The 72,089-nt window shown below is 38.6% G+C and overlaps 2 protein-coding genes and 2 pseudogenes across 3 annotated transcripts; all 4 read left to right on the plus strand.

Moving 5' to 3' along the window:
- The first annotated feature begins 4,401 nt into the window (after positions 1–4,401).
- Or5h24b (olfactory receptor family 5 subfamily H member 24B) lies at positions 4,402–5,325 on the plus strand. The gene has a single exon (NM_001000052.1). The coding sequence runs from the start codon at positions 4,402–4,404 to the stop codon at positions 5,323–5,325; it is 924 nt and encodes a 307-aa protein (NP_001000052.1).
- Or5h19-ps1 (olfactory receptor family 5 subfamily H member 19, pseudogene 1) lies at positions 20,885–21,815 on the plus strand (annotated as a pseudogene).
- Or5h18 (olfactory receptor family 5 subfamily H member 18) lies at positions 21,004–39,627 on the plus strand. Of its 2 annotated transcripts, XM_006248198.5 has the most exons (2): positions 21,004–21,143; positions 38,527–39,627. In XM_006248198.5, the coding sequence occupies exon 2, from the start codon at positions 38,548–38,550 to the stop codon at positions 39,475–39,477; it is 930 nt and encodes a 309-aa protein (XP_006248260.1). In that variant the 5' UTR covers positions 21,004–21,143; positions 38,527–38,547; the 3' UTR covers positions 39,478–39,627. The 2 variants fall into 2 exon arrangements, with proteins under 2 accessions (XP_006248260.1, NP_001000727.1); NM_001000727.1 differs by lacking the exon at positions 21,004–21,143 and having other exon boundaries at positions 38,548–39,477.
- Positions 43,766–44,609, plus strand: Or5bv1-ps1 (olfactory receptor family 5 subfamily BV member 1, pseudogene 1; annotated as a pseudogene).

Here is a 72,089-nt window from a genome sequence, read left to right on the forward strand (position 1 = left end):
GGACTGAAGAAGCTGAAGGGGTTTGCAAACACATAGGAAGAACAACAATATCAACCAAGACCCCCAGAGTTCCTGGGGAGTAAATAACCAACCAAAGAGTATACATGGAGGAACCAATAACAATAAAGTTATGAGTATCCTTAGCTATTAAGGAAGTGCAAGTTAACACTTAGAGATTAAATCTCGCTGTACCTATAATGGCTATCACCAAAAAACCAAACCACGTAAGCTCAGAAAGACATTCTGAAACAGGAAAGCTGGTCTCTGTTGATAGCAAAGAAACTCATGAATAAATTAACATTGGAGTTCCTCAAAATCCTTTAAAAGAAAATAACATGTGAGTCAGCTATTCAGTGGTCAGAAACACACACTAAAGAATCTGGATCTCTGTGTCACAGAGATTCCTGTGACTCTTATTGCTATACCTTTCACAATAGTCAGAAAACTAGTTCAACCTAGGTGTCCATCTACAAATGAGTGGGTGACACCTATACACAGTGAAACAATTTTAATCATAAAGAAAAAAATAGTGACATTTGACTGAAAATGTGTGCAACTAGAAATCATTATGTCAAGTGTAATGAGCCAGATGAGAAAAAGACTATTTTTCTTCATATACAGAACTTACATGTAATTTATCTACATACATATATGTGTGTTTATTTATGTGTGTGCGGGGGGGGTGATCATGAAAATAAAGAATATTAGAAAAGACAAAGAGATCTTAAACAGAGTGGGAAATAGAGGGAAATGGAATGTATGTCATAGACAGGCTGAAGTGGGTACGAACTAGAAGAAAGGGCACCACTAGAAAGAGGGGGCATGCTGAGGTCAATGTGAAGGGAATGACTGAGAAGAAAGGAAATAACGTGTTCACATGCAGACAGCAGGATGATGAAACAATGTAGGCAAACTGAAAGAAGTTATTTAAATGAAAGTTCACCTAACCAGTCAGAAATGTCAACTGTGATTTTAAAAAATGGTGGCATAAGATGCTGTTTCTATATCGAAAGCCTATTTGGACACTGTGAATCAGTATCCGCAGGGTACATGTGAGCCATGCCCCATGAGATCATTGGGACTCCTTACATGAGTCCAGTCCGCAGTGCTCAGCACAGCGGCTACACTTTCTGTATGGGGAATGCTGGAGTGCCCGTTGGGAATTCCAGCTCTCTGCTTCTCCTCCAGCACACAGGGTTACACCTGACTCTTGTGTGGAAACACATTATATAGACATTTCCTGCACTGATAGAATGAGAGCTCCAGTTTGAGTCACTGTGGTAGGAACTGCTCCCCAGCTCACTGGTTTCCTGGAGGACTGTGTTTGTTTCCCTCCTAGAAAGCCTAACAAAGATCTCTTCAGCTTCTTCCAGGCTGTAGGTGAGAAAGAAATGATTTCTGTATTATTCTGCATGCTTTCTGGGACGAGCTGAAACGTCATTGAATTTATAATGATTTAAGATTTGCCTTTTGAGATTCTAGATCAGTATGGGAAAAAAAAGCAAGAGCAATGTTTGTATATTCTGATGTTTTATTTTCTGATGAAGTATGAATAACCAATGTAATTTAACCTGAATTCTTATGGTTATGGATGTTTTGTTTTCTGGTCAACTATCCATAGCATTTAGTTTTGAGGAGCTAAAACATTAAGACCTCTACAACCTCTCTCACAATATGGGTAAGAGAGATGATTTATGCCATAATATGAACCCATTTTCTGAAGAGTTAAATGCTCTTTAAATTGTGGTTGATTTATATTTAGCTTACCAGAACTCAGATTGGTATAAAATAAATTAAGAAAAATAAATGAATACTGATTAATTTTTGTTCACAAATATGCAGAAGAAAAATAGTTTAGCAATTATTTGTTTTGCTAGTGGTGTTATATTGTATATTGAGCAGTAAATTCAGTTTTCTTGAGCTAAGATATTGATTTTAAAGACCTAAGTAACTATTGTTCTTATATATGAATTTCTTCTCGTAATTCCAATAAAAGTGATTACTTTTTGCATTTAATTAAAATCTTTAAGACTGGTTACTTAAATACAATTCCCTTATATTGTTAAGTTCTGAGAATAATTTATTTGAAAATATTTTCAAATACATACACACAGAGAAAGACGCACACATGTGAGAGCAACAAGTAAAGGCTGTATGTTTCACGAAGGCATACATAGTTGATATATAAATAAGCACATTTGTGGCTTCATGTAAAGAAACACATTCCACACAATACTTCTCTTAATGACTGAAAATATTGACATCCTATGTATCTCTTGTATAAGGGTTAAATGTTTGTCATAATCTTACTCTGCCAGACAAAAAAAACCAATATTGACGAAAATGCTATCAAATAAAACCAGAAAGATATCTAGAGAACAGTTCTAACTTTAGTTTTAACATCATAAAGTATGGTTTAAATATGCAAAGAACTATGAGTCAAACATATGTGGGTTACTGTAATACATGATTTGTGACACACAATTTATCCAATGCCTTTTAGAAGCACAAATTAATAGAAAAATGTATCTTAAATGTTTCAAAAGGAAAATGAAAAGTACTCAGAAGTGGCTGTAATCAAGCAATCAAAGAACAGCAGGGAGGAGAGAAGACAGACATCAACATAGGCTTGGGGGGCTGTCCTGCATTCAGCTGCCATCCTTCCTGTGCTAGCCCTATTTTGTTGCTTCACATTTACTCTGTTCATTGTGTTTTTATGAGACTCCAGTTCTCTTTCAAATTTTCATGCATCCAAATTTCCCTTTCCTGCACTTTTTCTCCTCTTGACAACTCCCTTTTATCCCCTCTGATTCATTTATCAAACAAGTTTCACAGTTGTCAGTTTGTAAATTACAAATGGGCAAACAAGCAGTTCACAGCTTGCCCCACTCTCTTTGGCTCTCCCAGAGCATCTTTCTTCACTGTGAAATTCCTGCTGCCACTCACTCAGTTACTGCAACTCTTTGACATTATCTCCACTCTTAGCGAAGTCCCTACATTTCTTAATTTCAGCAACCAGGGATCGCTACTGCTTATTCTACTGGAGCATTGTTTTGGCAGTCAAATTTTATTTGATAAGTCTTGATATCTGCCTTTTCTTTGGGGCCATAATCCTCAACTCCCTAGTTGGATGTAGATTTGTATGTTTTACTGATTAGTTATTTTTCAATTGTCCACATCTTGCAGTATAGGGATCACAGGCATGTATGACTTTGATCAGGGTTTTTCTGTTCATTTTTCCCCTCATTTTAAAAATTTATTTATTCACTTTACCTCTCAATATCAGCCTTTTCTCTCTTCCCAGTACCCACTCAAGCAAGTTCTCCCCCACATTCTACCTTCCCTTACTTTTTTGAGACTTTTAAGATGGGGAATCCCCCTTCTGTGTGTCACCTTATACACTAATACCCTCCACTCCCACGGCCACCCCATGCCTACCGCTGTTCATCAAGTTGCTGCAGGACTAGGCACACCCTCTCTTACTGAAGCCAGACAATGCTATCTATTTTGGGGTGTGGGATCCACAGGTAGGCAGGCAGGCAACAGGCTGAGGGAGAATCCCTGCTCCAGTTTTGGGGGAACCTATATGAAGACTGAGCTGCTCATCTGCTACATCTGTGCAGAGATCTTAGGTCCACCTTATGCTTGCCCTTTGCTTGGTGATTCAGTATCTGGGAGCCCTCCGGGGACCCGATTATTTGTCTCTATTGGTATTCTTCCTATTGAGTCCCTGTCCTCTTCAGGTTTTCAACCCTTCTACGCACTCTTCCGTAGGACTCCCCAAGCTTCATCTAAGGTTTGGATGGGAGTCTTAGCATTGCTTTCCATTGACTGCTAGGTGGAGCCTCTCAGAGGTTTTCTTTCTTACCTTTCCTTTGATTCTAACTTGACTCTGTTACAGAAATTGATACAATGCAGTTAGATGACATGAGAAGACAAAAGGGAATCAAGAATGTCATTTTAGAGGCAATACCACACCTACAACACTTTATAGATAAAAGAAGTTGGATCATTCTGGAAGGTGCAGGGCCTAAATTCTCCACATTCTTGCTTGGAGGTTTTTTGTTCGGTTGTTTTTCTTTTAGTCTATGAGTTTTCATTTCTATCTTTTCATAACAAAATCTAAGAAGTGTAGGATTGAGTGAACAAATCTGTAAAACACACACTCTGTCTAGCCAAGAGCCACGAAGTACAAGATGGGTAAAAATTAGTTTTATAGAGGCTTTTAGCTTCTACATAGCTCCTTCAAAAGCTATTTTTAAAAATAAATAAATAAAATGATATACTGATATGGTTATTAGTCTATATCAAATGTACTCTCCTAAAATTTGATTGATAAATCCTGGTGAACATTCTTTTTCATGTGTTTTATTTTAGGGGCTATCCATTGAGGATTCAGAAATGAAAAATTCAACTGTGTGGACAGAGTTTGTGCTTACAGGGCTCACAGAGTCTCCAGAGCTACAGGGGCCCTTGTTCTTGTTATTCCTGGTAATCTATCTCATCACTATAGTAGGGAACCTTGGTCTAATTGCTCTGATCTGGAGTGACTCTCACTTACATATACCTATGTACTTCTTTCTTGGTCATCTGGCTTTTGTGGATGCTTGTCTATCATCCACAGTGACACCGAAGATGTTACTCAATTTCTTACAGATGAGTAAGGTAATTTCCTTCTCTGATTGCATGACACAATTTTTTTTCTTTGCCGTCTTTCTTACTACAGAATGCTTCTTGTTGGCAGCTATGGCTTATGATCGCTATGTAGCCATATGCAAACCTTTACTTTATCCAATGATTATGACTAATAGACTCTGCATATGTCTATTAGTCTTGTGTTTTGTAGGTGGATTTCTTCATGCTTCGATACATGAGGGATTTTTATTTCTATTAACCTTCTGCAATTCCAATATAGTACATCACTTTTACTGTGACATCATGCCATTGCTCAAGATTTCCTGTACAGACTCTACTCTTAATTTTCAACTGGTATTTGTTTTTGCTGGAATAGTTCAAATCTTCACCATTGTGATTGTTCTTGTTTCCTATACTCTAGTGCTGTTTACAATTTTGCAAAGGAAATCTCTCCAAGGTATAAGGAAGGCGTTCTCAACCTGTGGTGCCCATCTCTTATCTGTGTCTTTATACTATGGGCCTCTTCTCTTCATGTATGTTTTCCCTCTATCTCAGGAAGCAGATGATCAAGATATCATAGACTCTGTGCTTTATGCAGTCATAATTCCTGTGTTAAATCCAATTATCTATAGCCTGAGAAACAAGCAAGTCATGGATTCTCTGAAAAAAATATTACAGAAAAAGGTTTAGACATAACAAAAAAGTTGTTTTTTATTTGGTATTAAAATTTCACATTTTTCTCTGTAAGTTTCCTAATTTTAAAGAAATGCTCAGAGAATTTTGAATTTTAATGTTCTTATCTTTCTTTGAAAATGGCTAAATAAAATTTTTAATCATTTTTATGAATTAAGATGATTCATCTAATAATAAAGTACCTAAAATATTATTGTCTGTGGTAGGTTGAATAAGAAATGTCCTCCAAAGGTTCATGTATGTCACGTGCTCAATGTCCCGCCAGCAAGAACGACTCGAGGCAACAGGATTCTTCTGCGAACAAGCCTTTACTGTGTTACAGCTCTCTTGAACAGGGACCCAGAGAGGCAAAGTCGCTCGCCTTATATACACAACAGTATGCTAATTATCTCTCAGGGATTGGTGGGGCATGGATCACCCCACTATCACCCCACTACTTGTCCTCCAGGGATTGGCGTAGAATGAATCACCCATTAGCATGGTACCGCCCCTCATTAGCATATTAACGGTCAACTGACACCTGGTGCAAAAACCGCACATGTGCAGTACCGTTGTTCACCACTGGAGGGCGCCCTACATCTCATTATCGTATGGCCGCCCTAGCAAGGGGACAAGCCTGCACATGTGCAGTAAGTTGTTGACATCCAGACAAGGTTGGATGTCGGCACCATCTTTGTTTCGCCGCGCTGCTCTCTACACATGTATTTAAGCATTTTGGCACCCAGGTTGTTTGTAAATATCCTGGAATCTCTAGGACAACAACAGATTTTCTGGAAGAAGTACATTACTGGGGATGAGCTTGGAGAGCTTATTTTCTTACGCAGTCACCATGCTGTCACAGTCATTATGGACTCTGACCCTTTGGAGCTATAAATTATGGTAAGCCATTTCTTCCATAACTTACTTTTAGCCATGCTATTTTGTCATGGCAATAGTTAACTATCTAATACAGAAGGTGGCACCAGAAGTGGGATATCCATGTATAGAGCCTGAATATCTGTATTTTTTAAGACTTTGTAAGACTTTCAAACTTTTGAATAGAAAAGACGTAAATTCTATGAGATTAGCAGGGTATTGCAGGAGCCCAGTGCTTGGATTTAGCACATTAATGATTAACTCTGAGTCCCCAATAATGTATCAGGATCACATCATAGAAAGAATTGCAAGCACGTATATTTGAGGTCTTTTAAAAGAATAAGAATTCTCTATTTGTTGTTCCTGGTGTCTTCTTGCTTCTGTCTATTGTGTGAATTTAAATCTGCCTGAAGAATGTTGTCTTTTGTCTGTCTGTGTCAGCCTTTTTGTGTCTGTATGAGTATGTATCTATGTATGTCTGCATTTGTCTTTCCATAACAAAGGAATCTGCCCACACCTTTATTCAATTGTGAAGAAACCATTACACTATGGAAGGAAGGAATGTGATATTTTGTAAAATCATTAATAGAACTTTGTAAGTGCTTGACTCAGTGGCTTCAACTGATCTCAACTGACCCAGATAATAAGCAGTACTACAAACACCATTGTTTGTAAACAAATATCCATAAATGTTGAGATTAACTTTTATAGTGCATTTTAGAAGTTTCCTTTCATTCTCTGTATTTGCTGCTGTCAATAAATGACACATGCATTATTCTTCATCAGAGATATGGGAGAGTATGTAATTTAAGATACAGCTACAAATACATATGAAATACAAGGCAATAGTTGTTGAGATCTACAACACCTTCCTTAGAACATGGTGAAAGAAACAGTATAATTACACTGTAGCTTACAGTCTTAAGTCTTATGTGATTTCAAGGCATACTATTAACTTTCGCTATGAGCTCCACAGTCTAGAAGACAGTAGTGCTAAGAGTAATGTGTACTGTGGGGACCTGGCTCATGACATTTCAGAGGGGAGTAAGCTCTGTATTAGCAACTGGGATAGTGAGCATTGGTAACGTATTTTAGCAAAATATCTTTTTGCCCATATCCTGAGAATTTATGTAGGTTGTGTTAAAAAGTAATGGGCTAGTTTACTTAGTGGAAGAAATTTCAAGCCAGCATAAGGTTGAGTGTGTGGAGTAGTTATTACAGATTATACTTATACAGGAATAAAATTTAAAAGAAGGACAAAAATACAAAATGTAAAGTATGGAGAGCAAAAGAACACTAGGAGCTTAATATTAAATGAGGTTGTAATTGTTTAAAAAATATTAATACCATTAAGGAGATGCCTCCTGCTCTGTGTAGGAACAATAAGAAGGGTACACTGAAAGCAGCACCTTAACCAGCTAAACTTTCAAATTTTGATTCCGTGTTTAGGAGTTATCTTCCCCAAGAAAGAAATTGAATTCAAAAGCTGCAATTAGTGTAATTTGAAGGGGTGAGGGTCCATTTCAAGAAGGCAGACAACCTGGCACGGTCATCTACATAGTACTGGCTTTGGAGACAGGACAGTTGTAAGAGTGGAAAAAGCATGGAGTCTTTCTACAGGGTATTAAGATACATTAAGAACAAGTATGTAGGACATGACTGGGGTTGTTTCAAAGGGGCCCTGAGCAACCAGGAGGCTCTGAGTGAACTTTGCACAAAGCTGTGGAAGCAAAGATTGAATTGCACTGAAGACTCAAGATATTGGAGAGGCCTGAGCCATGAGAAATCTGTCAAGGAGAGATCCAGAAAGGGACAATAAATGGCTCAAGAAAATGCATTTTTGGAGGCAGCATAGCTGGAAGGACAGCATCTTCTAAGCCTTTTTAAACTACAGCTCCAGGCCACACCTCAGTCTAAAGGATTTCTACTTATCTTCCTGGGTTTCTGCATTGCTCTGTTTCACCATTTCCGCATGATATCTTGACTGATTTTTGGGGGGATAGGAACATGTATTCTGTGACAATATGTATGGACATACAATTTGATTTTTGTTTGCTTTGTTTTACATGGGTCATAGTTAAGAAATTGCCTTGAGTCTTAAAAAAACTTTGAACTTTGCACTTTGACAACGTCGAGACTGTGAAGTACTATAGGGCTTTTAAAACTGGAATAATGCGGGGTTGGGGATTTAGCTTAGTGGTAGAGCGCTTGCCTAGGAAGCGCAAGGCCCTGGGTTCGGTTCCCAGCTCCAGAAAAAAAAAAAACTGGAATAATGCATTTTATATCTTAAGATGGTCATTAGCCTATGGGAGTAGGGGAGTAGCCAATAGTGGTTTGGATGACAAATGGCCCTCCAGACTTCAGACATATGTATGCGAATACTTGGTCTCCAGTTGGTGATGCTGTCTGTGGATGTTATAGAAATTTTAGAAAAGAAATTTTGATGATAGTGTGTTTTAAAGATTATAACTTTGTCCCATTTTCACTTTATTCTGTTTTCTGATATGGTAATGAATTGTGGTCAAACCAAATTTTTGCTCTAACTGCCTGTTGTCATCTTGTGCCCACCATTATGAATGCTAAATATCTGGAAGCATAAGCCAAAATAAACTCTTTCTTTCATAATTCACTTTTGGTCATGGAATTTACAATAGTAACAGAAAATTAATGCATACAGTTTTAAATAATTTTTAACATTTTTTCTTTTATTGGATTTCTTATATTTACATTTCAAATGTTATCCCCTTTCCAGGTTTCCCCTCCAAAAACCCACTATTTATATGAGGGGGCTTCCCCACCAACACATCCATTCCCTCCCGCCTTCCCACCCAGATATTCCCCTACGCTGTGTAATTGAGCCTTGACAGGACCAAAGGCCTCTCTTCCCATTGATGCTCAACTAGGTCATCCTCTGGTATATATGCAGCTGAAGCCATAGGTCCATCCCTGTGTACTCTTGGGATGGTGGTTTAGTCCATGGGAGCTCCGGGAGTCTGGCTGGTTGATATTGTTCGTCTGTGAGATTAGAAAACTCCTCGGTTCCTTCAGTCCTTTCTCTAACTCCTCCATTGGACACCCTGTTCTCAGTTCAATGCTTGGCTGCGAGCATCCATCTCCATATTTGTCAGGTTATGGCGGAGCCTCTCAGGAGACAGCTATATCAGGCTCCTGTCAGCTCGCACTTCTTGGCATCTTCAATATTGTCTGGGTTGGTAGCTGTATATGTATGCCTCTCTCTCTCTCTCTTTCTCTCTCTCTCTCTCTCTCTCTCTCTCTCTCTCTCTCTCTCTCTCTCTCTCTCTGTGTGTGTGTGTGCGTGTGAATACATATATATACACCTTAAGTGTTCTTCCATGATTGGGATAACTCACTCAGGTGTTATTTTCTAGCTCTATCCATTTGCCTAAGAATTTCATGAAGTCATTGATTTTAATAGCTATGTAGTACTCCATTGTGTAGATGTACCATATTTTCTGTATCCATTCCTCTGTTGAAGGGCATTTGGGTTCTTTCCAGCTTCTGGCTATTATAAATAAGGCTGCTATGAACAGAATGGAGCATGTGTCCTTGAAATACATTGGAGCATTTTTTCGGTGTATGCCCAGGAAAGACATAGCTGGGTCCTCAAGTAATAGTAGTCCAATTTTCTGAGGAAACGCCAGATTGATTTCTAGAGTGGTTGTACCTAATCGAAATCCTACCAATAATGGAGCAGTTTTCCTTTTTCTCCACATCCTCCCCAGCATCTGTTGTCCCCAGAGTTTTTGATCTTAGCCATTTTGACTTCTATGAGGTGGAATCTTAGGGTTGTTTTGACTTCCCTGATGACTAAGGATGTTGAACATTAATTTAGGTGCTTCTCAACCATTTGACATTACTCAGTTGAAAATTCTTTGATTAGCTCTGTACCCCATTTTTTAATAGCATTATTTGATTCTCTGGAGTCTACCTTTTATGAGTTCTTTGTATATATTGGATATTAGCCCTCTATGAGATGTAGGATTGGTAAAGATCTTTTTCCAATCTGTTGGTTTCCGTTTTGACCTAATGACAGTGTCCTTTGCCTATGAAGTCCCATTTGTCAATTTTCGATCTTAGAGCATAAGCCATTAATGTTCTGTTTATGAAATTTTTCCCTATGCCCATGTGCTCAAGTCTCTTCTCCACTTACTTTTCTATTAGTTTCAGTGTATCTGGTTTTATGTGTAGGTCTTCATCCACTTGGACTTAAGCTTTGTACAAGGCAATAAGAATGGATCAATTTGCATTCTTCTACATGTTGGCCTTCAGTTGACAGCACCGTTTGTTGAAAAAGCTGTCTTTTTTCCATGGGATGGTTTTAGTTTCTTTGTCAAAGACCAAGTGACCATAGCTGTGGTTTCATTTCTGGATATTCAATTCTATTCCATTGGTCTACCTGCCCGTCTCTGTACCAGTAGAATATAATTTTTTTTCATGATTTCTGTGTAATACAGCTTGAGGTCAGGGAAGGTGATTCTCCCAGATGTTCATTAATTGTTGAGAGTAGTTTTTGCTATTCTGCGTTTTACTCCAAATGAGTTTTAATATTTTGTCCATGTATTTGTATCATGACAAACAATATTGTTTTGTGTTTAGACAGTTAAAAATCTACTGACCTTCCGAAGTTACTTCCGAAGTTATTAAGAAATTGTATATTTTCTCTCTATTAGTGGTATCAGATATGATATAGGAAATGTGTTTATCAGGGAGAGATGCGGGGAGGTAGAAAGTGAGGAAGAGGAGGAGAGAGAGACAGAGAGAGATAAAGGGAGTGAGGAAGAGAGAAAGACAGATGCTCTTAACTCAGTCTGTTACCACGTGCAGTGTGCTTTTACATGTTTTGTGCTTCTGTTTTATAGAGTTTTTAAATATGGTATTAGGTCACATGGTTGTGAGAAGGCACAAATGAAAGTATAGGAAATAAATGGTCTTGTCACCTAGAAATTAAGCAAATGAAGTCAATAAAAAAAGAAAATCATTAGTATATTGATATTTATGAGACTACTTTTATCATAAATAAGTCAGTTTAATGTTGTTATTACAAAAATGAGATATTGCTGGGTAGATATAATTTTACAGTGCTCAGTGAGTTGTTTCAAAAGATTAAAAAAATAGCCTTCCATTGTTTTATTTGTGAATCCTTGTTAGCTTATCCTAGGTATACTCAACTGCATACCTTTTAAAAGTAATGAGTGAGCCTTCTTTTTTCTATTCTACTCTTTTTTGTATTTCATAGATATCCCTTGTAATGCCCAGAAGGAGCCCACTATAAAACTTTCTCACTCTGTGCCTTGCAAACTCTTACTACACATCTTCTCAATCCCGTTATACTGCCTTACCTGTAACCACTACTAAACTGTTTTTCCAACCCCAATGTGGAGTGCTAGCAGACAATCTCTCATGTGAATGATCAAAAGGAAAATCTGAACATGTTCCTGTCACATTAAATCATTTTCTAGAGCCTTCCTTTAAGTTTAGAGACTATATAACCTTGGAGCATGCTTCCAAATCATGTACAATCTGTAACATATACATGCTACCTCCATGGCCACATAGATCTCAGACCTCTGTGGCCATACAGATCTTCTCTTTGTATCTTTCTGGGCAAATAATTCACATTTAATTTTTTTTATTTCTCCAGTGATCATGATTCTCTCATAAGTTTGTTCTTTCATTGATGAAAGACGTATGGATAACAGTCACAAAATTCTACTCTTATTTAAAAAGACTCCTGAGGCCTCTTACAACCACAGAATGACAGCTTTGGGAAATGCAGAGGGTAGGCTCTCATGTTAGGAATTCCAGATGCAGTCTACCTTCTACTCTGTGATTTTTCCTTTTCCTTATTCCAGTATTGCCCCCACCAGCGGGACCCAGTTATTCGTGGGGGTCAAGGGGGACCCACACCTGCAAGAGAAAGGCGAGAAAGAGGAGCGAGACCAAGCAGTGTCCTTGTCAACGTGTTTATTGAGAGGAATGTACAGCACTTAAAGCTCTGAAGCAGGAATTGAAGTAGGAACTGAAGCTTAGGGCAGGGGGAGTATTGGGAAGTGCCCAAGGACATAAGGTGAATCATTAAACCACAAGATATTTTCCTTAGACAATGAGGCAACAGTCTTTAGGGGACATATTCTTTCTTTGAAAAGGTCAAGCCCTTCTCAGGAATCTGCTCAGGGCAGGGCTCTAGCTTTGCCCAGTCTGGCAGTCTGGTCCTGGTCCCCAACATCTCCCCGTTTCCTTAACTATCAGTGGGAGGAAGGTCTGGGCTATACGGTGTGCATACACGACCAGCACCTATAAGGAAAATCGGTGAAGCCCCGTGTCTTAGGCTACACAGGTTGCCCCCACATCTGGCACTCTCACTTAGGTTTCATTTTTTCTGCCAGGGTGGAAGTAGTGGTCTGAGATCAGACATGCCTCAAAGGATGTCCAGCTCGGCCATGGCGAGCCACTCTTGCAGTTACGACTGCATCCCAATGGCTAGGAACAATCTTATGCTTTAACACACCGTTCTGGGATATATGTGTATTTTTTGTGAGAGTGGGCAACCCAGATCATGGACCCGTGCTAATCCCATCGTAAAGTTACTTCACAGTGATGAGGTGTGCGCCTAGTACATGGCACCATAATATTCCCGCCATTGACGCTTCCACCAGCGACTGATTTTCCAGCCTGAGTTATAGGCTGGATTTAGGGTGGAGAAGTCTAGGGCAGCCACGGGCGACCCAAGGGGAGTGTCACACTCCCCGGTTGTCTCAGCCTCCTCATAATGGAGATGGTGGTAATGGACTGAGACCTGCTTGGTAACTGAATCTACCTGGGCCTTGCTAAAATCAGTTAACTTTCTAAGCACCCATTGACTAAAGGAGACAAGCAGCAGGAGTCCTATAAAGGGACCCAGGATACTGGGTAGAAGAGTGGTGAGCAGGGGAGAGGTAGAAAACCAATTTTTATACCAGGCTTCACTCTTTTCTCTTTCTCTATGTCTCTTTTGTAGACTTTCTCTTACTTTTGTAGGCTGTTTTCTACTAATCCTGCCTTATCAGCATAAAAGAAACACTCCTCCTTAAGGGCCGCACAGAGCCCTCCCTGTTGGAGAAAGAGAAGATCTAATCCCCTTCTATTTTGTAGAATAACCTCAGCCAAGGAAGCGACTGAATCTTTAAGATAGGTTATTCCTTGTCGAAGCTCACTGATGTCCCTGTCTATGGTAGCACTGAGCAGATGATAACTCTGTTGGGAGGTAATCAGGGAGGCAACCCCGGTTCCTGTCCCCACAGCTGACAGGTCTAGGAGTACTGCAAGAGTCATGGTGGTGATGGATTCTCTCTTCGTACGTGTGGAGGTGCCTCTTTCCCAGAACTGCAGGAACTCAAGATTGGGCCAGGGAACTCGTGCAGCGGTGGTGGAGTTGGCAGACATCACATCTCTGGCACCATTAAGAATCACCCAGGTAAAGGGGAAGCCCTTGGTCCTGCTAAGACTGAACCCCCAGTGAACGTGATTGTTGGGGGGAGGGCGGTAATGGGGGGAGGGTGGGGAGGGGAACACCCATATAGAAGGGGGATGTTGGCCCAGAAACCGGGAAAGGGAATAACATTCGAAATGTAAATAAGAAATATTCAAATTAATATAAAAAAAATAAAAAAAGAATCACCCAGGTATAGTTGAAGATCTGGTGAGGTGATGTAGCAAGGGCAGATGTGATGATGCTTCCAAGGATCCAGATGAAGGAGAACATGATCAGCATGGTCTGTAATTAAGCATAGTTAGACTTTTCCTCAGGGTTGTCCCTGGGTGGGTTAAAGGTCTTAAGGCTCTCGGGTAGCCAACGGGCACCCCCAGTCTTTGAATCCTAAATGCAGGCTTATACATGTCCCCAAATGAGGACCGGATCAGGGCCATACCATTGGGATGTTAATGGGTCCTTCCATAGGACTCGTGCATAATCATAAGTATGGGGGTGCCACAGGCGGTTTGCTGCAGTTTTTCTATCCTTATCCATGACAAGGTAGTTAAGGACAAAGAGTGCATGATTTATTAAATTTTGTGATTACCAGGGAGGGGAAATAATATTCCCCTATTTGACTGTAAGTTATAGATCATATTTTTAAGGGTTTGGTGAGCTCTTTCAACTATACCATGTCCCTGAGAATTATAAGGAATGCCTGTGACATGTTTAATTCCGAGTTGGGAACAAAAGTCTTAAAATTAGAACTAGTATATCCAGGTCCATTATCTGTTTTAACAATCTTAGGTTGAGGTAAAACTGTGAGGCAAGCCAGAACATGCCTTACAATATGTTTGGTGGCCTCCTCTGGCTGCAGGGATGCATAGATAAAGCCGCTAAGGGTATCAATGGTGACATGAATATATTTTAATTTACCAAAGGAAGGAAGATGGGTGACAACCATTTGCCAGAGCTCTCCAGGAACAAGCCCACCCACGGGGGTTGACCCCTAGGTGGGGGTCAGGTAGTATGGTCACGCAGCCTTTGCAATTACAGACTATTTGGTGAGCCTGTTCACAGGTGATCTTATATTTAAACCAAATGGTTTGTGTTTTAAGGTGCTGTAAGTCATGTGCTTTTTGGGCAAGTGTAAGGGGCGTTGAGAAGGCCCCCTGGGCCAAGGCCAAGCGCTGGGAGAGGCGATCAACAGCATCATTACCATCGACCAAGGGGCCTGGCAATCCGGTATGTGCTCAGATGTGTGCCACAAAGAAGGGGCAAGAACACCTCTGAATATACTTTTGTAAGGTGGCAAACACGGGGGCAGCATTGGTAGTAGGCAAATATAGGGCACTGTTTCTAACATGGGGATAGAAAACGCAAGATATGAGCTATCTGTATATAGGTTAAAGGGTGCATCGAGTAGCACACAAAGTACTGCTAGGATAGCTTGAAGCTCTACCAGCTGAGCGGAATCTAAAGGGCTAGAGAACTGTTGCATTTGACCATCAGTGGAAAATGTGGCTTGTCCATTAGAGGAGCTGTCTGTAAAGACAAGGTGGACTCGAAACATAGGGTGATCACGTGTTACCTTTGGAAAGACCACTGGGACTGTAATTTTGTGAAAAAACTGTATCAACTTATCTGAGGGGTAATGATTATCTATCTTACCCTGAAAGGCAATGCAGCTAATTGTCCATTCGTCTACATGTTGACTGAGCCAAGAGACCTGGGAGGGGCTATAAGGTAAGATTAAAGCATCGGGGTCCCTTCCAAAGAGCTTATGGGACTTTTCTCTTCCAAGACGTATGATTTGTGCCACCAGCAAGGGATAGGTGGGAAGGACCCTAGTTGAGGAGGCGGGTAAATGTATCCAGTAAAGAGGATATTGCTGCCAAAAAACTGCTGTTGGGGAAAAGGGGGTAGGAAGGTCCCAGTCCCCAACACAGTATACTCAGGTTTCCTGACCCAATTTCAGTTAAGATTATGGGAGTTGTACATGTCTGTAGCTTAATATGCAGTTTGCATGCAGAGAATAGCTGTGCTTTGTCTTGCATTTGAAGTAACTCTAGAGGATGTTGGCTGCCCTTGAATCATGTTCTGGTTTCTTAAAGCAAACAATACAAAAAGTCAGAGCAAGATATTACATTCATAAACTTCCTCCAAAATGAATCACCATAAAACCAAGTCAGCCATTCAACAAATGATCAAAACAGACAGTTTTCTAAAGAAAAAAAAGCAAACATGCAATAAATACTTTTAAGGTTAACTATCCATTTATTTCTTTATAATATTTTTCTTGGATATTTTATATATTTACATTTCAAATGTCATCCCCTTCCCCCCGTCTCCTATCCCACTTCTACCTTCTTTTATGAAGATGCTCCCACCCTCACCCACCCCTTCCCACTTCAACACACTGGCATTCCCCTACACTGAGGAAACGCGCCTTCACAGAACCAAGGGCTTCTACTCCTATTGATGCCAGACAACACCATCCTTCCTACATATGTGGTTGGAACCATGGTGCTACCTGAGGACTCAGCTATACTACATTTACACAATGAAGTGCTATTCAGTTATTAAGACAATGACTCCATGAAATTCTTTGGCAAATTGATGGAATTAGAAAATATCATCCTGAGTGAGGTAACGGAGTCACAAAAGAACAGACATGGTAGGCACTCACTGATAAGTGGATATTAGCCCCAAAGCTCAGAATACCCAAGATACAATTCACAGGCCATATGAAGCTCAAGAAGAAGGGAGACCAAAATGTGGATTCTTCAGTCCTTTTTAGAAGGGGGAATAAAATACTCAATGGGAGGAAATACAGGGACAAAACATGGAGCAGAGACTGAAGAAAAGACTGCCCCACCTGGGGATCCATCCCACCTCCAGCTACCAAACACAGACACTATTGCTGATGCTAAGAAGAGCGTGCTGACAGGAGCCTGATATGGATGTCTCCTGAAAGGTTCTGCCAGAGCTCTACTGATACATATAAGGATGGTTGCAGCTAACCATTGGCCTGAACAAGGGAACCCCAATGGAGGAGTTAGAGAAAGGACTGAAGGAGCTGAAGGGGTTTGCAAACACATAGGAAGAACAACAATATCAACCAACAAGACACCCAGAGCAACCAAAGAGTATACATGGAGGAATCAATAACAATAAATACTGAGTATCCTTAGCTATTAAGGAAGTGCAAGTTAACACTTTGAGATTAAATCTCGCTGTACCTATAATGGCTATCACCAAGAAACCAAACCACGTAAGCTCAGAAAGACATTCTGAAACAGGAAAGCTGGTCTCTGTTGATAGCAATGGAAACTTATGAATAAATAAACATTATAGTTCCTCAAAATCCTTTAAAAGAAAATAACATGTGAGTCAGCTATTCAGTGGTCAGAAACACACACTAAAGAATCTGGATCTCTGTGTCACAGAGATTCCTGTGACTCTTATTGCTATACCTTTCACAATAGTCAGAAAATTAGTTCAACCTAGGTGTCCATCTACAAATGAATAGGTGACACCTATGTACAGTGAAACAGTTTTAGTCATAAAGAAAAAAAATAGTGACATTTGACTGGAAATGTATGCAACTAGAAATCATTATATCAAGTGAAATGAGCCAGATGAGAAAAAGACTGTATTTTTATTCATATACAGAACTTACATGTAATTTATCTACATACATATATGTGTGTTTATTTATATGTGTGCGGGGGTGTGATCATGAAAATAAAGAATATTAGGAAAGACAAAGAGATCTTAAACAAAGTGGGAAATAGAGGGAAATGGAATGTATGTCATAGACAGGCTGAAGTGGGTACGAACTAGAAGAAAGGGCACCACTAGAAAGAGGGGGCATGCTGAGGTCAATGTGAAGGGAATGACTGAGAAGAAAGGAAATAACGTGTTCACATGCAGACAGCAGGATGATGAAACAATGTAGGCAAACTGAAAGAAGTTATTTAAATGAAAGTTCACCTAACCAGTCAGAAATGTCAACTGTGATTTTAAAAAATGGTGGCATAAGATGCTGTTTCTATATCGAAAGCCTATTTGGACACTGTGAATCAGTATCCGCAGGGTACATGTGAGCCATGCCCCATGAGATCATTGGGACTCCTTACGCGCGTCCAGTCCACAGTGCTCAGCACAGCGGCTACACTTTCTGTATGGGGAATGCTGGAGTGCCCGTTGGGAATTCCAGCTCTCTGCTTCTCCTCCAGCACACAGGGTTACACCTGACTCTTGTGTGGAAACACATTATATAGACATTTCCTGCACTGATAGAATGAGAGCTCCAGCATGAGTCACTGTGGTAGGAACTGCTCCCCAGCTTACTGCTTTCCTGGAGGACTGTTTGTTTCCCTCCTAGAAAGCCTAACAAAGATCTCTTCAGCTTCTTCCAGGCTGTAGGTGAGAAAGAAATGATTTCTGTATTATTCTGCATGCTTTCTGGGACAAGCTGAAACGTCATTGAATTTATAATGATTTAAGATTTGCCTTTTGAGATTCTAGATCAGTATGGGAAAAAAAAGAGCAAGAGCAATGTTTGTATATTTCATTTTCTGATGAATTATGAATAACCAAGATAATTTAACCTGAATTCTTATGGTTAGGGATATTTTGTTACCTGGTCAACTATCCATAGCATTTAGTTTTGAGGAGCTAAAACATTAAGTTGCTCTAATAGCAAACTATTATGGCAATTTCAGTAGAGGTGACTATTTTATTTGAGAATGTTCTCTAACTCTTCTATATTCTCATTTCCCTCTAATGATTTACTTTGAAAACATATGCACAGATATGGAGGGGAGAGGGAAAAAAGCATATATACACTACATGTGTCAACTGTGTGTGTGTTTATTTTATACAAGCATGCACTTCACATATGAAAAGACAGGAAACATGCAGAGAACACCATTCCATGACACTATGACCCTTTCTCATACTTATAATTGAAACATGAATTTATTTGAGAATTTTTAATTCTTTTACTTGGGACTGCAAGGAGTAAAGCATTCAGTTTTATCTTGCAAAAAAAAATCCCAGTGTAAATGAGAATGTTCTCAAATAAAATCAGAAAGATTAATAGAGATATTTATTTGGAATTAGTGTCAGTTCCTCTCCATATTTTGTGGCCTGTCACTCTTGTGCTCTTCCTCCATTTTCTTGCCCACGCAAATATCCATTTCCTCTTCTTTTGTTCTTGATTCCTTCCTCTTAACACCCTGATGTGCTTATCCTTTTATTTAAAATATGTATAGTTCTGTAGATAAAGCAGGAGTGCAGGAGACAAATGGCAACTGTCCCAGTTCTTCAGTTCCCCCTTGGGGATCCTGCTGCCTACTGGTTCCTTCTCTCTCACATTGTCCTGTGTCTTCTCATCCTAAAAACATCCATACAGGTCTTCTCAGCAAAGCTCTGAGAGATTCTTAATTTCAGCACACAGATTCCCTTCACTTGCCCTACCGGTGTTTTTTAGTTTGATTACTGACATTTTCCTTGATTTTGCCATCATTCGTATCTGTCCCGTTTTAAGCACCACTACTAGCAGCTATCTAGTTGATTTTACTTTTTTTGTTGTTGTTTTGTTTTTTTGAGGCAGGTTCTTGCCCTGTAGCCAAAGGATGAAACTCTTGCCTCAGACTCTTAAGCATTAGGGATTAAATTTGCCACCATTTCCAGAACTTTGCTTGGCCTGTCTCTTTTATTCTCCTGGGAGTTACCTGTGCTTTTGATGTCCAAGGAAAAATACATTCTCAGATGCAAATTTGAGGATTTTAATATTCAGCAAGAAAAATGACCAATAACAGCAGGCATTCAGGCTCACTAAATAGCTAAAATTGGAAGCCAGCACCCCACTCACTGAGGCTGTAAATACTGGTAGACCTAGTGCACTATGGGTCAAATCTAAGGAGGCACTGTTTTGTTTTTTTGTTTTTGTTTTTTGGAGTCCAGGGGGTTCTGCCTCTGCTACTACAACTGCTCTGTACCTGGATGTCTCTCCCCCTTGCTATTCTAAAGCAAATCTAGCTGTGTGGACTTATACATGGACCTGTACTGCTGTATGTTCTGCATGCATATCATTTATTTTCAAATGCTTTGGCTTCTGCAACAGTAGACGGCCTCTACTATGTGGCAGAAAATGACTCAGGTGCTTAGCAGAAAAATGGAATCCACCTGTTGTACGACTTCTTCAACATAATCTTCTTGCATTTATTTCAGTGCCTCCACTCCCTTCTCTTTGCAAAGGCAAGTCACACATAATCCTACCCTTAGCTATTCCTGTCATCCTTCCTGCCTCCAAGTGATAACCCTGCCCCTGAGCGAACATCTCGTTCAGGTGTCCTGTGTTGCTCTAAGCTCTAATTTACTAAGTTTTACAATGCAAACTTGCCTCTGTCTCATTGTTTTCGAGGTCATATCACTGCACATGCATTTGTATTGCCTAGAGATATTTAGAAGCCAGGCTTTTAAACATCATTTTCATATTGCTGCATCAGTTTCTATGGAAATATGTTCCAAATTTTGCACACTGCCCCCGATAACTCAGATGTAGGATGTGATTTGGAAGCCTCAGAACAACAATGATTTGCTAGCTAATATTTCTCACTAGTTTCTCATCCCAGGAAGCTATTTTCTCCACCACCACATATTTAATTTAAAAAATATCTTAAATTTTTCTAATGCATTGCCTCATTGTAAGACTTGAATGTTTTTTTTAAATTATCAGTGTGTTCTAATTGCTTACCATCCTTGCCATCCAGTACTGGTGAGACAGCCCAGAGGTTGAGAGTGGTACTGATACTGCAAGGGACTGGAGCTTAATTCTTGTGCAGCTTGTAGGCATATGAATGTCTGCTTCTCCAGTACCAAGGGATACTACACTCTCTTCTGCTGTCCATGAGTACCTACACTCATGCACACATACCACGCACCCACGCATACATGTACACAACTAAAAATATTTTAATGAGTTTAAAACCTCCTTATCACAATATTCAACTCGCACTTTTAAAAAGTTGAACAGATTTTTCTATATTAATCCAAATAATTTGTTTATCATATAGTGGTAAGTAAAATTGAAAGTGCCTTCTGATAAATGTTCACACTCTTTTCAAGTCTACATCTCCAGTTTTCAATTTATATATATTGGTAAGTAATTCTTTTTTACATTCACTGCCTTTCATTTCAGAACCATCCAGTGAAGCCATGGAAAAAGGGAACAACACACTGCTGACAGAATTTGTTCTCACAGGACTCAGTCACCAGCCTCTATGGAAAATACCTCTGTTCCTGGTCTTCTTGGTGATCTATCTCACCACCATTGTTGGAAATGTCAGTCTGATCACTCTCATCTGGACTGACCCTCACCTTCACATCCCCATGTATCTGTTCCTTGGAAGTCTGGCTTTTGTAGATACATCCATTTCTTCCATAGTGGTTCCAAAGATGCTTCTTCACTTCTTCGGTAAGAGCAAGGTGATCACTCTATCTGAATGTATGGCACAATTTTTTTTTATTTAATATCAGTGCAACCACGGAATGTTTTCTCTTGGCAGCAATGGCCTATGATCGCTATGTAGCCATATGCAAACCTTTACTCTACCCAGTAGTTATGACCAATGGTCTGTGTCTATGGCTGATAGTCTTGTCTTTTGTGGGTGGAATTATTCATGCTTTAATTCACGAAGGTTTTTTATTGAGATTAACCTTCTGCAACTCCAACACGATACATCACTTTTATTGTGACATTATATCATTGTTGAAGATTTCCTGTACTGACCCTTCTCTTAATTACCTAATTGTTTTTATTTTCTCTGGCTCAATCCAGGTTTTCAGTATTTCAACTATTCTTGTCTCTTACACTATTATTTTGGTTACAATCCTAAAAAAGAAATCTGACAAAGGCATACAGAAAGCCTTCTCCACCTGTGGAGCCCATCTCCTATCAGTGTCTTTATACTATGGGCCTCTTCTCTTCATGTATGTGCACCCAGCGTCTTCAGAAGTAGATGACCAAGACATGATAGACTCTTTGTTTTACACTGTTATAATTCCTGTGTTAAATCCAATTATCTACAGTTTGAGAAATAAGCAAGTCATTGATTCATTGGCAAAATTATTAAAGAGAAATGTTTAGATTTCTTGCAACTATCTGTTACATTTGGGTAACTAATCACAGTCAATGTTAAATGTCCTTATATGTTCACACTACAAACGTACTTTACTATTGTAACTCACTTAAAACTTTATCTAACAAAAACATAACTGCCTAAAAACTTCTTAAAACATAAATATATCAGAAGCATATGAGTGCTTTCTAACAAATGTTATTACATATGGGAACAATTACACCAGAAATCAAATGAAATCAATGTTTAAGCGTTTTAGTCTTTTTCAGTGTAGCTGTGCAATTATATTAAGTGTTAAGAATAATATTTCTACAAAACATACTTGAACATTATCTCCTTGATACCAATACTGCTGTGTAGGTTAGAAAAGTATCACATCTACCTGTGTAGAAGAGGCAGGTTTTTATTTTAGTGAACAGAAACAGATCTGTGGTATATGGCTAGCCATTGACATGTCTTTCATTTTACTACTTTAGGACATGCTTAATTTCACTTCTTAGAGCAAATCAATCTAAAACTTACAATAGAAAGAATCCGAAAAGAGTGCAAGGAGATAATTATGACAGCAAGGGAGAAATGTAAGGCAATGCTCTGAACTTCGGTTTGTTTTCTGAGTGAACAGAGGCCACTATTACAGTCTAGGGACCTTATGAGTCCATTTCTAGCGCTGCTTTATATTCTGATAGTAGCTTCAAAGGCCAAGAGTAGATTGGATTCATTGAGAAAGATGTGCAGAAAAGAGTACAAGATGGAGAAGAAAGGGGGTCGATTTTTTTTTAATTTAAGTAAACTAAAACCATTGAATAACACAGTAACTGAAATCTCTACTTGAAAAATAAAAGCTTCAAGTGCATATTACCAAAAATTAATTAATGGCAACACCTTATAATATTGTAGAATAGTGAGAATTTTAGGAGAAATGTGAAAGTGAGAACACATAGAAAAGTGAGTGTACAAGAGTATGGGAGGTTCGTGTGTGTGTGAGAGAGAGAGAGAGGGAGGGTGGAGGGAGGAAGAGAAGAAGAAGGAGAAGGGGAAGAAGAGGAAGAGGAAAAAAAGGAGGAGGAGGAAGAAGAGGAGGAGGAAGGAAGGAAGAAGAAGAAGAAGAAGAAGAAGAAGAAGAAGAAGAAGAAGAAGAAGAAAGAAGAAGAAGAAGAAGAAGAAGAAGAAGAAGAAGAAGAAGAAGAAGAAGAAGAAGAAGAAGAAGAAGAAGAGAGAGAGAGAGAGAGAGAGAGAGAGAGAGAATTTTCCTATTGGCTTTTACGCATTGCACAAGTCTTCGTGCCTCCTGAGATATCCATCTACAGTTCTGCCCTGCATTTTTTATCAGTGAAATGCCACATACAGTTCTACTGATGCAACAGAGGCACTTGATATAGAAACAAACTCTTCTCTCTTTATGTGAAATTGTAGTTCTTATGTCCCCCAGCCTGCAAATACTTTCTTCTTCCACAAATGTTGCTTCAAAGTAATTTTTCATAACCAAAACTAATGAAATCACTTTTTGATATTTTTAAAGTATTTTCATAACATCAAGACTGTCTGCCCATACCTAATTAATATCTAGTTATATTTATCTACATATATTTTTGTAGAGATATACTCTATATGCTTATGTGGGCATTTTTATATTTTTTCTTTACTATGCATTTCTCACACTGGTGTGATTTGATATCCTTTCCTGTAAAGCCTACTCTAACTCTTACATCTCTTCTTTCACAATTCTCCAAATGAAAATTTTGTTGTATTCAAGATGCATTACTGAGAGTCTTCTGGACCTACCTTACTGTCTTATGTTCTTGTTTTCACTGAAGTGTTCTTCACACAGCGTCCCTTCCATACCTTGTTCCACCCCTACCATTATTACTCCATCTGAATTTACAATTGAAACATTGTATTTTCTTCATAGTTTGACTAAACTGACCATACCATTGCTTTCCTACAAGGCTTTCACATAGCCTCGACTAGAACAGAAAATATCACTCATTAGAAGGATTTAATCACTTGAACTTCTTGGGCCTAACTTGACCTTAGGTTTTGGCTCATATATTGCTATCTAAAGTTCCACAGCTCTGTGCCTTTTGTTGTTTGTATCACAGAAGCTTGCACATGTGAGAGAGACCTTACATAAATGTTTCTGAAATTGAAGTGAATTGATCTGTACAACTACACAAAATGCAATGAGTGTAGTTCAATGAAAACAGAGGTCATAGTTGGTGAGATGTCTCTCCTGGTAAAGGCTTGTTGCCAATCCTTAAGAATTGAGACTTGAGGGTCTGAAGAGTTGGTTCAATGGTTAAAAGCACTGACTGTTCTTCCAGAGGTCCTGAGTTTGGTTCCCAGCAACCACATAGTGGCTCACAACCATATGTAATGGTATCTGATGCCCTCTTCTTGTGTGTCTGAAGACAGTAATAGTGTATTCATATATGTAAAATAAATAAATAAATAATTTTCAAAAAATAAAAACTTTTTAAATAAAAATTGAATAAAAAACAGGAATTGAAACTTGAGTTCAATTCACCCAGGGAACACTGCAATAGAGTTTCTTCTGATCTTAGATGTTCTGTGGCATGCAAACATGTGCATGTGCATGCACACACACACAACAGTCAAAGCATAAACAAAAAAAAGTAAAAGAATAAGCCCAAACCCAGTACTTTGTCTAGAATAGTTGCTGCATACCAATTCAAACTGCTGTTGCTGCCCCTGTTTTATCTTGGTAGACATAAATATCATACAACATACAGTGATAAGATGAAATCTCCATGTTGTTTTAATTTTATTTCCTTGTTGCCTAATGATGTTGAATATTTCTGACATGTTTCCCAACTATTTTATTCCATCTTTTGAGAATTATCTTTTTTAATCCATGTCCCATTTTTTAATTGTCTTGTTCATTTTCTTTTTAAAAAAAAAGATTTATTTATTTCACATATATAAGTACACTGTAGCTGTCTTCAGACACACCAGAAAAGGGCACCAGATCCCATTACAGATGGTTGCAAGCCACCATGTGGTTGCTGGGAATTGAACTCAGGACCACTGGAAGAGCAGTCATTGTTCTTAACTGCTGAGCCGTCTCTCCAGCCCCTTGTTCATTTTCTTGATGTTTAGGTTTGTTCGTGATTTGCATGGTCTAGATAAAGTCCCTCTGTAAGGTGTATCAATGGTAAAGATTTGTTCCTATTTTCTAGGCTGCCCCTTCACTAAAATGATGATGTCATTGGCTATATGTCACCTTTTGAATTCCTTGAAGTCCCATTCACTAATCATTTGTCTTAGTGCCTGAGTTGTCAGAGTCCCATTGAGAAAGCCCTTCCTATACCAGTGTGCTCAAGTATATTCCCTGCTTCCTCTACCCTCAGATTCAGGGTGTCAGGTCTTCTATTGCAGTCTTTGAGTCATTAGAGGTGAGTTTCCTGCAGAGTGAGAGACAAGAATCTAATTTCACTATTCTACATGTAGCTACAAAATTTGATCAGCCATGTTTGTTATTCTGTTCTTTCAACAGTGAATATTTTTGGTCACTTTGTAAAAATTCATATGGCCTTTGACGTATGAATTATGTGAGTCCCAAATTCTAGTCCATTCATCAATGAACTATTTTATATGCAGGTATCACACAGTTTTATTATAGTTTTGTGCATAATTTGAAATCTTGGGTGGCAATACCTCCAGCAGGCTTTGTTATTGTTTTTTGTTGTTGTTGCTGCTGCTGCTATTCAGGATTGTGTGTTGATAATCTGTGTATTTTTTGCTTCCATGTGAAATTTAAGTTTATTTTTTTCTTTGAAGAATATCATTGGGATTTTGATGGTAATTTTGTTGAATGTGTATAATGCTTTTGGTAGGGTAGACATTTTCACAATGTAATTTGTAATATTTTCACAATAGATTGCAATTTTTAATATTCTGGAACAGGAAGGAATAAATTAGAGTGGAGGAAGGCAAAGTAGGGGAGAAGATAGAACATAAAGGGGGTTAAATAAAATAAACGATTTTGTGAAAAAGTAATTTGGAAACCTAGAAATCATCATACACGTTTACTAACATGTAAAATAGAATTACCCTGTAATGGGCCAAAAATGTCTCCACGGGACATCGTGTGCTAATAAAAAATGCCTGAGTTCCAGAATGGGGGTCTTCTTTTGGAATCGTTGGCCAGTGAGTTCCCAAACATTCAAAATATTGTAACTGTTTACAGTTTACATATTAATATTGTAATTGTTTACCCTCTAGCACTTGATGGTAAGACTCTATAGTTTAAACTGAAACATATTTCTGTTATAGAAGCTTGTACTGACATGGACATTTCATCTCTAGTGGCTATTTTTCCTGGTACAGTAAGGTGCTACATAACATGGAGGAGGAAAATAATCATCAATTTTATTCAGTCATGAAACCTGAGAGAAACAGTAATGGCTAGCTTGGCTACACCAAGGAGTACAATAATGACGTGAATGTCACAGAAGTAACCAGCTATGTCATTGGAATTAAGTCCTATTCTACAAGATAAAACCTTATACCTGGTATCATTATTTGTTGTACACTAGATGCTTACTGGCTATGAGAATATTTAGTTTATCTCAAAAAAGATACCATCTTTGTAAAATTTATGTAAATGTTTTTTAATAAATTCACTTTTATTACTTCTCATCACTTAACACAAAAGATATTCTTCTTTGTTTCATAGTCTACATTTTTATTACTTTTATTTTATAACAACCCATAAACAGATACCAAACCCGGACACTATTATGGATGCCAAGATGTGCTTGCTGACAGGAGTCTGATATAGCTGTCTCCCGACAGGGTCTGCCAGAGTCTGTCAAATATAGATGTGGATGCTCACAGCCAACCATTGGACTAACCAGGGACATCAATGAAGGAGTTAGGGAAAGGACTGGAGGGGCTGAAGGTACTTGTATGGGAAGAACAACACTATCAACCAACCAGAGCCCCCATAGCACCCAGGGACTAAACTACCAAACAAAGAGTATACGTGGAGGAACCCATGGCTCCAATTGCATATGTAGCAGAGGATAGCCTTATCTGACATCAAGGGGAAGAAGAACTTTGGTCCTGTGAAGGCTCAATGCCTCAGTGTAGGGTAATTTCAAGGCAGTGAGAAAGGAGTGGGTGGATGAGTGGGGGAGCACACTCATAAGAGCAGGGGAAAAGAGAATGGGATAAAGGGCTTGTGAAGGAGAAACCAGGAAGGGAGATAACATTTGAAATGTAAATAAATCAAATACCCAATTTAAAAAGTAAATAAAACAGTCCAGTTCTTGTTTCCCTCCAGATGTGCACTCTCACAGTTCCTCGTCCCATTTCTCCTCCTCTCTATCTACAAAGGGAGGTCCCCCCACCAGACCTCCCTTCTCCCTGGGGCCTCAAGTCTCCCACTGAGGCCAGAACTAACAGTCCTCTGCTGTATGTGTGTTGGGGGCCTCAACCAGCTTGTGTATGCTGCCTGGTTGGTGGCTTAGTATCTGAGAGATTTCAGGGGTCCAGGATAGTTGAGACTGCTGGTCTTCCTATGGGGTCACCGTCTTCCTCAGCTTCTTCCAGTCTTTCCCTAATTCAACCACAGGTGTCCCTGACTTCAGTCCAATGGTTGTGTGTAAGTATTTGCACCTGTCTCAGTGATCTGCTTGTTTTTGGGCCTCTCAGAGGACAGCCATGCTAGTCTTCTGTCATGTAGGTCCTTTTGAGTCTGAATTACCTCACTCAGGTTGATACTTTTTAGGTCCTTCCATTTGCCTGCATAAGACATGATGTCCTCCTTCTTTTTTTATTTAACTATTTTTTTAAAAAATTTATTAGATTTTTTGGTTCACATTTCAAATATTATTCCATTTCCCGGTTTCCCGGCCATAAGCCCCCTATCCCATCCCATTCCTCAGTGAAGGTATTCCCCTCCCTAGCCACCCCCTTCATACTCCCTCATATTCCCCTGAAATGGGAGGTCCAGCTTTGGCAGGCCAAAGGGCTTCTCCTTCCATTGGTGCCCAACAAGACCATCCTTTTCTACATATGCAGCTGGAGCCATGGGTCTGTCCATGTTTAGACTTTGGGGAATGGTTTAGTCCCTGGAAACACTGGCTGGTTAGTATTGTTGTTCTTATGGGGTTGCAACTTAATACTAAGCCCCTTCAGCTCCTTCAATCCTTTCTCTAATTCCTCCAATGGAGACCCCATTTTCAGTTCAATGTTTTGCTGCTAGCATTCACCTCTGTATTTGACATGCTCTGGCTGAGCCTCTCAGGAGACAGCTATATCAAGGCTCCTGTCAGCATACATTTCTTGGCTTGATCAATATTATCAAGCTTTGGTGGCTGTATATAAATGGGCTATATACCCAGGAGAGCCAGGCTCTTAATGGCAATTCCTTTGGTCTTTGCACCAAACTTTGTCTCCATATACGCTCCTACGAATATTTATGTTGCACTTTTAAGAAGGACTAAAGAATCCACACTTTGGTCGTCTTTCTTTTTGAGCTTCTTGTGGACTGTGGATTGTATCTTGGGAAATTGGAGCCTATGGGTTAATATCCATTTAGAGAGTACATACCATGTATGCTTTTTTTTGTGATTGGTTTTCCTCATTCAGGATGATATTTTCTACTTCCATTCATTTGCTATGAATTTCATGAAGTCATTGTTTTTGATAGCTCAGTAGTACTCCACTGTGTAGATGTACCACATTTTCTGTATACATTCCTTTGTTGAAGAACATCTAGCTTCTGTCTATTATAAATAAGGCTGCAATGAATATAGTGGAGCATGTGTCTTTGTTGTATGTTAGAGCATCTTTTGAGTATATGCCCAAGAGGTATAACTGGTCCTCAGGCACTACAATGTTCAATTTTCTGAGGAACCTCCAGACTGATTTCCAGAGTTGTACCAGTTTGCAATTCCACAAATAATAGAGGAGTGTTCCTCTTTCTCCACATCCTCACCAGCATCTATTTACACCTGGGCTTTTGATCTTAACCATTCTGACTGGTTTGGGGTGGAATCTCAGGGTTGTTTTCATTTGCATTTCCCTGATTACTAAGGATGTTGAACATTTCCTTAGGTACTTCTCAGCCATTCAATATTCTTCAGCTGAGAAGTCTTTGTTTATCTCTGTAATCTATTTTTTCATAATGTTACTTGGCTCTTTGGAGTATAACTTCTTGAGTTCTTTGTATATTTTGGTTATTAGTCCTCTATCAGATGTAGGACTAGGAAAGATCTTTCCCCAATCGGTTGGTTGTTGTTTTCTCCTAATGACAGTTTCCTTTTCCTTACAGAAGCTTTGCAGTTTTATGAGGTCCAATTTGTCGAATCTTGATCTTAGAGCATAAGCCATTGGTGTTCTGTTCAGGAAATTTTCCCTAGTGCCCATGTGATCAAGACTCTTCCCCATTTTTTCCTCTATTAGATTGAGTGTATCTGGTTTTATGTGGAGGTCTTTGATCCACTTGAACTTAAGGTTTGTACAGTGCAATAAGTATGGATCGATTTGCATTCTTCTACATGCTGGCCACCAGTTGAACCAGCACCATTTGTTGAAAAGGCCATCTTTTTTCCACTGGATGGTTTTAGTTACTTTGTCAACGATCAAGTGACCATAGGTGTATGGGCTCATTTCTGGGTCTTCAATTCTATTCCCTAGATCTACTTGTCAGTCATTGTGCCAATACCATACAGATTATATTACTATTGCTCTGTAGTACTGCTTAAGGTCAGAAATGGTGATTTCCCCAGAAGTTCTTTTATGGTTGAGGATAGTTTTCGCCAATTATTCCAAATGAATTTGCAAATTGCTCTTTCTAACTCTTTGAAGAATTGGATTGGTATTTTGATGGGGATTGCATTGAATCTGTAGATTGCTTTGATAAAAATGGACATTTTAACTATATTTATCCTGCCAGTCCATGAGCATGGGAGATCTTTCCATCTTCTGAGATTTTCTTCAATTTCTTTCTTCAGAGACTTGAAGTTCTCATCATACCAATCTTTTTCTTGCTTGGTTAGAGTCACACCAAAGTATTTTATGTTATTTGTGACTATTGTGAAGGGTGTCCTTTCCCTAATATCTTTCTCAGCCAGTTACCCTTTCAGTAGAGGAAGGCTACTGATTTGTTTGAGTTAATTTTATACCCAGTAGTTTGCTGAAGTTGTTTATCAGGCTTAGTAGTTCCCTTAAGTATACTCTTATCATATGCAAATAGTGATATTTTGATTTCTTCCTTTCCAATTTGTATCCCTTTGACCTCCTTTTATTGTCTGATTCCTTTGGCTAGGACTTCAAGTACTATATTAAATAACCTGGGAGAGAGAGGGCAGCCTTGTCTAGTCCCTGATTTTAGTGGGAATGCTTCAAGTTTCTCACTGTTTAGTTTAATGTTGACTACTAGTTGCTGTATATTGCTTTTACTTTGTTTAGGTATGGGCCTTGAATTCCTGATCTTTTCAAGATTTTATCATGAAGGGCTGTTGAATTTTGTCAAATGCTTTAACCATCTAATGAAATGATCATGTCATGTTTTCTTTGCGTTTGCTTGCATAGTGGATTACGTTGCTGGATTTCTGTATATTGAACCATCCCTGCATCATTGGGATAAAGCCTACATGATCATGATGGATGATCATTTTAATGTGATCTTGGATTCAGTGTGCGAAAATTTTATTGAGTATTTTTGCATTGATATTCATAAGGGAAATTGGTCTGAAGTTCTCTTTCTTTGTTGGGTCTGAATTATAAGAATAATTGTGGCTTCATAGAAGGAATTGGGTAGTGCTCTTTCTGCTTCTACTCTGTGGAACAGTTTGGACAGTATCGTTATGAGGTCTTCTATGAAGGTCTGATAGAATTTGGCACTTAACTCATCTGGTCTTGGCTCATTTTGGTTGGGAGACTTTTAATAATTGCTTCTATTTCTTTAGGAATTATGGAATTGTTTAGATGGTTTACCTATTCCTGATCTAACTTTGGTACCTGATATTTATCTAGAAAAACTGTCCATTTCCTCCAGATTTTTCAGTTTTGTTGAATATATGGTTTTGTAGTAGGGTCTGATAGTTTCTTTAATTTCCCCAGACTCTGTTGTTATGTCTCCCTTTTCATTTATGATTTTGTTGATTTGGATACACTCTCTGTGCCCTCTGTTTAGTCTTGCTAAGGGTTTATCTATCTTGTTGATTTTCTCAAAGAACCAACTCCTGGTTTTGTTGATTCTTTGTATAGTCGTTTTGTTTCTTCTTGGTTGATTTCAGCCCTGAGTTTGATTATGCTGTGCCTTCTACTCCTCTTGGATGTATTTGCTTGTTTTTGTTCTAGAGCTTTTAGGTGTCCTGTCAAGCTGCTAGTGTATGTTCTCTCCTGTTTCTTTGTGGAGGCTCTCAGAACTATAAGTTTTTCTCTTAGCACTGTTTTCATTTTGTCCCATAAGTTTGGGTATGTTGTACCTTCTTTTTCATTAAATTCTCAAAAGTCTTTTAATTCTTTCTTTATTTCTTCCTTGACCAAGATATCATTGGAACATTTTCCAACTTCTATATATAAGTGGGCTTTTTGTTGTTATTGTTGCTATTGAAGACCAGCCTTAGTCTGTGGTGATCTAATAGGATGCATGGGGTTATTTCAATCTCCTTCTATCTGTTGAGGCCTGTTTTGTGACCAATTATATAATCATTTTTAGAAAATGTACCATGAGGTTCTGAGAAGGTATATTCTTTTGTTTTAGGATGAAATGTTCTATAAATATCTGTTAAATCTATTTGGTTTAAAACTTCTGTTAGTTTCAGTGTGTCTCTATTTATTTTCTGTTTCCATAATCTGTCCATTGATGAGAGTGGGATGCTGAAATCTCCTACTATTATTGTGTGAGGAGCAATGTATGGTTTGAGATTTAGTAAGGTTTCTCTTATGAATGTAGGTACCCTTGCATTTGGAGCATAGACATTTAAGATTGAGAGTTCATCTTGGTGGATTTTTCTGTTGATAAATATGAAGTGTCCTTCATTATCTTTTTTGATAACGTTTGGTGGAAAGTCTATTTTATCCGATATTTGAATGACAACTCCAGCTTGTTTCTCTGGACCATTTGCTTGGAAAGTTGTTTTCAAGCCTTTTACTCTGAAGTAGTGTCTGTCTTTGTCTCTGAGTTATGTTTCCTGTATACAACAAAATGTGAGGCTCTCTATTTATCCAGTCTGTTAGTCTGTGTCTCTTTATTGGGGAATTGAGTCCATTGAGGTTAAGAGATATTAAGGAATAATGACTGTTGTTTCCTGCTATTTTTGTTGTTAGAGGTGGAATTACATTTGTGTGTCTCTCTTCACACAAGAGGAGATTGCTTTCCTGCTTTTCCTAGGGGGTAGTTTCTCCCCTTGTGTTGGAGTTTTCCATCTATTATCCTTTGTAGGGTTGGATTTGTAGAAAGATATTGTATAAATTTGGTTTTGTCATGGAATGTCTTGATTTTTCCATCTATGTTAATTAAGAGTTTTGCTGGATATAGTAGCCTGGACTGGCATTTGTGTCTTCTTAGACATCTGTCCAGGATCTTCTGGCTTTTATAGTCTCTGGTCACAAGTCTGGTGTAATTCTGATAGGTCTGCCTTTATACGTTACCTGACTTCTTTCAATATTCTTTGTTTTGTGCTTTTGTTATTTCGATTATTATATGATGGGAGAAATTTCTTTTCTGGTCCAATTTATTTGGAGTTCTGTAGGCTTCTTATATTTTTATGGGCATCTCTTAATTTAGGTTAGGGACGTTTTCTTCTATAATTTTGTAGAAGATATTTACTGGCCCTTTAAGTTGGGAGTCTTTGTTCTCTTTTATACCTATTTTCCTTAGGTTTGATTTCATTGTGTCCTTGATTTCCTGAATGTTTTGGGTTAGGAGATTTGCAGTTTACATTTTGTTCAATGGTTGTGTCAATGTTTTCTATGGTATCTTCGGCCCCTGAGATTCTCTCTTCTATCTCTTATATTCTGTTGGTGATGCTTGCATCTATGACGCCTGATCTCTTTCCTACATTTTCTATCTCCAGGGTTGTCTCCCTTTGTGCTTTCTTTATTGTTTCTATTTCCATTTTAAATCCTGGATGGTTTTGTTCAATTCCTTTACCTGTTTAGTTGTGTTTTCCTGTAATTTGTTAAGGGATTTTTGTGTTTTCTCTTTAAGGGCTTCTACTTGTTTACCTGTCTTTCTTTAAGGGAGCTAATTATGTCTTTCTTAAAGTCCTCTATCATCATCCTGAGATGTGATTTTAAATCCAAATCTTGTTTTTCTGTTGTGTTTGGATATCCAGTATTTGCTTTGCTAGAAGAACTGAGCTCTAAGGATGACAAGTAGTCTTGGTTTGTGTTGCTTATGTTCCTGTGCTTGTGTTTCACCATCAGGTTGTCTCTGGTGTTAGCTTGTTTTGCTGTTTCTGACAATGGCTTGACCCTCCTGTAGGCTGTGTCAGCACTCCTTTAGACCTGTTTTCTTTCAGCCAAGTCTTTGAGCATAGAATTGCTCCTGGTTATGAGTGACCTGAAGCCTCCAGGCAGGTTGCTTGCAGCAGAAGATTTCATCTTACCTATGCTCTCAGGTGTGTTGGTGCTCCTGGCAATAGGTTTTCAGCTCTAGGCACATGCAGAAACTGGAAGGGTCCTGCTTGTGACTGCTCCTAAGTTCCTGTGCCCTGAGGGTTGCCTGCTCTTCTGAGGGTCCAGCTTTCTCCCCCATGGGATTTGGGTGCAGGGAGCTGTGGCACCAGTTCATTTCAGTTCAGGGCATAGGCAGAAACCAGCAGGTTCCTGCAGCTGACTGCTCCTGTATTGCAGTATCCAAAGGCCACTAAGCAAGTTCCTCTTGGGCCAGGATTATGAGCAGAAGTAGCAGTCTCCCCTGAGGTCTTAGGATTGTCCATACTTCTGAGGGTCCAGCTCTCTCCCCCACAGATTTGGGTGCAGAGAGCAGTGGTACTGGTTCAGCTCAGGGTATAGCCAGAAACTGGAAGTGTCATACCCCAGAGGACTTCTGCCTTTTTCTGTTCTGAGGCCACCAGGCAGGTTGCTTGAAGTAGAAAAGTTGATCTTACCTCTGCTCTCAGGTGTGACTGCTCCTGGCGACTGGCTTTCAGCTCTTGGTGCAGGCAGAAACCTGAAGGATCCTGATCCTGACTGTTTCTAGGTCCCTGTGCTCAGGAGGCACAGAGGACACTAGGCGAGTTCCTCTTGGGTCAGGAATGTGGGCAGAAGTAGTTGTCTCCCTTGAGGTTTCAAGATTGTCTGAGCTTCTGAGGGTCCAGCTCTCTCTTCCACAGGATTTGGGTGCAAGGAGCTGTGGGACTGCTTCAGCTCTGGCCACAGCCAGAAAGCAGAAGTGATGTCCTCATTCTTAATAGCTGATTAGTATCCCATTGTGTAAATGAACCACATTTTCTGTATCTATTCTTCTATTGTGGGACATCTGGGTTGTTTTCAGCTTCTGGCTATCACAGATAAGGTAGCTGTGAACATAGTGGAACATGTGCCCCTGTGGTATGGTGGGGCATTTTTTGGTATATGCCTAAGAGTGGTATAGTTGGGATTTCAGGTAGATCTATTTCCAACTTTCTGAGGAACCTCCAAATTTAAGAACTTCATAGTTTTAATCAGCATGGTGTCATCACTTGGTATTTGAAGAGGATTGTTTCAAGGACCTCTCCTGAATATCAAGGATGTGGAAGATCAAGACCATTATAGAAAATGTTTTTGTTTATAATGTATTATAACCTGTTATAATTAACAAGACTCATGTGCTTTATTCATTTTAACAGTTTAACTCTTCCAGTAGCACATTTTTTCACTCTGTTGTCCAGGCTATCCCCAATCTATTTGCTCAGGTGACCTGACTTCTCAATTCCTGATTAGCTAGGAGCACAGATGATACTTTGAACTTTAAGTGACTTCTAGGTTATTTTCAATAAGTTATACCAAGTAATATTTTAAATGTGGTGTATGGTTTAGGTAATAGGCCATAAAAATAAATGAAAATCCATATAATTAAATTCAATGAAATAATTTATCAAGCCTATTCAGAGCCTACTAATAGCTCAGAACCATCAAGGATCGAATTACCATGCCTTTCAAAGTACCATGATCAGATGTACTTGCTGGAGGAAGAGGAAGTCAATAATTTATACTAGAACTATAATACAGGTTTTGACTGATCAGTTCAAGAAATAAAGGATATTATTATGAGATATTATTCCTCTGTTTAAAAAAATCATATATATGTAAATATGGATAAGGATATACATTTATACACAGACACACACTCACACATTATGTTTTTGAATATACAATGTCTATTAAGGCTAATTAATTGAAAGAAAGTCTCCCCAGATGACAGTTAGAATCACCTAGAAGAGATGGGTGGTCTTCACATCTTCAAGTTCATGGCCCTGTTTGGACAGCATGGCTATATGCTGCTACCTTTGAAAATTTGTTTTTGGTTTTCCTCTGATCTTTTCCCATGACTTATTTGAATTTTGTTTATCAGACTTGTGGTTAAATTAAGGGAGTTAAGACATGTCCAAATGTAAGGTATTATTTGTATTAGCAGAACAATGTTATTTTTTTTATTTTACCTTGTAAAAAATGTAGACATCTGCTTAATTAAAATTATGTTTTGATTAGTACAGACATCGTGACATTAAAGCATTCACTGCATTCAATTTTACATCTAAACCAAAGTTGCCATAAAGCCATCAGGCATGTCACTAATGGTGAAATACAATGATATTACATGTAAGTTTAATTTCTTAAGCTATAGTTGCTCAGAGTGATTTGATGTTTATCAATCCTCTGGGAAGACCTGAATTTTGCACACACATCCATCAGCAATGCCCAGTTGATGATCTTCCCTTTATCCTATAGGGAATCCTAAGGCATTCTGAGGGGAATTTCAATTCTTCAAATCTTCTTCCCTAGGAAAAAAAATGCACAAGTGTGCAATTGGTTGCTTCTGTGTTGCAGGATCAGTGATATAAACAACACTTTCTTTGGCTTTGTAAGCAAAGCCAGTCAAGTGAGTCAGTGAACTACATGTCTCCTCATAAACAACACTTTCTTTGGCTTTGTAAGCAAAGCCAGTCAAGTGAGTCAGTGAACTACATGTCTCCTCACATCTGCCTCAAAAAATGTGTTATTTCTGCTTTTGAAAAATTTGAATACTTTTAAAGGATTTCCACAATTCCTTAGAAGATATTGGTAACATTAAAAATATTTCCTAATATTAATCTTTGTAAAGATGATTTAAAAATTTCAAGGCTTTAAATCTATCAACTTATAGTAATTTTAGAATTTCTGTAAAAAATGCAAAAAATATCCGGGGGGAAAAGCAAAAATTGAGTCTCTTTGTTTTATTTTTCTGACTAAAATATGGATAAGAAACATGGCTATAAACAACTATTCCATGTAACAAGTTTTATTATCACCCCACCATATTTATCACAACCTTATCAGTTGTGTTGTGATAAAATATGAGTGCTTCCAAGCTCAGTTTTCAGATTGATGACATTATCTTGTATAAGAAATAATTAGACAATTCTGACATAAAGACCAATTTAATTTCTGATTAAAATTGAATATCTACCTATTAAATACCTACTAAATAAGTCTTTCATGGCTCCTCATGTCATAATTATATATAGATATAAAAATATATGGTGAAAACTTGAAAAATTTTGTTTGAATATAATTGATTAATTTATGTAATATTAATTATATAATCATAGGAGAATGTATCTAAATGAATATGTATATATTTGTCTATATGTACATGTACACTGACACACACACACATATATATGTATGTGTGTGTGCACATATATATATATATGCTATTTGAAATATATCTATACATACTTTTTTATTTTTAAAAGTTTATCTTTTAGGTTGGCATACAAAAATAGTTCATTTCACTATGATATCTTCATATATAAAGTTCACGTAGGTTAACAGAGAATGTTTTAGGAAGTATTTTAAATTATCTGAAAATATCATACCATTTCCTCAAATATCTTAACAAGACAGTAATGAATATATAATTGTGATGTTTTACTCCAGTGTTTTATAAGTATTATTTTTTCTCTGTTTACACAAAATCCTAGAAACTGATTTTGAGAAGAATCTTACATTATTCTTTTTTTCCATCTTTATTAAATTGGGTATTTCTTATTTACATATTTGAGGATTTTCAATAACTGATTTGAAATAACAAGTAAGCAATATAGAATTCATACAAAATTCACTCAATATAAAATTTCTCTTTATATGTGCAATGTAATCTTCACATAATCTGTATCTAAGCAATATTTTGATCCTATTCTTTACAAAATATAAGATAAAGTATAGAATGAACCTTTACACACTATCACTATACTCATAAAAAAGGAAAAACTTAAGTTGAAGCCTCTTAATTATGAATAAATTCCATAAAAATAGATTTGAATTCTTAAAGTGAAGTGATTCTGATAAGGCAGATATTAATGAACACATGGTTAGGGCAAATGTTCCCCTCAGACCTTTGAGCTTTTCTCATTATTTTGCTTTGTGAATCTTTCATGCTCTCTTCTTCTCTCTGTGGTTGCTTTTACCATACTTATTAACTTCTGGCTGCTACTTTTGCCATTTTTCATGGCCTTTCACTTTCTTTCATTCCACATAAATTTAGCTCTTTCATCACTCTTCTTTTTCTTCTTCTCTGTTTAATCTTGATTTCTTTTGAACTGCCTATTCTTCATTTTGAGAATTTGCTTAAAATATTTTACAGAAGAGTCAGGTGGATCTCCTGCCCTCTGTACTCTAATGGAGTGTGCTGTATCATTTATTTTCCTTTTATTCTCATGCCACTCCTTTTACATTAACATCTTGCTATTCTATGATTTTTAAATTCCGTTCAATAAAGGAAAGTCATCTTGCTGAAGCCACCAACAACCTTTGTATTTTCAGTCTTAGTCTCTCTCTCTCTCTCTCTCTCTCTCTCTCTCTCTCTCTCTCTCTCTTTCTCTCTCCTTCCTAGAATGGCAGTTCTCAATCTGGTAGTTGAGCAATCCTTTCCCAGCGATGCCTAAGACCATCAGAAAATACAAATACTTAATTATGATGCATAAAAGTAGCAAAATTACACGTATTATGTGGTAGCAAAAATAATTTTATGGTTGGTGGTAACCACAACATGAAGAACTCTATTAAAGGGTCACAGTATTAGGAAGGTTAAGAACCACTGCCCCAGCACATTGCTTTTGCACCTGGCACTTTATTTCTTATTCTCTTTCTTTTTTTATTGTCCACAATATGCAGCCTTCTGGTTCACTCCTGCTGCTCTCTTTAATCATTGTGCTTAATATGCATTCCTTACCCTCTCCCCTTTGGATATGTAGGCCTCTGGCTTAACATAGGAACTGAGTTAATTGAATAGAAGTCAGTGCTAACATAGAAAATGGAAAAACTGGGACTAGACGGATGGCTTGGAGGTTGGGGTTCTTGCTGATCTTGCAGAGAGGTTTAGTTTCTAGGGACCACATGGTAGCTCACAGTCACCTGTAATCCCAGTTCCAGAAGGTTTGAAAAATTAATAGACGATTCTGGTAAAAATGTGATTTCATATCGAATCCTGTTCCCATGTTAACCTTAAAATATAAGTGAATGCTCCATTATACTTACTCTATTTCATTTCAGGCAACGTCCAGTGAGCAGCACATGGAAAGAGAGAATACAACATTGCTGACAGAGTTTGTTCTCACAGGGCTCACGGATCATCAAGGACTGCAGGTGCCCCTGTTCCTGCTATTCTTGGCCATATATCTCATCACTATAGTAGGGAACCTAGGTCTGATTGCTCTCATCTGGACTGACCCCCACCTGCATATCCCTATGTACTTTTTCCTTGGGAGTTTGGCTTTTGTAGATGCCTGGATATCATCCACAGTGACTCCTAATATGTTGTTTGATTTGTTATCCACAAACAAGATGATATCACTTTCTGAGTGCATGATACAATTTTTTGCCTTTGCCTTTGGTGGAACCACAGAATGCTTTCTTTTGGGTACAATGGCCTACGATCGATATGTAGCCATATGCAAACCACTACTTTATCCAGTTATTATGACCAATAGACTTTGCATCCGCCTGCTAGTTTCAGTATTTGTAGGTGGCTTTCTTCATTCCTTGTTTCATGTATTGTTCTTATTCAGATTAACCTTCTGTAATTCTAACATAATCCACCACTTTTATTGTGACATTATACCACTGTATAATATTTCCTGTACAGACCCTACTCTTAACCTTCTATTAGTATTTATTTTGTCTGGTTCAATACAGGTAGTCACCATTATGACTGTCCTGGTTTCATATACACTCGTGCTGTTTACAATCTTAAAAATGAAGTCTCTACAAGGTATAAGGAAGGCTTTCTCCACCTGTGGAGCTCATCTCTTATCTGTGTCCTTATACTATGGGCCTCTTCTCTTCATGTATGTGCTCCCTGCATCTCAACAAACAGATGAACAAGGTATGATGGACTCGCTTTTTTACACAGTCATAATCCCTGTGCTAAACCCAATTATCTACAGCCTGAGAAACAAGCAAGTCACAGATTCACTGAAAAAAAGATTAGAGAGGCACATTTAGTGTTTGAAAGTCTCTTGTGCATTCACTGTGAAACAGCCACAGATTTTGCCAGTTTGGTAAGTTTTTGAAAATGTTCAAAAAATTTTGAAATTGTAATCATCAAGTTTTTGCACTCTGATTAAATGAATCTAAGTACTGTAACAATGATAAGGTAACATATCTAATAAAATTCTTAAAATGTTGGATTTTTAATCTAAATATTTTTTAAATCTCATTAAGTTTTCATGTCATGCTAAATAAAGAAGAAAGGAAACATTCCACTGGGTATGTGTTGTTCTGTGTGGCTTTACTAATTCCCTAGTTATTAAAAGCATTCCTGGTTCTTTACAAATGATTAGGTAGAAAACATGCCAGCGCAAACAGGGCCATCTACATTGAACCCTTTGAGTGTGTTCAACCTTTGTGTGCTTAGTTTCCTGTTTGTTTGAGCACATGAAAAAAAATCCAACAGTTCTTCACACTTTTTTCAAAGTTATTCTTTGACTCTTAGTGCTCATAGAAATTCATACCATATGTCATAGGGAAAAAATCAACATAAAATGGAATGCAGTCATGAAGAAAAGGAAAATAAAGGCAAGGGCAAACTCTATGAGCATTCTCTTGAATTCTTCATTTTTGTCCATGGGGAGAGAAACTGATCTTTTCTTTGTTAATGATGTCTTGAAAGGCTCTTTGTTGGAGGGAGGATTACCTTACGTCGTGTTGTTTTGGTTTCTTTATTTTTTTATGTACCTATATATTTAATGTTATTACATACTTTTATTTATATAACTTTTTATTATTTTTTATAATTTTATACTGCAATACAAGAACATATGATATCTACTCTATTTTCTCTCTCCAAATTTCTCCATATTTATCACACATATTTTGGTTCCATATAGTTGTTTTCAATTATATCATACATGCTCTTGACTAGGTGATTGGATGTTATTAAGCAGTGCACATAGCTTCCATAAGTCAGGAGCTAAACAATTAAATGGAAGAGTTAAATTTGTATGGCTTTAAAGAAACAAAAGCTGTACAATACGAAGGAAATGGTGTCGGTTTGGCAACTAAAAAAAATTAGTCTTCAAAAACATGACCATTGATTTTTTTAAACAAACAATATTTTTACTATGTTAGAAGTTTCAGACCTGTGTGTAAGTTTCAAATTTAAATAAGTGCAAAAATAAGTCAATTAAGCTGTTTGTTTTCATTGAATGTTTAAGGGAAGTTGTTCACTTTTTATTATCATATGCAATTTACCAAATCTTCCTCTGCGCTGGAACCACACAGTCTCTGACCTACCATGGAAAACTTGTACAGTTGCCCTCATCTCTCTTCCCAGGAAATGCACACATACATCTGACTTACTCAGTGTTCACACCTTTCTGGTTATGTCTGTGCTTGGTGAGTGTCCACAGGATCAATGTAGGTTAGAAGAAGGTGCCTGAGACCCAACTCCACTACTGAAACAGCATTTGCATTTTTTAAAGCAAGCTTGATGGTACTCATATTTGGGAGGCACATCTCTTTGGTACATCTCTTACAAACTTGATGGTACTCATATTTGGGAGGCAGAGCTCTAGACACCTGCCATCAAGATTCTTTGTCTATTTTCTTGCCTTTCTTTATCCTCTTGACATTCATTAGTACACTTTCCCATTAGATTTAAGTGGAGTAAAGCTGTCCATCTGGAATTTGAGCTAGCATTCTCAGCCAACTCTGTCTGGGGTTGGTACCAGAAGAGCATAATAGATCTTTGGCCTTATTAAGATTACACTTAGATTAGTTCAAAGATACACAACTCAAAGCAGAAGGAATATATTTTCTATATAAATGAAAAATTTTCTAAACATACCAGATGTTATTTACTTGATGTAAAGATTTGTCGTCTTCTTTTAAATTCTACCCTTAGGTAGAAAATCAGGAAATATTAATATAATATATAATATTTTAGGCACATCCCCAGCTGAGGGATATGGCTACCCATACATCCACACATCTCATAATTTTTAATCCAAATTGTTCCTGTCTAAAGGAAATGCAGGGGAAAATGGAGCAGAGACTGAAAGAAAGGCCACCCAGAGTTTGCCCCTCCTAGGGATCTATTCCACCTGCAGATAGCAAACCCAGACACTATTGCTGGTGCCAAGAAATGCTTGCTGACAGGAGCCTAGTATAGCTGTGCCCTGAGAGGATCTGCCAGCAACTGACTAATACAGGTGCAGATACAGCCAACCATAGGACTAAGCCCAGGGACTCAAATAGAAGAGTTAGGAGAAGGATTGAAGGGGCTGAAGGGGATTGCAACACCATAGGAAGAACAACAATATCAACTAACTAAATACCCCAGAGCTCCCAGGGACTAAACCACGAACAAAAGAGTATACATGAATGGGTCTGTGGTTCCGGCTACATATGTAGCAGATGATTGTCTTGCCTGTATCATTGGGAGAGGAAGCCCTTGGTCGTGCGGAGGCTTGATGCCCCAGCATAGGGAATGGTAGAAGGGTAAAGCAGGAGTGATTAGGTAACTGGAGAAGCACCCTCACAGAGGAAAAGGGGGGGGATGGGGGGGTTGTGGAGGGAGATTGCAAAGGGGGACAACATTTGAAATGTAAATAAATAAAATATCCAATAAATTTTTCTAAAAAATAAATAAAAGCACAATGGTGTTCAGTCACTTTGTTTATGATTCCAAACGCTGCAAAACCCAGTGGAGCTAACTGTTCAAGTTTCTCTGTGGATGGTCCAACTCCACAATGCCTAGGAGAACAGTCACTGTCCTAAAGGGACTTGCCCACACAGTCTCTTGAGGAATCGATCAATCTTTATGCATTGTCTTTTGGTAAGAGCCCATACTTTTATTGGTGAAGTCTTGTTTTGACAATATATTAGTACATAAAATCTTTCCAGCTTAAGAACTGCATCCTTGAAATGAATCTTAAAAGAAGCACTGTTGACTGTTTTTCTCACTTCTGTGTTAAAATTGGGCTTTTCTACTTGGTAAAACCTAGGACTTTTAAATTTCTTGCTTTCTTTCAAGATTCTGATAAAAAAGAAATGATGTTTATAATAGTTGTATCATTTATTTTAAAAGTTAAAATTTTGTTGAATCATAATAATTTAAATGATTTTATATTTCAACTCATGGAACTAAGCCTATTCAAACTCAAATTCAAATTACTGGTTATTTATAGAACTAGTTTCAACTTTTACATTAGACTTTCTAAAGGAGTGTTGGAAATGAAAAGATTCCCCAGTAATGTCAAAAACCAAGGAATTGGTTTTTGGGTACATTGCCTTTGTAGATTAGAATATATAGATTTCATTTAAATATAAAGAAAAAGATGAGGCATTGTGGTACATACCTTTGAGGCCAGCATTCAGAAAAAAATCAAAAACAGATGGATCTTTGTGTTTAAAGTCACGCAGAGTTTCATGAGACCCTGTGTCAAAATAAATAAATAAATGATAAATGATAGATAGATAGATGATAGATAGATAGATAGATAGATAGATAGATAGATAGATAGACAGATTGATAAACACAGGGAGAGTCCTGTTTAATTGAAACATTTTTTGAAGATAAGCAGGATAAGACTTAGAATTATCTGTAAATCTTGTAGAACTTTAGGTCAACAGCAAACTGGCTACTCTAAATTCTCTTTAGTCTTAGAGGGATTTTTTTGAAAATTATTCTAGGGGTTGGGGATTTAGCTCAGCAGTAGAGCACTTGCCTAGCGAGTGCAAGGCCCTGGGTTCGGTCCCCAGCTCCGGAAAAAAAAAGAAAAAAAAAGAAAAAAAAAGAAAAAAGAAAATTATTCTAATTGCTATTTTGTTTCCAAGTTGTATGTGTATGAGGCTATTCATCAATCATTCTGTAAAGTCCAAATCTTTGGTTAATTGACGACCTGCTTGATTATTATGTTTCCAAAATTAACAGGATGCCTTTAGTAATTTGGTTCCAATTTCTATAACAACCAAAACAAGGAAAGATAAAAACATGCAGAGAACATTTGGTTAGCGGCACTATGTTCATGAACAACACAAAGTTTGTAATTAAAACTTAAAATAAATTTTGATTCAGTACACAAGTTATACAGAAAACTAAAATTTGAATTTAACGCATGGCTAACTCTTTGCATCTGTAAATGAACTATGTATTTTCAAACATCTTTATAGACAGCCTCTGACTCTTTCCTTTTAGCTTTTTTTTTACTCTCTCTAATACTTAAGAAATTTCTTTATGCTCATTATTTTTCATCTCAGGGAAAATTTGGTGAAGCCATAGAAAGGAAGGATGCAATACTACTGACAAGAGTTTGCCCTGGCAGGATTTGTATAACAAGCTCAGTGGAACAATTCTGCTTTTCTTACCTGTTTTTCTGATGGAACTAATTACCAGCCTAGGAAATGCTGGTTTGATTACTCTCTTCTGGAAAGATCCTTACTTTCATATCCCCATTTATTTATTCCTTGGCAGTTTAGCTTTTGTAGATACTTGGGTATCACCCACTATTTTACCCAAAATACAGGTCCCTTCATTATTCCATAACATAAAGATCACTTTCTGTCAGAATGCCTGACACAATGCTTTTCCTTTGTAGTGTGACTATGAAATGTTTTCTCTTGATTGCAATGGCATATGATTGTTCTGTAGTTATCTGCAGACATCTCTCTAGTGATCATTACAAATAGAGTGTGTTTCTGGCTAGTCATTATGTCATTTGTAGGTGGCTTTTTTCATTCCTTAATTCATGAGATATTTTTTATTGAAGTTAAATTTCTGCAATTGCAACATATAGCATCACTTTTATTGATATTATGCCATTGTTGAATATTTCCTATTCTGTTCCTCTCATTAGTTTTGTACTGGTTTTTATCTTGGTTGGGTTAATTCAAGTTGTCATCATGGTGATAATTCTAGTCTCTTATACAAGTATTAAATTTACAGTCATAAAAAGAAAGTCTTTCAAGGAGATAAAGAAAGTCTTCTCCACATGTGGAACCCATCTTTATTTTATAACCCTCTTCTTTTCATGTATGTGTACCCTGAATCTCCACAAGCAGATGATTAAGACATGATGGACTCTCTATTTGGCACAGCCATCATTCCTATTTTAATATTTAATAAAAATCATTAAAAGGAAATGTTTAGATATAATAATGGCATTTATTATCTTTTCTTTACAAAAGTCACATATTCATAAAGGTAAAGTTGTTATAACCAAAATACTACACTAGCAATAAGGGTAAATAGTTGGTGCTTCTGCCATTTTTACTTCCCTAATAGACTCTGTTCCTGAATGAGAAATTGAATATGAAGATATGAGTATGTGAGACTCCCTTATTGCACCAATCTTCCCTGCCCGTTGAGTTCTCTGGGTCATACCCAGCTGCCCTAGGGTGCTTGCTATCCTCAGCAGACCTCCATTAGCCTGCTACCTCTCTACACACATTCATCAGACCTGTTGCTCCAAAATCACACAGGTTAGATTCCCTTGTCACTCCAATCCTCCATGTCTGCTGAGTTCTCAGGGGCACCCCCAGCTGCAATGAGCACCCTACTACACCCCCTCTATGGACCTGCATTCTCTACACACTTCTAGGTCCACTTTCATCCAACCTGCTGATTTGGAACTATACAGTTCAAGAATACCCACCAGAGGCCTGCCACACCGGTTCATCAAGGTGAGGTTCCCTCACCTACTGAAACAGGAAGATCCAGCTACTAATGCCATTCAGATGGCTAAAGGCCCTCAGAAGAACAAAATCAACAAAAAAACATGGCAATATGATACCTTCAGAGCCCAGCCACTCTTCTACAGCAAGCCCTCAATATCCTAACACAATTGAAGCACAAGAAAGTGATCTTAAGTCCAATTTTGTAAAGATGAAAGTGATATTTAAAGAGGAAAGGAATAATCCTTTATGGAAATACAGAAAAATACAATCAATCAAGTAGAGGACCTTAAAGAGGAAACAAATATATCTCTTTAAAGAAATACAGGAAGATGCAATTAAACAGGTGACAGAGATAAATAAAATTGTTCAAGACCTGAAATTCAAATTAGAAGCTATAAAGACAACACAAACTGAGGAAATCTTAGAGATGGAAAACCTAGAGAAGAGAACAGAAACAACAGATGTAAGCTTCAGCAACATAATACAAGACATGGAAGAGAGAATCTCAGGCACAAAGATACAATAGAAGAAATTTAATGTATCAGTCAAATAAAATCTTAAATCTAAAATATTTCTGACACAAAACATCCAGGAAATCAGGGACACCATGAAAAGACCTAGTGTAAGAATGATAGGAATAGAGGAAGACAAAGAGTCCCGGTTCCAAGGACCAGGAAGTATTTTCAATAGAACCACAGAAGAAAATTTTCTCAATCTAAAGAAAGAAATGCCTATAAACATACAAAAAAGTTTATAAAGCACCATTAGACTGTACCATAAAAGAAAATAATCAAAACACAAAATCTATGGAACAAAGAACATTAAAAGTAGCAATGGAAAAAAAGGCAAGATGACATACAAAGGCATACCTATCAGAATTACACCCAATTTCTCAACAGAGAGTCTAAAAGCTAGATGGCCTGGACAGATATCTTGCAGCTTCAAAAAACCACAGATGCCAGTCTAGACCACTGTACCCAGGAAAACCCTTGATCAAAATAGATGAAGAAAATAAAGTATTTTAAGACAAACTCAAATTTAAACAACTACCCACAAATCCAGTCCTACCCAGAATTCTAGAAGGAAAATTCCAACCAAAGGAGGATAACTATAGCCAAGAAACATAAGAAAAAATAATTCCATTTCAGCAAAAAAGGAGAGGAACACACACACACACACACACACACACACACACACACACACACGTGCTAACACAACCAACATAAAAATAACAGGAAGTAACAATCATTTTTGTCATTAATATCTCTCAACATCAATGAAACCAATTCCTCCAATAAAAAGACACAGAGTAACAGAAGGGGTGCAAAAACAGAATTCATCATTAAGTTGTATACAAGAAACACACCTCAGCTATAAAAATAGACCTTACCTCACAGTAAGTAAAGGAAAAAAGTTTTCCAAGCAAACAGACCTAAGAAACAAGCTGGAGTAACCATTATAATATTCAAAAGAGACAGAGAAGAACACTTCACACTCATAAAAGGAAAATCTACCAAGTTGATGTCTCAATTCTGAAAATATATGCCCCAAGCAGAAGGGCACATACATTTGTAAAAGAAACATTGCTAAAGCTTAAATTGCACATCAAACTCATACATTTATAATGGGAAATTTCATTATCACACTCTTACCAATTGACAGGTCATCCAGATAAACAAAACAGAGAAATAATGAGACTAACCAACATTATCAATCAAACATAACTAAAGAATATTTTACCCAAATGCAAAAGAACATAACTTTATATCACCTTATAGTACTTTCTCCAAAATTGACCATATATTTGATCACAAGCGTCAACAGATATAAGAAAACTGAAATAATGCCTTGTATCTTAGCATATCATCATTTATTAAAGCTGGAGTTCAACAATAACAGAAAAAAACAAAAGCCTGAATAGTCAGGGAAACTGAGAAATTCTCTATTCAATAATCTCTGGGTCAGAGAATACATAAGGAAAAAAACTAAAGACTTCCTTGAAATCAGTGGCAATGAAGGCACAACATACCCAAATTTGTGGGACAATGTAAGCAGTGCTAAGAGGAAAGTTCATAGCACTAAGTGCCTCCATAAAAGAATTAGAAAGTTCTCATACCACAATTTAAAAATGCACTAGAAATCTCTAGAAAAATAAAAGCAAACGCACTCAAGAGGAGCAGAAGACAGGAAATAATAAAACTCAGGGTGAAAAATCAACCAATAAGAAACAAAGTAAACGGCAGCAGCTCTCTGCTCCCAAACCCCGTGGGAGAGAGACCTCACCGCCTGGTCAGGTGGGCACTCCTGAGGATGCAGAGCGGAAGAGACCACCAACACTGCCCACCCCTGCCCACATCCCTGGCCCAAGAGGAAACTGTATACGGCCTCTGGGTTCCCGTGGGGGAGGGCCCAGGAGCGGCAGGACCCCTGCGCCTGAGACACCCCGGAACCTAAAGGAACAGACCGGATAAACAGTTCTCTGCACCCAAATCCCGTGGGAGGGAGAGCTAAACCTACAGAGAGGCAGACATGCCTGGGAAACCAGAAGAGACTGCACTCTGCACACATCTCAGATGCCAGAGGGAAACACCAAATGCCATCTGGAACCCTGGTGCACGGAGGCTCATGGAAAGAGCGGCGCAGATCTTCCTGGTTGCTGCCACCCCGGAGAGGTCGTAGGCAGCACCCCACGAGCAAACTTGAGCCTCGGGACCACAGGTAAGACCAACCTTTCTGCTGCAAGAGACCTGCCTGGTGAACACCAGACACAGGCCCACAGGAACAGCTGAAGACCTGTAGGTAGGAAAAACTACACGCCCGAAAGCAGAACACTCTGTCCCCATAACTGGCTGAAAGAAAACAGGAAAACAGGTCTACAGCACTCCTGACACACAGGCTTATAGGACAGTCTAGCCACTGTCAGAAATAGCAGAACAAAGTAACACTAGAGATAATCTGATGGCCAAAGGCAAGCGCAGGAACCCAAGCAACAGAAACCAAGACTACCTGGCATCATCGGAGCCCAATTCTCCCACCAAAGCAAACACAGAATATCCAAACACACCAGAAAAGCAAGATCTAGTTTCAAAATCATATTTGATCATGATGCTGGAGGACTTCAAGAAAGACATGAAGAACTCCCTTAGAGAACAAGTAGAAGCCTACAGAGAGGAATCGCAAAAATCCCTGAAAGAATTCCAGGAAATCATAATTAAACAAGTAGAAGCCCATAGAGAGGAGTCACAAAAATCCCTGAAAGAATTCCAGGAAATCATAAATAAACAAGTAGAAGCCCATAGAGAGGAGTCACAAAAATCCCTGAAAGAATTCCAGGAAAACACAATCAAACAACTGAAGGAATTAAAAATGGAAATAGAAGCAATCAAGAAAGAACACATGGAAACAACCCTGGATATAGAAAACCAAAAGAAGAGACAAGGAGCTGTAGATACGAGCTTCACCAACAGAATACAAGAGATGGAAGAGAGAATCTCAGGAGCAGAAGATTCCATAGAAATCATTGACTCAACTGTCAAAGATAATGTAAAGCAGAAAAAGCTACTGGTCCAAAACATACAGGAAATCCAGGACTCAAAGAGAAGATCAAACCTAAGGATAATAAGTATAGAAGAGAGTGAAGACTCCCAGCTCAAAGGACCAGTAAATATCTTCAACAAAATCATAGAAGAAAACTTCCCTAACCTAAAAAAAGAGATACCCATAGGCATAAAGAAGCCTACAGAACTCCAAATAGATTGGACCAGAAAAGAAACACCTCCCGACACATAATAGTCAAAACACCAAACGCACAAAATAAAGAAAGAATATTAAAAGTAGTAAGGGTGGGGGCTGGGGATTTAGCTCAGTGGTAGAGCGCTTACCTAGGAAGTGCAAGGCCCTGGGTTCGGTCCCCAGCTCCGGAAAAAAAAAAAAAGTAGTAAGGGAAAAAGGTCAAGTAACATATAAAGGCAGACCTATCAGAATTACACCAGACTTTTTGCCAGAAACTATGAAGGCCAGAAGATCCTGGACAGATGTCATACAGACCCTTAGAGAACACAAATGCCAGCCCAGGTTACTGTATCCTGCAAAACTCTCAATTAACATAGATGGAGAAACCAAGATATTCCATGACAAAACCAAATTTACACAATAACTTTCTACAAATCCAGCACTACAAAGGATAATAAAGGGTAAAGCCCAACATAAGGAGGCAAGCTATACCCTAGAAGAAACAAGAAACTAATCGTCTTGGCAACAAAACAAAGAGAAGAAAGCACACAAACATAACCTCACATCCAAATATGAATATAACAGGAAGCAATAATCACTATTCCTTAATATCTCTCAACATCAGTGGCCTCAACTCCCCAATAAAAAGACATAGATTAACGAACTGGATACGCAACGAGGACCCTGCATTCTGCTGCCTACAGGAAACACACCTCAGCGACAAAGACAGACACTACCTCAGAGTGAAAGGCTGGAAAACAACTTTCCAAGCAAAAGGTCGGAAGAAGCAAGCTGGAATAGCCATTCTAATATCAAATAAAATCAATTTCCAACTAAAAGTCATCAAAAAAGATAAGGAAGGACACTTCATATTCATCAAAGGAAAAATCCCCCAAGATGAACTCTCAATCCTAAATATCTATGCCCCAAATACAAGGGCACCTACATACGTAAAAGAAACCTTACTAAAGCTCAAAACACACATCGCACCTCACACAATGATAGTAGGAGACTTCAACACCCCACTCTCATCAATGGACAGATCATGGAAACAGAAATTAAACAGAGATGTAGACAGACTAAGAGAAGTCATGAGCCAAATGGACTTAACAGATATTTACAGAACATTCTATCCTAAAGCAAAAGGATATACCTTCTTCTCAGCTCCTCATGGAACTTTCTCCAAAATTGACCATATAATTGGTCAAAAAACGGGCATCGACAGGTACAGAAAGATAGAAATAATCCCATGCATGCTATTGGACCACCACGGCCTAAAACTGGTCTTCAATAACAATAAGGGAAGAATGCCCACATATACGTGGAAATTGAACAATGCTCTCAATTGGCTACTCAATGATAACCTGGTCAAGGAAGAAATAAAGAAAGAAATTAAAGACTTTTTAAAATTTAATGAAAATGAAGGTACAACATACCCAAACTTATGGGAAACAATGAAAGCTGGGCTAAGAGGGAAACTCATAGCACTGAGTGCCTACAGAAAGAAACAGGAAAGAGCATATGTCAGCAGCTTGACAGCACACCTAAGATCTCTAGAACAAAAAGAAGCAAATACACCCAGGAGGAGGAGAAGGCAGGAAATAATCAATCCCAGAGCTGAAATCAATCAAGTAGAAACAAAAAGGACAATAGAAAGAATCAACAGAACCAAAAGTTGGTTCTTTGAGAAAATCACCAAGATAGATAAACCCTTAGCCAGACTAATGAGAGGACACAGAGAGTGTATCCAAATTAACAAAATCAGAAATGAAAAGGGAGACATAACTCCAGATTCAGAGGAAATTCAAAAAATCATCAGATCTTACTATAAAAACGTATATTCAACAAAACTTGAAAATCTGCAGGAAATGGACAATTTCCTAGACAGATACCAGGTACCAAATTTAAATCAGGAACAGATAAACCAGATAAACAACCCCATAACTCCTAAGGAAATAGAAGCAGTCATTAAAGGTCTCCCTACCAAAAAGAGCCCAGGTCCAGACGCGTTTAGTGCAGAATTCTATCAGACCTTCATAGAAGACCTCGTACCATTATTATCCAAACTATTCCACAAAATTGAAACAGATGGACCACTACAGAATTCCTTCTATGAAGCCACAATTACTCTTATACCTAAGCCACACAAAGACCCAACAAAGAAAGCGAACTTCAGACCAATTTCCCTTATGAATATCGACGCAAAAATACTCAATAAAATTCTGGCAAACCGAATCCAAGAGCACATCAAAACAATCATCCACCATGATCAAGTAGGCTTCATCGCAGGCGTGCAGGGATGGTTTAATATATGGAAAACCATCAACGTGATCAATTATATAAACAAACTGAAAGAACAAAACCACATGATCATTTCATTAGATGCTGAGAAAGCATTTGACAAAATTCAACACCCCTTCATGATAAAAGTCCTGGAAAGAATAGGAATTCAAGGCCCATACCTTAACATAGTAAAAGCCATATACAGCAAACCAGTTGCTAACATTAAACTAAATGGAGAGAAACTTGAAGCAATCCCACTACAATCAGGGACTAGACAAGGCTGCCCACTCTCTCCCTACTTATTCAATATAGTTCTTGAAGTTCTAGCCAGAGCAATCAGACAACAAAAGGAGGTCAAGGGGATACAGATCGGGAAAGAAGAAGTCAAAATATCACTATTTGCAGATGATATGATAGTATATTTAAGTGATCCCAAAAATTCCACCAGAGAACTACTAAAGCTGATAAACAACTTCAGCAAAGTGGCTGGATATAAAATTAACTCAAATAAATCAGTAGCCTTCCTCTACGCAAAAGAGAAACAAGCCGAGAAAGAAATTAGGGAAACGACACCCTTCATAATAGACCCAAATAATATAAAGTACCTCGGTGTGACTTTAACCAAGCAAGTAAAAGATCTGTACAACAAGAACTTCAAGACTCTGAAGAAAGAAATTGAAGAAGACCTCAGATGATGGAAAGATCTCCCATGCTCATGGATTGGCAGGATTAATATAGTAAAAATGGCCATTTTACCAAAAGCGATCAACAGATTCAATGCAATCCCCATGAAAATACCAATCCAATTCTTCAAAGAGTTAGACAGAACAATTTGCAAATTCATCTGGAATAACAAAAAACCCAGGATAGCTAAAACTATCCTCAACAATAAAAAGACTTCAGGGGGAATCACTATCCCTTAACTCAAGCAGTATTACAGAGCAATAGTGATAAAAACTGCATGGTAATTGTACAGAGACAGACAGATAGACCAATGGAACAGAATTGAAGACCCAGAAATGAACCCACACACCTATGGGCACTTCATTTTTGACAAAGGAGCCAAAACCATCCAATGGAAAAAAGATAGCATTTTCAGCAAATGGTGCTGGTTCAACTGGAGGTCAACATGTAGAAGAATGCAGATCGATCCATGCTTATCACCCTGTACAAAGCTTAAGTCCAAGTGGATCAAGGAGCTTCACATCAAACCTGATACACTCAAAGTAATAGAAGAAAAACTAGGGAAGCATCTGGAACACATGGGCACTGGAAAAAATTTCCTGAACAAAACACCAATGGCTTATGCTCTGAGATCAAGAATCGACAAATGGGATCTCATAAAACTGCAAAGCTTCTGTAAGGCAAAGGACACTGTGGTCAGGACAAAACGGCAACCAACAGATTGGGAAAAGATCTTTACCAATCCTACAACAGATAGAGGCCTTATATCCAAAATATACAAGAACTCAAGAAGGTAGACCACAGGGAAACAAATAACCCTATTAAAAAATGGGGTTCAGAGCTAAACAAAGAATTCACAGCTGAGGAATGCCGAATGGCTGAGAAACACCTAAAGAAATGTTCAACATCTTTAGTCATAAGGGAAATGCAAATCAAAACAACCCCTTAGATTTCACCTTACACCAGTGAGAATGGCTAAGATCAAAAACTCAGGTGACAGCAAATGCTGGCGAGGATGCGGAGAAAGAGGAACACTCCTCCATTGTTGGTGGGATTGCAGACTGGTACAACCATTCTGGAAATCAGTCTGGAGGTTCCTCAGAAAATTGGACATTGAACTGCCTGAGGATCCAGCTATACCTCTCTTGGGCATATACCCAAAAGATGCCCCAACATATAAAAAAGACACGTGCTCCACTATGTTCATCGCAGCCTTATTTATAATAGCCAGAAGCTAGAAAGAACCCAGATGCCCTTCAACCGAGGAATGGATAAAGAAAATGTGGTACATCTACACAATGGAATATTACTCAGCTATCAAAAACAATGACTTTATGAAATTCATTGGCAAATGGTCGGAACTGGAAAATATCATCCTGAGTGAGGTTACCCAATCACAGAAAAACACACATGGTATGCACTCATTGATAAGTGACTATTAGCCCAAATGCTTGAATCACCCTAGATGCCTAGAACAAATGAAACTCAAGATGGATGATAAAAATGTGAATGCTTCACTCCTTCTTTAAAAGGGGAACAAGAATATCCTTGGCAGGGAATAGAGAGGCAAAGATTAAAACAGACACAGAAGGAACACCCATTCAGAGCCTGCCCCACATGTGGCCCATACATATACAGCCACCCAATTCTACAAGATGGATGAAGCAAAGAAGTGCAGACCGACAGGAGCCGGATGTAGATCGCTCTTGAGAGACACAGCCAGAATACAGCAAATACAGGGGCGAATGCCAGCAGCAAACCACTGAACTGAGAATAGGACCCCCGTTGAAGGAATCAGAGAAAGAACTGGAAGAGCTTGAAGGGGCTCGAGACCCCATATGAACAACAATGCCAAGCAACCAGAGCTTCCAGGGACTAAGCCACTACCTAAAGACTATACATGGACTGACCCTGGACTCTGACCTCATAGGTAGCAATGAATATCCTAGTAAGAGCACCAGTGGAAGGGGAAGCCCTGGGTCCTGCTAAGAACGAACCCCCAGTGAAGTAGATTGTTGGGGGGAGGGCGGCTTATACCCATAAAAAAGGGGAGGGGGAGGGGGATGTTTGCCTGGAAACCGGGAAAGGGAATAACACTCAAAATGTATATTAGAAATACTCAAGTTGACACCGCCGGACCCTGAAGGAAACAGACCGGATAAACAGTTCTCTGCACCCAAATCCCGTGGGAGGGAGAGCTAAACCTTCAGAGAGGCAGACAGGCCTGGGAAACCAGAAGAGACTGCTCCCTGCACACACATCTCGGACGCCAGAGGAAAAAGCCAAAGACCATCTGGAACCCTGGTGCACTGAAGCTCCCGGAAGGGGCGGCACAGGTCTTCCTGGTTGCTGCCGCTGCAGAGAGCCCCTGGGCAGCACCCCACGAGCGAACTTGAGCCTCGGGATCACAGGTAAGACCAAATTTTCTGCTGCAAGAAATATGCCTGGTGAGCTTGGGACACACGGAAACAGAATTTCTCTAGAACCGGGCACGTTCTGTGTTTACCGGAAGTCCCACACCCGCGGATCCCCGCCCGCAGCAGCTCTCTGCTCCCAGACCCGGTGAGAGAGAGACCCAACCGCCTGGTCAGGTGGGCACTCCTGAGGCTGCAGAGCGGAAGAGACCACCAACACTGCTCACCCCTGCCCACATCCCTGGCCCAAGAGGAAACTGTATAAGGCCTCTGGGCTCCCGTGGGGGAGGGCCCAGGAGCGGCAGGACCCCTGCCACAGACACCGCCGGACCCTGAAGGAAACAGACCGGATAAACAGTTCTCTGCACCCAAATCCCGTGGGAGGGAGAGCTAAACCTTCAGAGAGGCAGACAGGCCTGGGAAACCAGAAGAGACTGCTCCCTGCACACACATCTCGGACGCCAGAGGAAAAAGCCAAAGACCATCTGGAACCCTGGTGCACTGAAGCTCCCGGAAGGGGCGGCACAGGTCTTCCTGGTTGCTGCCGCTGCAGAGAGCCCCTGGGCAGCACCCCACGAGCGACTTGAGCCTCGGGATCACAGGTAAGACCAAATTTTCTGCTGCAAGAAAGCTGCCTGGTGAACTCAAGACACAGGCCCACAGGAACAGCTGAAGACCTGTAGAGAGGAAAAACTACACGCCCGAAAGCAGAACACTCTGTCCCCATAACTGACTGAAAGAGAGGAAAACAGGTCTACAGCACTCCTGACACACAGGCTTATAGGACAGTCTAGCCACTGTCAGAAATAGCAGAACAAAGTAACACTAGAGATAATCTGATGGCGAGAGGCAAGCGCAGGAACCCAAGCAACAGAAACCAAGACTACATGCCATCATCGGAGCCCAATTCTCCCACCAAAACAAACATGGAATATCCAAACACACCAGAAAAGCAAGATCTAGTTTCAAAATCATATTTGATCATGATGCTGGAGGACTTCAGGAAAGACCTGAACACACTTAGGGAAGCACAGGAAAACATTAATAAACAAGTAAAAGCCTACAGAGAGGAATCGCAAAAATCCCTGAAAGAATTCCAGGAAAACACAATCAAACAGTTGAAGGAATTAAAAATGGAAATAGAAGCAATCAAGAAAGAACACATGGAAACAACCCTGGATATAGAAAACCAAAAGAAGAGACAAGGAGCTGTAGATACAAGCTTCACCAACAGAATACAAGAGATGGAAGAGAGAATCTCAGGAGCAGAAGATTCCATAGAAATCATTGACTCAACTGTCAAAGATAATGTAAAGCGGAAAAAGCTACTGGTCCAAAACATACAGGAAATCCAGGACTCAATGAGAAGATCAAACCTAAGGATAATAGGTATAGAAGAGAGTGAAGACTCCCAGCTCAAAGGACCAGTAAATATCTTCAACAAAATCATAGAAGAAAACTTCCCTAACCTAAAAAAAGAGATACCCATAGACATACAGGAAGCCTACAGAACTCCAAATAGATTGGACCAGAAAAGAAACACCTCCCGTCACATAATTGTCAAAACACCAAACGCACAAAATAAAGAAAGAATATTAAAAGCAGTAAGGGAAAAAGGTCAAGTAACATATAAAGGGAGACCTATCAGAATCACACCAGACTTCTCGCCAGAAACTATGAAGGCCAGAAGATCCTGGACTGATGTTATACAGACCCTAAGAGAACACAAATGCCAGCCCAGATTACTGTATCCAGCAAAACTCTCAATTAACATCGATGGAGAAACCAAGATATTCCATGACAAAACCAAATTTACACAATATCTTTCTACAAATCCAGCACTACAAAGGATAATAAATGGTAAAGCCCAACATAAGGAGGCAAGCTATACCCTAGAAGAAGCAAGAAACTAATCGTCTTGGCAACAAAACAAAGAGAATGAAAGCACACAAACATAACCTCACATCAAATATGAATATAACGGGAAGCAATAATCACTATTCCTTAATATCTCTCAATATCAATGGCCTCAACTCCCCAATAAAAAGACATAGATTAACAAACTGGATACGCAACGAGGACCCTGCATTCTGCTGCCTACAGGAAACACACCTCAGAGACAAAGACAGACACTATCTCAGAGTGAAAGGCTGGAAAACAACTTTCCAAGCAAATGGTCAGAAGAAGCAAGCTGGAGTAGCCATTCTAATATCAAATAAAATCAATTTCCAACTAAAAGTCATCAAAAAAGATAAGGAAGGACACTTCATATTCATCAAAGGAAAAATCAACCAAGATGAACTCTCAATCCTAAATATCTATGCCCCAAATACAAGGGCACCTACATATGTAAAAGAAACCTTACTAAAGCTCAAAACACACATTGCACCTCACACAATAATAGTGGGAGATTTCAACACCCCACTCTCATCAATGGACAGATCATGGAAACAGAAATTAAACAGTGATGTAGACAGACTAAGAGAAGTCATGAGCCAAATGGACTTAACGGATATTTATAGAACATTCTATCCTAAAGCAAAAGGATATACCTTCTTCTCAGCTCCTCATGGTACTTTCTCCAAAATTGACCATATAATTGGTCAAAAAACGGGCCTCAACAGGTACAGAAAGATAGAAATAATCCCATGCGTGCTATCAGACCACCACGGCCTAAAACTGGTCTTCAATAACAATAAGGGAAGAATGCCCACATATACGTGGAAATTGAACAATGCTCTACTCAATGATAACCTGGTCAAGGAAGAAATAAAGAAAGAAATTAAAAACTTTTTAGAATTTAATGAAAATGAAGATACAACATACTCAAACTTATGGGACACAATGAAAGCTGTGCTAAGAGGAAAACTCATAGCGCTGAGTGCCTGCAGAAAGAAACAGGAAAGAGCATATGTCAGCAGCTTGACAGCACACCTAAAAGCTCTAGAACAAAAAGAAGCAAATACACCCAGGAGGAGTAGAAGGCAGGAAATAATCAAACTCAGAGCTGAAATCAACCAAGTAGAAACAAAAAGGACCATAGAAAGAATCAACAGAACCAAAAGTTGGTTCTTTGAGAAAATCAACAAGATAGATAAACCCTTAGCCAGACTAACGAGAGGACACAGAGAGTGTGTCCAAATTAACAAAATCAGAAATGAAAAGGGAGACATAACTACAGATTCGGAGGAAATTCAAAAAATCATCAGATCTTACTATAAAAACCTATATTCAACAAAATTTGAAAATCTTCAGGAAATGGACAATTTCCTAGACAGATACCAGGTATCGAAGTTAAATCAGGAACAGATAAACCAGTTAAACAACCCCATAACTCCTAAGGAAATAGAAGCAGTCATTAAAGCTCTCCCAACCAAAAAGAGCCCAGGTCCAGACGGGTTTAGTGCAGAATTCTATCAAACCTTCATAGAAGACCTCATACCAATATTATCCAAACTATTCCACAAAATTGAAACAGATGGAGCCCTACCGAATTCCTTCTATGAAGCCACAATTACTCTTATACCTAAACCACACAAAGACACAACAAAGAAAGAGAACTTCAGACCAATTTCCCTTATGAATATCGACGCAAAAATACTCAATAAAATTCTGGCAAACCGAATTCAAGAGCACATCAAAACAATCATCCACCATGATCAAGTAGGCTTCATCCCAGGCATGCAGGGATGGTTTAATATACGGAAAACCATCAACGTGATCCATTATATAAACAAACTGAAAGAACAGAACCACATGATCATTTCATTAGATGCTGAGAAAGCATTTGACAAAATTCAACACCCCTTCATGATAAAAGTCCTGGAAAGAATAGGAATTCAAGGCCCATACCTAAGCATAGTAAAAGCCATATACAGCAAACCAGTTGCTAACATTAAACTAAATGGAGAGAAACTTGAAGCAATCCCACTAAAATCAGGGACTAGACAAGGCTGCCCACTGTCTCCCTACTTATTCAATATAGTTCTTGAAGTTCTAGCCAGAGCAATCAGACAACAAAAGGAGATCAAGGGGATACAGATCGGAAAAGAAGAGGTCAAAATATCACTATTTGCAGATGACATGATAGTATATTTAAGTGATCCCAAAAGTTCCACCAGAGAACTACTAAAGCTGATAAACAACTTCAGCAAAGTGGCTGGGTATAAAATTAACTCAAATAAATCAGTTGCCTTCCTCTATACAAAAGAGAAACAAGCCGAGAAAGAAATTAGGGAAACGACACCCTTCATAATAGACCCAAATAATATAAAGTACCTCGGTGTGACTTTAACCAAGCAAGTAAAAGATCTGTACAATAAGAACTTCAAGACACTGAGGAAAGAAATTGAAGAAGACCTCAGAAGATGGAAAGATCTCCCATGCTCATGGATTGGCAGGATTAATATGGTAAAAATGGCCATTTTACCAAAAGCAATCTACAGATTCAATGCAATCCCCATCAAAATACCAATCCAATTCTTCAAAGAGTTAGACAGAACAATTTGCAAATTCATCTGGAATAACAAAAAACCCAGGATAGCTAAAGCTATCCTCAACAATAAAAGGACTTCAGGGGGAATCACTATCCCTGAACTCAAGCAGTATTACAGAGCAATAGTGATAAAAACTGCATGGTATTGGTACAGAGACAGACAGATAGACCAATGGAATAGAATTGAAGACCCAGAAATGAACCCACACACCTATGGTCACTTGATTTTTGACAAAGGAGCCAAAACCATCCAATGGAAAAAAGATAGCATTTTCAGCAAATGGTGCTGGTTCAACTGGAGGGCAACATGTAGAAGAATGCAGATCGATCCATCCTTATCACCCTGTACAAAGCTTAAGTCCAAGTGGATCAAGGACCTCCACATCAAACCAGACACACTCAAACTAATAGAAGAAAAACTAGGGAAGCATCTGGAACACATGGGCACTGGAAAAAATTTCCTGAACAAAACACCAATGGCTTATGCTCTAAGATCAAGAATCGACAAATGGGATCTCATAAAACTGCAAAGCTTCTGTAAGGCAAAGGACACTGTGGTTAGGACAAAACGGCAACCAACAGATTGGGAAAAGATCTTTACCAATCCTACAACAGATAGAGGCCTTATATCCAAAATATACAAAGAACTCAAGAAGTTAGACCGCAGGGAGACAAATAACCCTATTAAAAAATGGTGTTCAGAGCTAAACAAAGAATTCACAGCTGAGGAATGCCGAATGGCTGAGAAACACCTAAAGAAATGTTCAACATCTTTAGTCATAAGGGAAATGCAAATCAAAACAACCCTGAGATTTCACCTCACACAAGTGAGAATGGCTAAGATCAAAAACTCAGGTGACAGCAGATGCTGGCGAGGATGTGGAGAAAGAGGAACACTCCTCCATTGTTGGTGGGATTGCAGACTGGTAAAACCATTCTGGAAATCAGTCTGGAGGTTCCTCAGAAAATTGGACATTGAACTGCCTGAGGATCCAGCTATACCTCTCTTGGGCATATACCCAAAAGATGCCTCAACATATAAAAGAGACACGTGCTCCACTATGTTCATCGCAGCCTTATTTATAATAGCCAGAAAATGGAAAGAACCCAGATGCCCTTCAACAGAGGAATGGATACAGAAAATGTGGTACATCTACACAATGGAATATTACTCAGCTATCAAAAACAACGAGTTTATGAAATTCGTAGGCAAATGGTTGGAACTGGAAAATATCATCCTGAGTGAGCTAACCCAATCACAGAAAGACATACATGGTATGCACTCATTGATAAGTGGCTATTAGCCCAAATGCTTGAATTACCCTAGATCCCTAGAACAAACGAAACTCAAGACGGATGATCAAAATGTGAATGCTTCACTCCTTCTTTAAATGAGGAAAAAGAATACCCTTGGCAGGGAAGGGAGAGGCAAAGATTAAAACAGAGACTGAAGGAACACCCATTCAGAGCCTGCCCCACATATGGCCCATACATATACAGCCACCCAATTAGACAAGATGGATGAAGCAAAGAAGTGCAGACCGACAGGAGCCGGATGTAGATCGCTCCTGAGAGACACAGCCAGAATACAGCAAATATAGAGGCGAATGCCAGCAGCAAACCACTGAACTGAGAATAGGTCCCCTATTGAAGGAATCAGAGAAAGAACTGGAAGAGCTTGAAGGGGCTCGAGACCCCAAAAGTACAACAATGCCAAGCAACCAGAGCTTCCAGGGACTAAGCCACTACCTAAAGACTATACATGGACTGACCCTGGACTCTGACCCCATAGGTAGCAATGAATATCCTAGTAAGAGCACCAGTGGAAGGGGAAGCCCTGGGTCCTGCTAAGACTGAACCCACAGTGAACTAGTCTATGGGGGGAGAGCGGCAATGGGGGGAGGGTTGGGAGAGGAACACCCATAAGGAAGGGGAGGGGGGAGGGGGATGTTTGCCCGGAAACCGGGAAAGGGAATAACACCCGAAATGTATATAAGAAATACTCAAGTAAATAAAAAAAAAAAAAAAAAAAAGAAATACTCAAGTTAATAAAAAAAAGATTGTAAAAAAAAGATATACTGTAATACCAAAAAAAAAAAAAGAAAAAGAAAAGAAACAAAGTAAACAATACAAATATCAGTGAAACCCAAGAGCTCATTCTTTGAGAAAATCAACAAGACAGACAAACTCTTAGGTAAACTAACTAAAAGACAGAAAGATAGTATTAAAATAAACAAAATCAGAAATGAAAAGGGTGAGTTAACAGCAGACATTGAAGAAATTCAAAGAATTTACTTTGAACAGACTTTACTTCAAAAGCCCATACTCCACAAAATCAGAAAATCTTAATGAAACGGATGATTTTCTAGACAGATACTACTTACCAAAGTTAAATCAAGAACAGGAAACTATTTAAAAAACGCTATAAACCCTAAGGAAATAGAAGCAGTCATTGTAAGTCTCCCAATAAAAACAAGCCCTGGGACACATGGTTTTAGTGAAAAATTTTACCAGACCTTTAAGGAATAGCTAAAACCAATATTACTCAAACTATCCACAAAATAGAAAAACTGACACACTCATTCTATGAAGTCATTGTCACCCTGATAGCTAAACCTCATAAAGATTAAGCAAAGAAAAAGCATTTCAGACCATTTTCCCTAGATGAACTTTGATGCAAAAATATTCAATAAAATATTTGCAAACTCAATGCAGGAACATATCAAAAATGTCATCTACCATGATCAAATAGCCTTAATCCCAGGGATATAAGGATGTGATGTTCAAGATATAAAAAATCCATCAATATAATCTACATATAACCAAACTGAAGAAAAAAAATCACATGATCATCTTAGTAGATTCCGAAAAGTTTTGACAAAATACAACACGTTTTCATGCTAAAAATTTTAAAGAGATCAGAGATACAAGGTATGTACCTGAACATAATAAAGGCAATAAATGGCTAGCTAATAACCAATATCAAACTAAATGGAGAGAAACTTAAAGCCATCCCACTGAAATCAAGAACAAGCCAAGGCTGCCCACCCTCTTCCTATCTATTCAATATACTGCTCGATTCTAGCCAGAGCAATAAAACAACTAAAGGAGATGTTACAAATTAGAAAGGAAGAAGTCAAAGTATTACTCTTTGTGAATGATATGATAATATATGAAAAACACTTTTAGAAATGTGGCTGAGCTGGGACAGGATCCTTCCGGTTTCCATTTGCACCTAGAGCTGACCCAGTGCCACAGCGCTCTGTACCTCGATCCTGCATTGAGAGAGCTGGTCTCCTAGGAGGGCAAACACACAGACTTACAGGAGGTTCAAGTCACTGTCAGAGATAGCAAGAAGGACTAAGACAAGAGATAACCAGATGCTGAGAGGTAAGTGCAGTAACCTGTGCAACAGAAATCAAGGCCACAGGGCATCATCAGAACCCAGTTCTCCCACCACAGCAAGTCCTGGCTAGCCCAACACACTGGAAAATCAAGATTCTGATTTCAAATCACATCTCATGATGATAGAGCACTTTAAGAGGGACATAAATAACTCCCTTAAAGGAATGCAAGATAACACAGGTAAACAGGAAGGAGTTCTTAAAGAGGAAACACAAAAGTCCCTTGAGAATTACAGGAAGACGAAATGAAACAGGTTAAGGAATTGAACAAAACCATCTAGAATATTAAACTGGAAATAGAGAACTCACACAGGATGACAACAAAAAGAGATCAAAGGGATACAAATTAGAAAAGATGTCAAAATATCAGTATTTGTAGATGCTACGATAGTATACTTAAGTGACCCCAAAAATTCCACCAGACAACTCCTAAACCTGATAAACAACTTCAGCAAAATGACTGGATTTAAAATTGACTCAAACAAATTAGTAGCCTTCTTCTACTAAAAGGATAAACAGGTTGAGAAAGAAATTATGGAAACAACGCCCATCATAATAGTCACAAATAATATAAAATATCTTGGTGTGACTCTAACCAAACAAGTGAAAGATCTGTATGACAAGAACTTCATGTATCTGAAGAAAAAAATTGAAGATCTCCGAAGATGGAAAGATCTCCCATGCTCATAGACTACTGTCAAGATTAATATTGAAAAAATGGTTATCATGATGAAAGCAATCTACAGATTAGAGTTAGAAAGAACAATTTTCAAATTCATTTGGAATAACAAATAATCATTTCAACAAATGGTGTTGGTTCGACCGGTGGTCAGGGTGTTGAAGAATTCAAATTGATCCATTCTTATTGCCTTGTAAAAAACTCAAGTCCAAGTGGATCAAGGACCTCACATCAAACCAGATACACTTAATCTAAGAAGAAAAAGTGGAGAAGAGCCTTGAACACATGGGCACAGAGGAAATTTTCCTAAACAGAACACCAATGGCTTATGCTCTAAGATCAAGAATCAATAAATGGGACCTCATAAAATTGCAAAGCTTCTGTAAGACAAAGGACACTGTTATTAGGACAAAATGGCAACCAACAGATTGGGAAAAGATCTTTACCAATCCTACATCCAATAGAGGGCTAATGTCCAATATATACAAAGAACTCAAGAAGTTAGATTCCAGAGAGCCAAATAATCCTAAAAAAATTGGGGTGCACACCTAAATAAAGAATTCTCAGCTGAGGAATATTGAATGGCTGAGAATTACCTAAAAAAATGCTTAACATTCTTAGTCATCAGGAAGATGCAAAACAACCCTGAGATTCCACCTTACACCAGTCAAAATGGCTAAGATCAAAAACTCAGATGACAGCAGATGCTGGCAAGAATGTATAGAAAGAGGAACACTCCTCCATTTTGGTGGAACTTCAAGCTGGCATAACCACCTTGGGAATCAGTCTGGCCATTCCTCAGAAAATTGGACATTGTACTACCTGAGGACCCAGCTATACTACTCCTCAGCATATACCCAAGTGGTGCTCCAACATATAACAAGGACCCATGGTCCACTATGTTCATAGCAGCCTTATTTATAATAGTCAGAAGCTGGAAAGAACGTAGATGTTCCTCAACAGAGGAATGGATACAGAAAAATTGATACGTTTACACAATGGTTTGCTCTTCAGCTATTAAAAACAATGAATTCATGAAATTCATAGGCAAATGGCTAGAACTACAAACTATCATCCTGAGTGAGCTAACCCAAATACAGAACACACATGGTATACCCTCACTGATAAGTGGATATTAGCGCAAAATCTTGGAAAATCCAAGGTACAATTCACAAACCACATGAAGCTCAAGAAGAAGAAAGGCCAAAGTTTGGATGCTTCAGAACTTCTTAGAAGGGGTTTCAAAAACACTCACAGGAGGAAATATGGAGACAAAGTGTGGAGTAGAGACTGAAGGAAAGGCCATCCAGAGACTGCACTACCTGTGGGATCCATCCCATATAAAGACACCAAATCCAGACAATATCGCTAATGCCAGGAAATGCATGCTGACAGCAGACTGATATAGCAGTCTGAGAGGCTCTGCCAGAGCTTTACAAATACATAAGCGGATGCTCACAAGCCAACCTTTGGACTGAGAACCAGGTTCCCAATGAGCAGTTAGAGAAAAGACTGAAGGAGTGGAAGGGGTTTGCAAACCCATAAGAACAACAATATCAACTAACCAGACCCCCTAGAGCTGCCAGATCATAAACCACCATCTCAAGAGTACAAAGAGATGAACCTAAGGCTCCAGCAAATTATGTAGCAGAGAAAGCCCTTGTTGAGCATCAATTGGAAATGAGGCCCTTGGCTCTGTCAAGAGTTGATGCCCCAGTGTAGGGTAATGTCAAAGGTGAAGATGTGAGACGAAATGGGTGAGTATGTGAGGGAGCAAAGAATAGAAACGAAATACCATTAAATTTAATTTTAGTTGGCTATCAAAAAATATTTTTTTCAAAATTAAAAAAATGAAAAAACTATTTTAAACACACCTGAAGAAAGTATATTAATGTGAATATTTACTGAATAATAAAATAATTGTATGGAAAAAAGAAAAGTGGTTGAATACAAAATTAACTAAAAATAAAAACATCAGTAGTGTTCCTTTATACAAATGAAAAACTGGTCAAAAAATAAATTAGGTAAAGAACCAATACCGTTTACAATAGCCATCAATAATATAAAATATCTTGGTGTAACAAAAAAGTGAAAGACCTGCATGAGGAGTACTTCAAATTTCTGAAGAAAGTGAGGAAGATATCACAAGATGGAAAGATCTCCCACACTCATGGATCAGTAGGATTTACACAGTGAAAGTAGTGAAAATAGCCATGTTACCAACTCAAATTACAAATTCAATGAAATTCCCATCAAAATCCCCAAACAATTCTTTGCAGACCTTGACAGAGCAGTTGTCAACGTCATATCGAGAACCAAAAAAACTCAGGATTCCTAAAACAACCCTGAACAATAAAAGAGCTGTATATCACTATCCCTGACCTCAAGCTATACCACAGAGCAATAGTAATCAAACAACTATGTGGTGTTGGTATAGGAATACACAGGTTTGTCATGCTTGTGCAGCAAGTGCTTAACTGCTGAGCCACAAAGCACATGCCACTGGTTTGCCACTGCATTAGCCAGGCTAGTTGGCTTTCAAACATTAAGGAATTTATTTTTTAACAAATATCTTGGTTTTATATTCCTGGATCCCTTGTTTTACTGTTACTGGTGTAGTGTTTGATATCATTTTAACTAATAAATATCACATTTCAATGTCTACATTTTTAAAAAATGTAATAATCAATATCATTGCTTGTCTCCTTTCATTTGAGTAGAGCTGGTCATTACAGTCAACGCATGGGCAGGAAGGTTCATAAAGTCCTGCTGACATACATCCACAGAGCAGTTGAAAGAAATTGTTTCTACTCCAGTCAAAAGCAAGTTCTTCTTTAAACTTGATGGAGATTTCTACTTGTAAGAGAAATAATCCCAACCCAATAATCTAGACTAACTTAAGCCTGGCAAAGGAAGGTGTAAAGTCCTGAACAAAGATATTCAACCTAATAATGAGAAAGGGAAAGGTATCCCAACTCTCACAGACATGACACGAGCAAAGACACTCATATTGTTTAGCACCATATCCATGGAAGGTAACCTATCAATGACAAGACTGCAGGAATAAAATGCAGGAGCTTATCACACGTAAATATTGTCTAAAACTACTAGAAGCAGTCCACCTTTTCAAGAACTCAGGGACCGTGTCCCTAAGACATATCCATTCAAAATACATGTAAAAAGAATTTAAAATAGTAAAAAAAAAATCAAAGCAACATGAGTTATTTTAAAGTTCATAACTCTATATAATCTGACTGTAAACATGTGTAAATAGATGAAGTACCAGATAAGTGATTCATAAAATTACTTGAAAGCAGGCTAGTATGATAAATCCATGGGTAGAAATGCAATGTAGAAGAATTATAATATTCCAACATTAATGAACAAAAAAATCAATTAAGATTGGTAGAGAATCCTTATAAAAATTTAAGCCTTTACATTCTTAATATAAGTAGAAGAGTATAAAACAAGGTCACAGAAACACATTAAGTATAATATTTGGAGACAATTTCACAAATATTAGAAAAGATGTGGAGACATTTAGAATCTGAAATAAACATGATCAAAAAGAAACTATACTCCATATTATATTTAACTTTCAAGCTACCTTAGTTACCTTTCTATTGCTATGATAATATATCCAATGTCCAAGAAAACTTACATAGAAAAAAAAAGTGTACTTGAGGCATACAGTGTTACAAAATTAAAGTCCATTAACATCATGTCAGTGAGTGTGGTGGTAGTTCTGAAGGCATGGAACTGAGGCAATTCTCACCCCTCCCCTCCATGACACACCCCCCTCAACAAGTTCACACATTCTAATCCTTCTCAAACAATTCTACCAACTGGAAACCAAATATTCAAATCTATAAGCCTATGGGGGGATGAGGGGCATTCTTATTCAAACCACCAAAGGAGAAAAAGAAAGAAAGGAAGGAAGGAAGGAAGGAAGGAAGGAAGGAAGGAAGGAAGGAAGGAAGGAAGGAAGAAAACTGCAAGAGAAAATTGCTAAGTTTACATTTAGACAAATCCATGAGAATGCCAGAATATTTCTCAGCATGAAATGGTAAAGGTCAATATGGTATAGGGCGATTGTGTTTCAAGTCATGAAGAAATAGATTAAGGGAGAGGAAACAATCATTTCCTTTAATTGTGTAATTGAGCATAACAGATTTCAGTGAATAGTTTTAATCTCATGGTCATAAGGGTGGTCCTGTTAAACTGAATGAGTCAACACAGAAAAGGTTGAAATCTAGAACAGATCACACTAGTAGGGCTGGTATGGTTAGGAGGATGTGGGAAAGAGAGTGGTCAGAATATATTATGTACGTGCACCAGATTGTGAATGAATAAAAATAAATAAAACAAGAAAATAACAGAAAGCCCCGTGAGAGAGAGACCCAACCGCCTGGTCAGGTGGGCACTCCTGAGGCTGCAGAGTGGAAGAGAAAACCAACACTGCTCACCCCTGCCCACATCCCTGGCCCAAGAGGAAACTGTATAAGGCCTCGGGGCTCCCGTGGGGGAGGGCCCAGGAGCGGCAGGACCCCTGCCTGAGACCCCGCACGAACCTGAAGGAAACAGACCTGATAAACAGTTCTCTGCACCCAAATCCCGTGAAAGGGAGAGCTAAACCTTCAGAGAGGCAGACAAGCCTGGGAAACCAGAAGAGACTGCTCTCTGCACACACATCTCGGACGCCAGAGGAAAAAGCCAAAGACCATCTGGAACCCTGGTGCACTGAAGCTCCCGGAAGGGGCAGCACAGGTCTTCCTGGTTGCTGCTGCTGCAGAGAGCCTGTGGGCAGCACCCGACGAGCGAACTTGAGCCTCGGGACCACAGGTAAGACCAAATTTTCTGCTGCAAGGAAGATGCCTGGTGAACTCAAGACACAGGCCCACAGGAACAGCTGAAGACCTGTAGAGAGGAAAAACTACACGCCCGAAAGCAGAACACTCTGTCCCCATAACTGACTGAAAGAGAGGAAAACAGGTCTACAGCACTCCTGACACACAGAGGTATAGGACAGTCTAGCCACTGTCAGAAATAGCAGAACGAAGTAACACTACAGATAATCTGATGGCGAGAGGCAAGCGCAGGAACCCAAGCAACAGAAACCAAGACTACATGGCATCATCGGAGCCCAATTCTCCCATCAAAACAAACATGGAATATCCAAACACACCAGAAAAGCAAGATCTAGTTTCAAAATCATTTTTGATCATGATGCTGGAGGACTTCAAGAAAGATGTGAAGAACTCCCTTAGAGAACAAGTAGAAGCCTACAGAGAGGAATCGCAAAAACGCCTGAAAGAATTCCAGGAAAACATAAATAAACAAGTAGAAGCCCATAGAGAGGAGACACAAAAATCCCTGAAAGAATTCCAGGAAAACATAAATAATCAAGTAGAAGCCCATAGAGAGGAGACACAAAAATCCCTGAAAGAATTCCAGGAAAACACAATCAAACAGTTGAAGGACTTAAAAATGGAAATAGAAGCAATCAAGAAAGAACACATGGAAACAACCCTGGATATAGAAAACCAAAAGAAGACACAAGGAGCTGTAAATACAAGCTTCACCAACAGAATACAAGAGATGGAAGAGAGAATCTCAGGAGCAGAAGATTCCATAGAAATCATTGACTCAACTGTCAAAGATAATGTAAAGCAGAAAAAGCTACTGGTCCAAAACATACAGGAAATCCAGGACTCAATGAGAAGATCAAACCTAAGGGTAATAGGTATAGAAGAGAGTGAAGACTCCCAGCTCAAAGGACCAGTAAATATCTTCAAAAACAACATAGAAGGAAACTTCCCTAACCTAAAAAAAGAGATACCCATAGGCATACAAGAAGCCTACAGAACTCCAAATAGATTGGACCAGAAAAGAAACACCTCCCGTCACATAATTGTCAAAACACCAAACGTACAAAATAAAGAAAGAATATTAAAAGCAGTAAGGGAAACAGGTCAAGTAACATATAAAGGCAGACCTATCAGAATCACACCAGACTTCTCGCCAGAAACTATGAAGGCCAGAAGATCCTGGACTGATGTCATACAGACCCTAAGAGAACAAAAATGCCAGCCCAGGTTACTGTATCCTGCAAAACTCTCAATTAACATAGATGGAGAAACCAAGATATTCCATGACAAAACCAAATTTACAAAATATCTTTCTACAAATCCAGCACTACAAAGGATAATAAATGGTAAAGCCCAACATAAGGAGGCAAGCTATACCCTAGAAGAAGCAAGAAACTAATCGTCTTGGCAACAAAACAAAGAGAATGAAAGCACACAAACATAACCTCACATCCAAATATGAATATAACAGGAAGCAATAATCACTATTCCTTAATATCTCTCAACATCAATGGCCTCAACTCCCCAATAAAAAGACATAGATTAACAAACTGGATACGCAACGAGGACCCTGCATTCTGCTGCCTACAGGAAACACACCTCAGAGACAAAGACAGACACTACCTCAGAGTGAAAGGCTGGAAAACAACTTTCCAAGCAAATGGTCAGAAGAAGCAAGCTGGAGTAGCCATTCTAATATCAAATAAAATCAATTTCCAACTAAAAGTCATCAAAAAAGATAAGGAAGGACACTTCATATTCATCAAAGGAAAAATCCACCAAGATGAACTCTCAATCCTAAATATCTATGCCCCAAATACAAGGGCACCTACATACGTAAAAGAAACCTTACTAAAGCTCAAAACACACATTGCACCTCACACAATAATAGTGGGAGATTTTAACACCCCACTCTCATCAATGGACAGATCATGGAAACAGAAATTAAACAGTGATGTCGACAGACTAAGAGAAGTCATGAGCCAAATGGACTTAACGGATATTTATAGAACACTCTATCGTAAAGCAAAAGGATATACCTTCTTCTCAGCTCCTCATGGTACTTTCTCCACAATTGACCATATAGTTGGTCAAAAAACGGGCCTCAACAGGTACAGAAAGGTAGAAATAATCCCATGCGTGCTATCGGACTACCACGGCCTAAAACTGGTCTTCAGTAACAATAAGGGAACAATGCCCACGTATACGTGGAAATTGAACAATACTCTACTCAATGATAACCTGGTCAAGGAAGAAATAAAGAAAGAAATTGAAAACTTTTTAGAATTTAATGAAAATGAAGGTACAACATACCCAAACTTATGGGACACAATGAAAGCTGTGCTAAGAGGAAAACTCATAGCGCTGAGTGCCTGCAGAAAGAAACAGGAAAGAGCATATGTCAGCAGCTTGACAGCACACCTAAAAGCTCTAGAACAAAAAGAAGCAAATACACCCAGGAGGAGTAGAAGGCAGGAAATAATCAAACTCAGAGCTGAAATCAACCAAGTAGAAACAAAAAGGACCATAGAAAGAATCAACAGAACCAAAAGTTGGTTCTTTGAGAAAATCAACAAGATAGATAAACCCTTAGCCAGACTAACGAGAGGACACAGAGAGTGTGTCATAATTAACAAAATCAGAAATGAAAAGGGAGACATAACTACAGATTCAGAGGAAATTCAAAAAATCATCAGATCTTACTATAAAAACCTATATTCAACAAAACTTGAAAATCTTCAGGAAATGGACAATTTCCTAGACAGATACCAGGTATCGAAGTTGAATCAGGAACAGATAAACCAGTTAAACAACCCCATAACTCCTAAGGAAATAGAAGCAGTCATTAAAGGTCTCCCAACCAAAAAGAGCCCAGGTCCAGACGGGTTTAGTGCAGAATTCTATCAAACCTTCATAGAAGACCTCATACCACTATTATCCAAACTATTCCACAAAATTGAAACAGATGGAGCCCTACCGAATTCCTTCTACGAAGCCACAATTACTCTTATACCTAAACCACACAAAGACACAACAAAGAAAGAGAACTTCAGACCAATTTCCCTTATGAATATCGACGCAAAAATACTCAATAAAATTCTGGCAAACCGAATTCAAGAGCACATCAAAACAATCATCCACCATGATCAAGTAGGCTTCATCCCAGGCATGCAGGGATGGTTTAATATACGGAAAACCATCAACGTGATCCATTATATAAACAAACTGAAAGAACAGAACCACATGATCATTTCATTAGATGCTGAGAAAGCATTTGACAAAATTCAACACCCCTTCATGATAAAAGTCCTGGAAAGAATAGGAATTCAAGGCCCATACCTGAACATAGTAAAAGCCATATACAGCAAACCAGTTGCTAACATTAAACTAAATGGAGAGAAACTTGAAGCAATCCCACTACAATCAGGGACTAGACAAGGCTGCCCACTCTCTCCCTACTTATTCAATATAGTTCTTGAAGTTCTAGCCAGAGCAATCAGACAACAAAAGAAGATCAAGGGGATACAGATCGGAAAAGAAGAGGTCAAAATATCACTATTTGCAGACGACATGATAGTATATTTAAGTGATCCCAAAAGTTCCACCAGAGAACTACTAAAGCTGTTAAACAACTTCAGCTAAGTGGCTGGGTATAAAATTAACTCAAATAAATCAGTTGCCTTCCTCTATACAAAAGACAAACAAGCTGAGAAAGAAATTAGGGAAACGACACCCTTCATAATAGACCCAAATAATATAAAGTACCTCGGTGTGACTTTAACCAAGCAAGTAAAAGATCTGTACAATAAGAACTTCAAGACACTGAGGAAAGAAATTGAAGAAGACCTCAGAAGATGGAAAGATCTCCCATGCTCATGGATTGGCAGGATTAATATAGTAAAAATGACCATTTTACCAAAAGCAATCTACAGATTCAATGCAATCCCCATCAAAATACCAATCCTATTCTTCAAAGAGTTAGACAGAACAATTTGCAAATTCATCTGGAATAACAAAAAACCCAGGATAGCTAAAGCTATCCTCAACAATAAAAGGACTTCAGGGGGAATCACTATCCCTGAACTCAAGCAGTATTACAGAGCAATAGTGATAAAAACTGCATGGTATTGGTACAGAGACAGACAGATAGACCAATGGAATAGAATTGAAGACCCAGAAATGAACCCACACACCTATGGGCACTTGATTTTTGATAAAGGAGCCAAAACCAACCAATGGAAAAAAGATAGCATTTTCAGCAAATGGTGCTGGTTCAACTGGAGGGCAACATGTAGAAGAATGCAGATCGATCCATGCTTATCACCCTGTACAAAGCTTAAGTCCAAGTGGATCAAGGACCTCCACATCAAACCAGACACA

Source organism: Rattus norvegicus, chromosome 11, assembly GCF_036323735.1.
Source record: "Rattus norvegicus strain BN/NHsdMcwi chromosome 11, GRCr8, whole genome shotgun sequence".
NCBI lineage: Eukaryota > Metazoa > Chordata > Mammalia > Rodentia > Muridae > Rattus > Rattus norvegicus.

Excerpts from the sequence above, each read along its gene's own strand:
- Or5h18 (XM_006248198.5), top strand. The coding sequence starts at position 38,548 with ATGGAAAGAGAGAATACAACATTGCTGACAGAGTTTGTTCTCACAGGG.
- Or5h24b (NM_001000052.1), top strand. The coding sequence starts at position 4,402 with ATGAAAAATTCAACTGTGTGGACAGAGTTTGTGCTTACAGGGCTCACA.